Source organism: Tachypleus tridentatus, chromosome 4, assembly GCF_004210375.1.
Source record: "Tachypleus tridentatus isolate NWPU-2018 chromosome 4, ASM421037v1, whole genome shotgun sequence".
Lineage (NCBI taxonomy): Eukaryota > Metazoa > Arthropoda > Merostomata > Xiphosura > Limulidae > Tachypleus > Tachypleus tridentatus.
The window spans coordinates 80,599,056-80,671,144 of record NC_134828.1 but is presented as its reverse complement, the minus strand read 5'-3'; the positions used below and the strand labels follow the sequence as shown (position 1 = coordinate 80,671,144).

The following is a 72,089-nucleotide window of genomic DNA, read 5'->3' as shown; positions in this document are numbered from 1 at the left end:
ACACAGTACGGTCTCAAACCTGTGTTCAAATTATTCAAATTCCTATATTAATTTATAAATGCATGCACAAAAATATTTTTTTCCATTCTTTACTAAGTATAAATTTGTTGATTTGTTTTTAACCAAATTTTTTTAGATTTGCCCTAAAGATTTAAAAAATATATTTGTTTAGAAATGAAGAGAGAGAGAAAAAATACCAATCATTTTCCTAAACGATGATGGAGTTGAGTACAATAATCTTATTGTTTGATGAAAACAACCATAAAATATATAACTGAGTGAATCTTTCATACTCGGGTGTAAACTGTATGTTGGAGTTTAGGGTGCCAAAATGTTTAACTGTATTCTACACTGTATTAACAATACTTCATCGACGTCTCGTTTAAGTTCTTTTAGACTCTGTATAAAATGAAAAGTACTTGCATTTCAGTTTCCACCAAAAAGTAATCTATTTCTAGTCTCACAGCTGTTGTCGGCCCGGTATGGCCAGGTGGTTAAGGTGTCCGACTCCTGATCTGAGAGTCGCGGGTTCGAATCCCACGACGCACCAGACATGTTCGCCCTTTCAGCCGTAGGGGTATTATAATGTTTCGGTCAATCTCACTATTTGCTGGTAAAAGAGTAACCCAAGAGTTGGCGGTGGGTGATGAATGACTAGCTGCCTTCCCTCTAATCTTACACTACTAAATTAGGGATGTCTAGCGCAGATAGCCCTCATATAGCGTTGCGCGCAATTCAAAAACAAACAACTGTTGTTTTTGTGGCCATTCTACGTGTTTATTTATAATGTGATTTTTGGAAACAGAATAAGTAGCCTCTAATCCAACTTGAAGCAGCTCAAACATTTCGTCAGTTAACAATAACGTACGTTATTTTAGAATAACTTTATTTTGTGTTTAGATTATTCTTACCTTTCTTTTGCGTGTTTGCGTTTAATTTTTTCATCTTTAATGAAAGTTCTTTCAATCATCAGAATTCTGAAATTCTATATGATTTGTTTTGATATCAAACAGTGTAATAACATGAACTCTACCTTAAATACTATATTAATCAATGCATTGATCATTATCTGTGCTTTTTGTTTTCAACTCTATGTTCATTTAAAACAAATTTCTTTACTTTGTTTTGAATATAAGAATATAAATTATATTCATCTTGGGAATTCTTGAAAACCAAATATTCTGACAGATAATTAAATCCGAAAAATATATAATATAGCATTCTTCTCTACATCTTAAGCTACACTGTCAGATATTCCTCTCTGTATTACATCGTATAATATAGCATTCTTCTCTACATCTTAAGCTACACTGTCAGATATTCCTCTCTGTATTACATCGTATAATATAGCATTCTTCTCTACATCTTAAGCTACACTGTCAGATATTCCTCTCTGTATTACATCGAGGCAATAACCTGGAACAGTTTTGTCGTGTTTCAGCCCAAAGATACACCATGGCCTATCTGCGCTCTGCCCATGAATGTTACTGAGCACTGGATGTTAGTGTTAGAAGACCATATAATTAGTGATGATCCACAAGGGAACATACCGTTCAGTGTCATAAATACAATTGTTCATCTTCTAATTCATGTGTTTCTCCTCATTTTATTTCTACCTTCCTTAAGTTTATAATTCTAGTGTCAGTATCATACTAAGTTTTCGTACGTCTACCAGTGGGTTATGTTGCTTTCAAACAACATTATTGTTAATTTTAAGGACAACTCTAACACCGCAATATTATTTCTTCTCAAAACACGTCTGTAGTTAAAATAGTCCTAAACTGACACTTTGGGAAAACCTTGAACATCAAGTTGACTGCAACTGTCTAATAGTCCTCATGGATTTCAAATCAGAAGATTGCAGAAATAACATTTCGAGATCTATTTTTGATATGTCATAAGTCATTCTCCAGAATGTTCTTTGTTTAATTCTCTAAACATTAGATCAGATTAGTATTACATCATTAGCTATAGTAGCAAAACTTCACATGAAACCATATTTCCAGTAAAATTATGTTTGTCAAAGTTGTGTTTGGGTTTGTTAGACATGAAAAAACCCTATTTTAATTAGTGTGATGAGATGTTTTGCATCATAACATAGAACTATTTTAATGCTAGGAAATGTGTGTATATGCAAATTTTGACGTTTAAAAAATAGAATTTCAGATGAATATTTTGCCTGGTGTTAGTCACCGTATGCCAACAAAGTTTTAGGTGTCGAGTTATAGTACTGAACAGAAAATTCTATGAAGGACTATGGAAGAGAGTTGTTAAACACACATTTACAACTTAACATCTGTTTAGCCATGTTTAATAGTTTGAAGGACTATGGAAGAGAGTTGTTAAACACACATTTACAGCTTAACATCTGTTTAGCCATGTTTAATAGTTTATAAAAACACAGGCTTAACCAAAAGTACTGTTTCTAAATTACATTTCAGATTAACATTATAGTAAACTTCAGTGACTCGTATGAAAATAATTTTAGTTTGTTTGTTTTGAATTTCGCGCACAGCTACACAAGGGCTATCTGCACTAGCCGTCTCCAATTTAACAATGTAAAACTGGAGGAAAGGCAGTTAGTCATCACCACCCATCGCCAACCCTTGAACTATTCTTTTACCAACGAATGGTGGTATTGACCATCACAGTATAATGCCTCTACGGCTGAAAGGACTAACATGTTTGGTGTGACAGGAATTCGAACTCGCGACCCTCAGATTACAAGTCGAGCGCCCTAACCACCTAGCCATGCCGAGCCGTCATTTTAGTAATTTGATAAATACGTAATTTGTTTCTGAGGTACATTACAGTATTTTTTAATTTTTAATTATATATTAATTTGCGTTGTACTGTTGTGAATATGTTTGTCTGCACACTCCTTCCATATTTTTGGATCTAACTGGACCAAACTTGGTAAGAAAACTAGAATGGCCCGAGGGAGAAGCATAACCGCTCTTTGTTATTTGTGGTAAAAACGGTGTCTGAAAGGCGTCATTATAAGACACTAGGCGTAAGTTTATAGAGCAGACGAACTCAAATCTGACATCGGATTTTGTGATCCAAACCCCCTCAGGATCTCAGAGCGCCATTCTTAAGGTTTACAAGCTAGCAGGGATAAAAAAAACAAACAAATTAATACACTCGATCTGTTTCCACTGGCGGGTGTCAGAACGTCTTTTGTTTCTATGGTAAGAAACTCGTTGAAGCAGTTTTGAAAGTAACAGGGAATAGCGAAGGAGATTTATCACTACATTGAATTACGAGGAGGCCTTTGAACTCTGCATGAGAACACAGAGTATTTTATGAGGAACACAATAATGCAGTATGTAGAACATTTAACAACGAAGTGTTTGTAGTCCATTTGCAGCTTAATCGGTTGTGTTAGATTGTAATTGATCCCATGATAAAAATGATACAGTGAAATGTCGAGAGTAATCATATTTCGTCAAATGTTTTAACGACACAAATCTTAATAAATTCCTCGTCTCCCTTGCTGAGGATAATAGGTATGTATTTTAGCAAATTACTGCGGTAAATTGAATATGCTCGGCTCAAAATTGTTTGCAGCAATATTTATGGTTATAAAAATCATTACTTCGAGATGTATAATTTCCTATGACAATATATTAAGAACGTACTAAAATATATGTAGTAAAAACTAACAAAGTCTTTGAAAACAATCGTGCTTGCACTGACAATAGATCTTTAAAAGTATTCCCCAATGAGACTGGAATACAAACAATGCGCCATCTTCAGGAGTGTAATATTTATATTCAGGAGTGTTATATTTTGCACAATATAACCATTATTTATACAATTAATAGAAGACCAATTGGCATATCAAAGAATTTCATGCCATCTGGTGATGACATTTCTATCAGATCCATCGTCCTTCTTTAATAATTTTTACATCATCTAGTACAGCTGAGTTTTTGGTTATCATGTATATTTATTATTATTTAATAATAAATGTATTGCATTAGTAATATATATTTCTGAAATATAATACAAGTAGGCATGTAAGTTAATATTTTTGTATGTTTTCTAAATCATTAGTGGTCACATATATGTATGTGTGTATGAATGTATACTAGCTGAATGCCCTTCATGTGAGGGTAAATGCTCATTAATTTTTCTTCTGAAATTAAATCTAAATAAATGTTTTATGAAAATGTTTTCTAAAAATTAAATATTTTGCAGCTACAATATATCTATGAGAATATTTATTATTTTTCCAATAATTCAATGAAAACAACATTTTTGTATTTATCTTATAATCTCTTGTAAGTTGTCCTTGATTATAATTTGACTTAAGTATATTTTTCTGTTATTTTAAAATGTTTTTTATTGGTAAAGCCTTCCAGGTTGAATCATACTAAGAAATATTCCTACATTGACAAATGTCTGAACTTGTGATTCATTAATTGTAGTGACAAAGGCAATAACTTTTATGGTAGAGTTGTAGCTATTCATTATAAACGCTAATACATTTTTGACTAAATTTTATATAATATTTTACTGAAGATGAGGCTGCCGTTAGTACAGCGGTAAGTCTACGGATTTACAACGCTAAAATCAGGGGTTCGATTGCCCTCGGTGGACTTAGCAGGTAGCTCGATGTGGTTTTGCTGTAAGAAAATACATACACACTGAAGGTGAAAAACATCAATAATAATGTATTGTAGCGCCATCTCTTGCTTTAAAAACATATTTTAGTTGGTTTTGACGCAGTTACTCGTGTTTATTATGTTATGTGATATTATCCTTTATTTAATGTATAACTCTATTCATATTTTTTTCCAAATATTTATAGAGCTTGTTGTAAATATGATAATAAATATATATACAAACATGTATAATAAAATAGTTATTTTTTGTGTATTTTTCTTAATATTGTAATATATATTTCTAAATATGAAGAGTTAATAAATAAAAAAGTTATAAAACATTTCACTCAAGTAGGACTGAAACACATGATTTCCACTTTGGATAAACCACTAAGCAAATATAAGCGTTACCAACAGCGCGTAGAGCGTTACCGACAAAGGTGGAGTTTTAGACAGAGAAAGACTTTTATTATATGAACGTGTGTATGCTACTGTGAGAGAAAAGTGTATTTTTATTGCAAATTATGTCTTAATCTAATGATAGACATGTTTTTATTGTTAGATACATTATAACCAATAATAGAGGTGAATGCAGTTATGTTAGTTGAATACCTGCCAGTTTGGTTCTTACATAATTATATATACATTATATACATGTTTATTGTAACTAAACGAATATGTTATTGTTCTATATATATCTCAGTCTATTAACTACTAGACAAGCTTTGTTATCATTTTCTCTTTTCACGCTATTTATTGTGGATTGAAGTATTTTAAGTAGTTTGGAATAACTTAAGTAGTTTGGAATAACGTTAATTCAAAAGAATTATATTATCTCACCAACAGCAATATGAAACAGGAATAAATGCTATCACATACAGAAACGTATAGTGGTCAACTCGTCAGACAAAACGCTTAAGCAACGTTTCATAATAGTGGTTTGTTTGTTTTAGCACAAAGTTACATAATAAATTATATTGGTTCTGTCCTCGAAGAGAAATCCAACCCCGGAATTTTTACAACATAAACTTACTACTGGCTCACAGGGATATGACTCTTGATAAATCGAAACATTAGATAATACATAAAATAAAGTAAAGTATACAAAGGCAGCTTAATGTTACTGTTGTTTTACATGTGTATTCGTACAAAAAATTAGACTTATGTATTGCCACTGATTTACACATTCAAATCTAGCAACAGCATGGTTGTTGCTCTTGTTATACGTAATGGGTATTAGGTAGGCATAAGTATTTGAAATAGCTTATTGAGAGAAACGTGAAACATACGGTTTAAATATTTTGCATGCACTTATAATGGATGATGTATGAAGTTTACGTTCCATTGGTTTCTTTCTGGAAATTGCACAAGCTGACGCCACACACACACACACACACGTATATATATACAAAATAGGCTCGAGCTTTCCAGTAATAGAAGGCACAACGCTATGTTAACTTTAGAACAATGAACTATCTTAGTAGATTTAGTTGCAGTACTGAAACAAAGTTATGGGCATACCACTACAGAATAAGTACACCATATAGACCATGAACAGCTGTTAAAGTCAACAAATTCGTTAAGTCATCCCAAGAGGGACAAAAAGTGTTGCTGTTACACACTTGTATAACACCAAACTCCAACACGTGGATGTGTCCTAGATGTCACATTTTTCAGGGATAATTTCCCCATCTCATAAGCATCATCTTGGTAACAACAAGGCTTTTAGATACCCCATTTCCATCATGTCTGTCTACCACTTTTCTGTGATTAAAAAAACAAACAAAAACCACAAAAAACGCGGCAGGTATTCAGTTAGAGGAGGTGACGCTACAGGTGTTCTATTCCAACTGGGGTGTTCAAGAATGTTTACATTCTCCTTCACCTCATGAATGAGGCTCAGTATAAGCTTGTCGTGATAGATTAGAGTTGTTTTATTATTATGAGTTTATAATTTTCTTTCCTTTTACAGTTCCGGTTTCAGAAATGTGTGGTCGACGCAAAGAGCTGACAAAATGGGACGATGCAGAGATGACGAAAAGAGACAGGGCAGTTGGTGGTCGGTGTCCAGAAAACGTATCAAACATCCAGGCGTGTGCCCGTATATATATATATAAAAATTCATACACAAATGCATACACAAAGATACTCATCTATACACAGAAACAAAATTAATAATATCAAAAATTTTGATTTTTATGGCAGGAAAAAGGAAAATAAACATTAGTACAAACATAGGTTTAAATGGCCCTGTTTCAGGGTGTCGGGGTTCTACAAATCTTATGCCAAGAATATGCTATGGGATGAAACAGAAATACCCAGAGAAAAGCCACTTTCACTAAGCAGGTACCGAATAATCTGCCTGTCCTCTGCCCTACCTATAAAACAAAAGCATAACATTATTAACTTGTCCTTGGCCTATAAAGTTAGTGTTATGTTGTTTGTGTTTGGGTACACTACATGTTATATGGTGTTATTGTTTTGTGTGGTGTGAATGACAGAAGTGGGACTATTTCTTGTTCCTGTTTATTTGTAGTATTTCTTAGCTAGTGCATTTGGCCTATCTTTTAGTAGAGGTAAGTTACTTGCTTTGTGCAAGTAAGTTACTGGAGTGAATTTTGGGAGCCTTATGGCTAGTCTTAAAACACGGTTTTGTTGGTATTGTAGTTCGTCAAGCGTTCTTGTTAGCATGCTAATGGTGACTTGACAAACACGCGCCAACCCTTGGCAATGAGACTCTCTAAGGATTATAATCAGCTGCGGCCATTCTTCTCGAGGATAAGGCAGTGCAACACAGCCTCAAGTAATATCTTCGAGAGATATTACTTGCTTAAATATTCATCACTACTGTCATATCGTTCCATTAGTGGAGAAAGACTATAGCAACACTGAACAGTGGTTATAGAGTCGTTCCATACCTCTCATGCTTGTGCACAAAATAATTCGCTCTTATGTTATTTTGCTCAAACTTTTTATATTGTTCGAAATAACCATATAAACTTTACAATTACCCTGTACATATTCTATTCTACTAGAAAGAATCAAGACTGCAGTATACATGTTTATTAATATTGCTTAATATACCTTATCAATATGAAGAGATGTGATATACTCTTGGTCTTTTTTATGTATAATTACAACTTATTAGACAAATATGCAATTTGTTTTAATTATGTTGAATCTGATTTGATCATCCAATGACAGGTCTGGCGTGGCCAGATGGTTAAGGCATTCGACTCGTAATCAGAGGGTCGTAGGTTCGAATCCCCGTCACATCAAACATGCTTGACCTTTCAGCTGTGGGGGCGTTCTAATGTGAAGAACAATTCCACTATTCGTTGGTAAAAGAGTAGCCCAACAGTTGACGGTGGGTAGTGATGACTAGCTGCTTTCTCTCTAGTCTTACACTGCTAAATTAGTTACGACTAGCGCAGATAACCCTCGTGTAGCTTTGCGCGAAATTAACAACAACAAACAATCATCCAGCGGCACAGCTCTACGTCCGCAGACTTCCAACACTAAAAACTGGCTTTCTATACCCACGGTGGGTAGAGCAGAGATAACCCATTGTCCAAACTTGTACTTAATTAAAAATTAACAAATGTTCTGATTTATTAGTTTTTGTTGTTACATAGTTAATAGTGCTTAAAAGATGTTACACATAGAAATAAGTACTATTGTTTATTTTAACATGTATCAAATTATCAATTAACGAAAATGTGTATTGTTATTGTTCTGTGCATCATGATCTACTATTTGAGGAATAAGTATTATTCTTGTTGATTAGAAGACATATTTGTTCATCTTGACCTACGACTATGTATATACGTTTTTGTTACATATCATCCCAATCTGTTATCATCTGTTATTATTGTTGATTTATTCATTCTCGCCTGTTACATAAGACGTATTATTCCTGGCCTATAAAATACGCCTTTTTCATTCATGACCTATGATTTTGCATGTGCATTTTGTGTTTATTTATTTAGTATCACACGCTACATTTTGTAATTTGCTCGTAGGTATGTGTAAATTTCTGAACTAAATTTAAATATGACATGTGAAGTGTTTCACCTGATAATCTATGTCTATTGTATCTCCACTAGTATGTTAAGCCATGACACTGAACGATGACATTGAATACAGCAGATGTAGTGCGGTTGACATATTGTTATTCATTCTTCTTTGTTTTTACTCATAAGTTCTTAGAATTTCTATGACAGCTGCTTTTCACACAGAGCAACATGTAACTTCTGTTTGGTTTCTTTACTTCCGTTAATGCTGAATAAATTGTGTGTTACAGATGTAGATGTTTAGGTTGAATTTATACAACATAGAAATAATTCCTTGTGTATTACACATTTCAATATAATGTGTTGTGGAAGACATCTAGATATCACTATTAGATAACAATTAGCATTTGCAATCCGAACGATATTTCACGCGCAAAAAGGCTAAATTGCTGGTCAGACACCCCGAAAATTTGGTTATAGCCGTCTCTATTTTTGAACGACAGACCAAAGTTACAAGCTAACAAAAGAGAATTGTCCGGCTCCTGGAATCGAATAACGAACGTGATTGCCATTTTAACAATTTGCCCACGACAGAAAATACAGAACGTGTTCAGCGTCTTCGGGAATCGAACATTAAAGCTGTCGATTTGCAGTCGAGAACACTAACCGTTTTAAAAAAAAGTATACCGACAACAGAATTCACTTAAACATAAAAACATTTATTGCAATCTTAGTTGTTTCAGTTTAAAACAATTCAAGCTCTCGCAATAAAAATTAATTTGTAGATCCATTATGTTTCCTCGCTTATCATGAGGCATCAGATTAATTCACAATGTTAAAGTATAAATATATTTATTTGTTTATTTTGTGTTAATGTTTCAAGTAAGAAAACGTAGATCCATTTTAGCATTCATGGACTTTTAAAATAATTTCAATATAAGCTACAAACTGACATTAAGAATCTGCGCTTGAACCTAGCCTCTGACCTGCGTGTTAGCTGAGGGAAAACAAGAAGTCAAACGTATATGTTTTATAGGTTTTTTTATTACTAAAACCGCGTCTCTTGGTAAAAGAAAGAACCACAAGGTTTTTTCTTTGTTTGAATTTCGCGCAAAGCTACACGGGGATTATCTGCACTAGCCGTCCCTAATTTGGCAATGTAAGACAAGAAGGAAGACAGCTAGTCATCATCACTCACCGCCAACTCTTGGGCTACTCTTTTACCAACGAACAGTGGGATTGATTGTCACATTATAACGTCCCTACAGCTGAAAGGGCGACCCTGGGAGTACGAGTCGAACGCGCCTTAACTCACTTGGCCATGCCGAGCCGAACCATAAGGTGCTATTTCTATTTTATTTCACCAGAAAGCACAATTTGGATGAAAGAAAAAACACATTAACTACAACAAAAAAACACGAGAAATATCAATATCGCTATTTCACATAAACATTGATACCATACACGTAAACGTCACTTCACTACAAGTTTGTATTCTGATTTCTTTTTTTTCATATAAACACATTAAAATTTGAACTCTTATAGTGAACAGATGAACGTACTTATCTCTCTTTTAGTTTTTTCTTTTAAACGCCCCCCGCTAGTGCAGCGGTATGTCTCCCGATTTACAACGTTAAAATCGGGGGTTTTATTCCCCTCGGTGGGCTCAGCAGATAATCTGATGTGCCTTTGCTCTAAGAAAACACACACACTCTATTTAAACGTCTTTTTCATTCACAATGTAAAGACCTTTTTTTATTGAGGTCACTTCTGTCTTTGTTTTTAGTTTGCTTTTACCTGAATTATTTTTCACTGTTTTTATTTATTTTTTGCCAGTTGTTACACACAATCAATGGTATTTTTCAAAAATCACATGTTAATTATGAATTCTGTTAGTCATATATCAATTCTTTACAAAATATCATTCTTACCATCCAGACCTGGTTAGCTACCTTTTTATTACTGATTAACTACTCTCCACGCTGTCCTCCATGTGAATAACGAACATCAGTTTGTAAACTATATGGAGTCATTATCGATCTCTACAAGGTGAGATCACAGAGATTAATCATATCATGTCGCTCAGTCATGCCCTTAGCCAAGTATGACTGCTTAATTCGTTCGTGACATAATATTTCAGAATTTTTTATTGACCTTTCACAGACTTATCAGTCTCACTTTTCTATGAAATGCCTTCCTTTGTTAATTCTAATATACGTATATAATGATGACGTAATGTCTGCTTTGCCTGAATCTTGCATCTATTGATATAATGTAAACCGAACTACATGCTGTGATATTATAAAGTTATTCATTTTATCAAGACAGTTTTACACTCCTCACTCAGTTTCGGCCTCTTTTTAATTTCACATCCTGTTCGATTCAGTTAATTCCACCTCAGTATTCCAGACAGAATATTAATTTACAAACTTTCCAAGCCGTATCAGACTTTCTATGTTCTTCTTACTGACAGAAACAGACTTTCTACACTCATCTTCCTGACCATATTACACTTTCTATACTCTTCTTACTGACAGTAACAGACTTTTTTTACTCATCATCCTGACCTTATCAGACTTTTTATGTTCTTCCTGCTGACAGTAAGACTTTCTACACTCATCTTCCTGACCATATCAGACTTTCTATACTCTTCTTACCGACAGTAACATATTTTCTGCACTCATCTTCCTGACCGTATCAGACTTTCTATATTCTTCCTACTGACAGTAACAGACTTTCTTTACTCAGCTTCCTGACCATATCAGACCTTCAATAAGATCCTCGTGACTGTAAATTTGGCATCATAGTCAATAAATTCATGCAAATTAACCAGCTTATCCAAAACAAATTCGGTCCAAACCGATGTTATTGTTCCTTTCACTCAGTTCTCTCGAATTTCACTTTCAAAATGTAACGAACTTACTCAGGTCTCTTTTTTTATTCTTCTGGTATATTTATGTCTCTAAAATATATCCACAAATAAAATTTCCGCTCTGCTTTAAACTGACTGATACCGGTCTCTCTCCCTCTCTTATAATTAAACTTTTATTCTCAAAATTCTCCTTCTGTAGACGAACTTGTATCAGACTAGTCTAACACTGCGCCTTAACTTCTCTTCACAGCAACTTAACCTTTTTTCTTCTCAGTCTATAGAATGAAGTAAATGTCATTCACTTCATCCTATAGACTGAGAAACCAGAAACCATTTACAGAAATTAGATTTCCACACTTCCCATCGATGTAAAACGTAGTCATGGTGATTGTGTATTTATCGATTAATACGTTAACAGAACACTTACATGTAACTCTTACTTTCACGGTTTTGTAGGTGGCTATTCCTTGTTAACTTTCTTTGTTTCTACGTTACGTGTATTTCTTGTTACATCCTCTGCATTTAACCATTCTTTGACTTCAAAATATTACCATGGTTAAGAACAAATTATATTTCTGCGATTTTCTTTCATTATCATATGCAGGTCGAAAGGTGCGACGCTATCTTCAAAGGTTTTCAACACGACTCTTTGATTTCGTTTTGTATAAGATTACTAATAAAACAACTTTGGTAAACTATTCTAACTAGGGTCTTGTGAAGGATGAATAAAATAGATTAGGTCTCTCAGTGATTTTTCTTCTCACAAGGATGCAGAATATTTCTAACAGTGTACTCCAAACAAATAAAATAATTCACTGGAAACATTTATGATACAGACAAACATGTATATACAAATGATTATAATACTACACCTTCTCCAGTAATAAAGAATATATATTTTTTAACAGGCACGACGTTTCACTCAATGGTGCGATCATTTTCAAATAGTAGATTTTAACTCACCAGTGATCGAAACGTCCTACCTTGTTTGGTAAAAAATGTATTATTCTATACTGAAAAAAAACACCACCAAAAATTTTACCTTGTAAAAGATGCTTATAATCAGTAAGTCAACTCATATGAAAATAGTAATGCCACATAATATTCCAATATTTTTATTAATACATTTGGTTTGTAACTGAAATATACACATAATCTCCTTGTTCAGCAAAATCCCACACAAGGTATTTTGGATACGTTTCATGAATGTATAAGTAAACTGAAAACTCGTCTTTTCTTATAAGTTAAAGAATGCTTCTCTTAAAAACTACAAACAAAACAAACTAATACAATATTTATTTTAACTATAATTTGAAAATTGTGTATTAATAACTATAAAATCAATTAATAATCAAATGTAAAGCTTAATTTTTTCGTATAAATGTGTGAAATGTTTATAAACTTTATTTATTTTTAAGGCATGTGAGAAGAACGTCAAAAAACCCATCAAATAATATGACTGTTTTTACGTTGATGTGTTTTTGTGCATGTTAACAATATCGTATATCTTCAGTTACAAGCATAATGGATCTCACGAAAGTGTGTTGTATCAGTGTGACTTACGTTATTCTCTATGCTAAAAACTTTATCAAAACAGCAAGATATATTTCAAAAATTGTAATACAATAAACGAAATAAACTTTAACAAATACTTCGTTGCGCTACATTTTAATAAATCATCAAATTAGTAGTCTCCAGGAACTTAAAGACAGTGGTTCTAGCCGTGTTTTCATGCTTCTTTTTATTGCTTACGTTAAAGTTCTGATGTTAAAACGTTACTCCTGGAAATACTTCTATACTTCTTTGTAGGGGTTCAGGTCTCAATATACAGTTACGACAGAAAGTGTTCGTACACCTGCGTCCCAAGTAGGTTTTTGCTCATAACTTAAAAAGTTTCACGATTAGGCTCATAGAAGTAAAATATATTATAAGTATTATAGCAACACACATCTACATAAAGTTTTATATAAATTAAACTGTTTATAAACAAATAACCAAAAATAGGAGTAGCAGAAAGTGTTCGTACAGTTCAGAACGTGTGAAAAAAACTGATATCCCCGTAAAAATTTTGTTTAGTTTGGCGAATAAACTACATTATACCATTCCAGAATTAGACATTGGATTCATAACTATTGGAATTTAGCCAGCAAAAAATGTACTACCGGCAATTCAGCGCCGTCTCCGTCATTATCTGCTTGGTCATCATGGCGAACAGGAAACAACTGTCCAGTGATTTAAAAAACCGAATTATTGTAAAATACAAGTCTTGTGTGGCTCTTTCCGATATTTCTACACAATTTAATGTGTCGAAATCTACTGTTCAAAGCATAATTGCCAAGTTTAAGCTTACAGGATCAACTGCTAACCTCCCTCGTTTCAGATGCCCCACCAAAATTCCAGAAAGAACCAAGAGGAAGGTTCTCAGAGAAGTTAGTATGAACCCTTGTTTAACACGTAATGACATACAGAAACTAGTAAGGGAAACTGAGGTTGAAGTAAGCACCTCTACAGTTACGACATGTTACGCTCTTCTGGGTTCAAAGCATGCCGTCCTCGTAGAACTCCATATTTAAAGCCTGTTCATTTAGAAGCACGATTGAGGTATGCAAGAAAGCATGTAGATAAACCCTTTATCTATTGGAAGAGTATTCTTTGGTCAGACGAGACTAAACTTGAGCTTTTTGGCCACAATGATGTTCCCTATATTTTCAGTAAGAAGAGGGAACAAAATCTTCCAAAGAACACCGTCCCTACAGTTAAACACAGAGGTGGCTCGATCATATTATGGGGTTTCTTCAGCTCTTCTGATGTAGGCAGACTTCATCGCATCAACTGAATCATGAAAAAAGAAAAGTACGTTGATATATTAGACACCTATATCAAGAATGATGCTCGGAACTTGCGGCTTGGGCGTTGTTAGATATTCCAGCACAACAATGACCCTAAGCACACATAGAAATATGTGCAATCCTGGTTGCAGAGGAACCCGATCTCAACCCAACTGAAAACGTTTGGCATGAGTTGAAGACCATGGTTCATCAGCGTCATCCGAAAAACTTGCAAGAGTTGGAGGCCTTCTGTAAAAAAGAATGGAAGAAAATACCAGTCGAGTACTGTCAAACGATCATGGAGAGCTATGAGAAGAGATTGTGCCAAGTAATTCACCTGAAAGGATACACAACTGACTATTAAAGTAGATGCACGAACACTTTCTGCCCCTCCTATGTTTGGTTATTTGTTTATAAACAATTTATTTTTCGTTCAATTTACATAAAACTTTAAGTAGATGTATGTTAGTATAATATTTATAATATACTTTATTTTCATTATCCTAATCGTGATACTTGTTAAGTTATGAAGAACAAACTACTCACGACGCAGGGGTACGAACACTTTTTGTCATAACTGTGCGATACTTCTATTCTTCTTTGTAGGTGTTTAGGTCTCAATATACGATACTTTTATCAGATCTCAATATACAATTTTTATCATGAATAATATTTTGAATTTTTATAGATAATTTTGCCACTTTACGTATTTTATTGTAATGGTTTAACTATCCACAGAGAACTGCCCCAGTATTCAATTTTAAACATTATTTTAATGAATGAGTATTTGCAACTGTTACGCTTCTTAATTTTAAACTTTGCTGTTAACTCATGATTTCCTGGAACTGTATGATGATCCCATTAATTTTAACATACAGCTCAGTCTTTTCCTCAAATTGTATTCTTATCCAAATTGTAATCCTCTTAATAATGTTTGTGCTGTTATATTAAAAGCATACAATAAAATTTAAACAACCTTTTAAACCTTCTTTTGTGTATTACAATGTATATGGTACATATCGAGCGATGGAGCGTCACGTATAACTAATTTATCTATATATATATAGATTTATATATATCAATGCAACTGGTAGTGTTTCAGAAAAGCTCATCAGTCTAAACGTTACAAATATTTTAGTTTTATTAGATAAGTATGATATACCAGACAACAAAATTTATTGTATCATAGCTCCTTAACTTACATTTTCGCTTTACAGTTTCAAATTAAAGTACCGTTTCTGTTTCTCGAAGAACAAACGGCCCGGCATGGCCAGGTGGGTTAAGGCGTTCGACTCGTCATCTGAGGGTCGTAGGTTCGAGTCCCCGTCGCACCAAACATGCTCGCCCTTTCAGCCGTGGGGACATTATGATAACACGGTCAATCCTGCTATTCGTTTGTAAAATAGTCCAAAAGTCGGCGGTGGGTAGTGATGACTAGCTGCCTTCCCTCTAGTCTTACACTGCTAAATTAGGGAAGACTAGCGCAGATAGCCCTTGTGTAGCTTTGTGCGAAATTAAAAAAAAAAACAAGTACATACCATTTCAAAAACTTGTACACCAGAAGCTTGTATCACCGCGCCATCTATGCTCAGTCAAGTACACTAACAAATGGGAAAATTAATCGCTATTCAATGCAACAGTTTTGTATTGTGTATGCTATGTTAAAAGGTTAAACTAAATAACTAAAACAAAATAGCTCTAACTTAAGCTTCTTCTTATAACTAGAAGGGCATTCGTAAAATTTATTGTGTTTGATAGATGGATTTAATTCCTTACCAAAAAAAAGACATAGGCTTCTGAGTCGGTAGTAATAATAACGCTAAAAAGAGTAAGTTTAATTTTCAAACGCGTACTACTTAGGTTATCCTCTTTGTGAAAACCTGTACGTGGTTGTGTACATCAATAATCAAAGTTTGTTGTGCATAACTTTCTTCTTAACCAAACTGACAGTAACGGCAGTCATCAGTGAAAAGATTTCTATTATACATTATTCCTGAGAACGTTGTGCCATTTACTCGAGATAACAAGCTTCAGGAATATACATGACAGAACAACACATACAAACACAAATAACAATTGATCAATTTGAAAGACTTTTGACATAGATGACAGTTACATTCACACACTTTTTTTTTTCAATACTGAAATTACGAATTCCGGAAACAAGAAATCGAATTCGGTGCGTGATCTTTGATACATTTTAGATTTACAAAAGAGATACCAAGTGCTATCTCATTATTCAAGTTGATATTTAACTGTACTAAGATCAAGCTGTCGAATACCACCTGAAACTTTTCTTGTAACAGTTATAATGTTCTTACATTTAGGCAGTAAAATTCGAAATTGCTCAGCATTAATAATTACAAATGAAATTTTTAACATTAGGTTTTTATTTCCTTTTCCTTATTCAGAAGAGAATTTGATCGGTAAATGAAAAACAAGCTTTTATTCTTAATTCACAGAAATGCAACTTTAAAACTTCACTAGTAGTTTAATCAGTTTCATCTAACCCTAACACCAACAAATAATTGATATGAACTAAATCTTACCAATAACTTTAACGTATAACGAATAAACACCTGTTCTTTTACGGCCTTATTAAACAAATATAAAACAAATAATACAATATGTGATAATTCTGGAATAAATATAATCGTGGAAAATCCTCTTCTATTGTCGTTTATTCTAATGATAATCCGTCAGTTTGTTCTTCTCGACGGCGGCGAGTTGTTTGTCATCACTATTCCTCTATATAAAAAGACATATTTATACCAAATGAACCATGTTTCCTTCATTTATAAAATTGTTTATTATGTAAACTAGCAGTGCATTTTCTGATTCCTAATCAATTAACAAAAGTTCTTTCGTTATATATTCTGAACTAAAAACTCAACCATAAATATTTGTCTTTGAAAAACATTGCAATACGCGTAACTTTTTGTTTGTTTCAATTTCTCTTATCAACATAGAGTTCCAACATCGCTGAATTTGGAACGAATCTTCAACGACGAGTGTATTGCTAATACCAACTTCGGATAGCGTTTAAGCTTTAACTGTCAACTGTGCAATCGTACTCAAGTTTATTTGTTTGTTGTTTTTTTCTTTTAAATATTAGCCGAACATGAATATTACAAGACGTAAGGAATTTTGACTTTCCAACGTTATCACTGTTGTAAGACGTGAGTAAAATATTGTAATTTAGACGTTTGGTTTCATAAAGAGAGTTAGTGGTGTGAGGTAAAGACAATACGTCATGTCTAGGACTTTCCAGAATTGTGTATCTAAATTTGAACGTTGTTGTTGAGGGTTTATATTTTGATATATCAAACAAAAGAGTTACTAGCTCGCTACGTAACTCTGTAATTCATTTTATAAATATACTAAAACGTTATTTGAGTTAGAGAATGTGTTCGTCTGCTAATTTTGAGTTGTAGATAACAGGGGAATTTAACAAGGGAGTAGCTTTAATTTTATATGTGAGTTAGGACTATCAACGAACGTGGTCTTTCAAATCGTGGCATGGCCTAATGGCAAGGACACTCGATTCTCAATCCGTCCACTGTTTCAATCATGGTGGTATTAAAATGTGACAATGAAGCCCACCATTCATTAGTAAAGTACAGTTCAAGAGTTGGTGATGTTGGCCAGCTGCTTTCCCTCTAGTATATAATTTTAAAATCAGGGATGGCTAGTGCAAATAGCTAAGTTCAACAACAAATAGGCCTGGCATGGCCAGGTGGATTAAGGCGTTCGACTCGTAATCTGAGAATCGCGGGTTCGAATCCCCGTCGCACCAAAGATGCTCGCCCTTTCAGTTGTGGGGGCGTTATAATGTTACGGTCAATCCCACTATTCGTTGGTAAAAGAGTAGTCCAAGATTCGGTGGTGGGTGGTGATAACTAGCTGCCTTCCCTCTGGTCTTACACTGCTAAATTAGAGACGGTTAACGCGGATAGCCATCGTGTAGCTTTGCGCAAAATCAGTGGCGGCGCCGAGGGAGGCTTGGGGACTTGAGCCCCCCCCCCAAATGAGCCAAACTACCCCTCAGCCCCCAATGTTGTTACCTATATATATTCATAAAATATGGAAAACATAATCGTCGTTGTTGCTTAACAATTAACATTAAAGAGACATAGATCTGTAGAACTCAATGTCTTCATTAAGACGGAAGTATGTGTCATACGTCCCATAGCAAACCATGGTGTGGCAGAGGATGACTTTGCAATGGAGCTCCACCAGTTGAACCAGCTAATTGCCAGGAAGAAAGACAAGGGGCAGGAAGTATCCACACCATTGGAGCTTGCAACCATGCTGGAGCCATACAAGGATGCCTTCATGGATCTCCACAAACTTGTATGCATCGCTGTGACCCTGCCTGTCACTTCAGCTGCCTGTGAGAGAAGTTTCTCATTTCTGAAGCTTCTCAAGACATACTTGCACAACAGCAGTGGTAACAACCACACCAGCAACCTTGCTGTCATATCAGTAAACTACAGGAGGGCAAAACAACTCGATATTGATACTGTTATAGACACATTTGCTGCCAATCACCAGAACAGACACATTGTTTTGAAGTAATATTGACTATAAATACAACATAATGAAAGATAGTTAGCCTGATAGTGACCTTACTTTTCCTCATAGTGTATTAACTTTACATGGGATAATTTGTTTCTGCTATGTAAACTATGTCTTCATGTTATATTTCTTTTGATTTATAGCTTTACTCTTAATGGTATATTAAATGTTCAATCTAAGCCAATCTTGATTTTCTTTATTATTATGTATTACCTTGGGTGGAATTTAGGTGAGCTTCCTCTTTTATATATACGCATATTTTCATAAAAAGATTATTTCTAATTTATAATAATGAATAAATAATCTTGAACGCAGTTCAAAATAGCACACCTTTCTGAAATTTACCTTGGTATTTACATTATTATAATTTATCATCTATACTTCATATTGATGGCATTTTGGGAATCCCCATCCATAGTTTACCCCCCCCCCCTCAGTCCTCCCAACAAAAATATCCTGGTGTCGCCACTGCGCGAATTTCAAAAACAAACAAACAATCAAGAACAAATAAAACTTTGCATATTTTTAAACCAAATAAGCAAAAAGGAACCCGTCAGCTTTTGAAACCGTTATGACATACTCGTGGCTTTAGGATTTTGTTGTACGTGTACTTCAAGTTAAATAACGCTTGTTATAAGAAAAATAAAGAATATGTCAGTACAATAAATGTTTGTAAATTTAGTAAAATAAGTAATTTTTGAAAATTATTACATTGTTATAAATCTTTACGATCTTATAAAAACTGTTACTAAAATACTACTTCAAATCTAAAAGGCTTTATACTACAGTCTAGTCCCAATTGTGTTTCGATTAGGCTTACCTGGACGGAATGTTGTATACTAGATTACTACCCAAACGACGTCGTTCGCGGGCTTTTCCAGCTTCAGAGAACAAGCAGGCCGATGCAAAAATGTGGAAGAAGATAGAAATGACACCAAGAGCATAGGCCCACGAAATATAGTTGAAACTTGAACCAGGTAACCACGAGCGGTCGTAGCACAAGCCTCCGAACACTGCCACAGCCAGGAATAAAGGTAGCGCTGCAGTATAAAGTGAAGATTGCACACACATAACAATCGAAACAAAGTTTGGAGCAAATCCATATATATATATAACAACTTAAAAATCCCCTAACTCTTCCACATCCAGGTTTAATATAACAAAATTCCCCCGATATCTGCTACATCTAGATTTAGTATGATAGAAATTCCCAGAAATCTGCCACATCTAGATCTAGTGTGACACTTACCTGGAAAATATACCACATTTAAATCGTGTATAATAGCATTCCCCTTAAGTCTACCACATCTAGTTCTGGTAGGATAACTATTCCTCAAACTCTGCCGTATCCAGATCTAGCAAGACAGTAATCCCCAAAATTTGCCACATTTAGATCTATCGTACATAGAAATCAATACAACCAACAGCAACCAGTGACTAAGCGTATATTTTATCTTATTGTCTATCTGCCCATTTGAAAGGTAAAACAGCCACGATCGTGTTCAACAACAATACAAGATGATTGCAAATCAAAGTTTCAAATTCTTTGTACATTAGAAACGTTTATTTACCTGTAAGCACACAAAGCACAGCAGAAGACGCCAAAAGAAACACTTCAAGTTTCATCAGAACTCTCATGACCACAGCAAAAACTGTAATAAGAGCCATCGTCGAAAACCACAGAGCAAACGACATCATCGTCTGGACGAAAACAAACCATCCTGTAACAACAATGAAGATGTAAAAGTGTAGGTGCATAGATGCAAACATTTAAATGCTTTAAGAAATATTTGATCATTTGAACTCTTAAAAACAAAAGAAACTGTTGAGCTACACTTTTACTACATGCCTATTTAAAGAATACATATCTCAGTTGTTTTGATGCGTACAATTTTTATAAGCCGATATGATTGTAATAAGTACTGAAAATTGATTAAAATGTTTGTTTCTATTATTATTGCACAACAAAAAATATTAACTTCACATAAAAATTCAAAACATTCATTACATTTCTCTAAAGGTTTACAAAATATGAACGATTTATTTGTTTAATTATTACAACATAGAAACCCATAAAAATAAGAAAATAGCATTGATATTTCAAAACAACAAGTAATTAAATAAATCCACAGTTTCTAATTCAGCCTAACCAAGCTAAGAGTAATTTAATAGGTATTTGTAAAACTTAATAAATCCACTTTCCTTATAGTAATTTATACATTTTAAATCTGAATGTAAAGAAAAAATAATTTTTTTCGTCTGATAGATTGTCTTTAAACCACTGAAATAGTAAATTTTTTGGTAAATGGTCATTATTATTTACCGATATTGTTAATAGAGTAAATCATATGACTCGCCATTTATGTGGTATCCTCAGATAAAATGTTGAAACTGAAGGCTGAGATTAAATGTAAATAAATCTAAGTATATCAGAATCGACGACAGATAAAATGCTGACAGAGCGGATTCACTAGACAGGAAATAGAAGACAATACTTGCAAGTTAATATCTTTAAGTAAATGGACTGTGAAGTGTGTGCGATGCAAAAATGTATGAACTTTTTTTGTCTCCTTAGTTAATATGTAAACTTTTCAATAATTTCAGTGTCATTTGAGTTGATTTTGCATTACAACGTCAGTCAAGGAAAAACCACAAAGTTTCCTTCGCTTTGGTTTTTCACGTGATGAAATGAGTCTGATACTAAAGACGCCATTTTATGAAGATTATTTTAGCATGAAACATTATAGACTTCTCTTGATAAATTAGAGTTTGATACACTATCATTAACTTGCGAGTGCCCGATCCTCAGTCAAGTGTATAGTGAGTGTGCTTAGAGAGTGTGTGTATGTATACGTACTGTGTGTATATATATATATATATAACAATATTTTTCTTTGTTTTAGTCAGATTCTACAGTTCTTAAAGATTTACAGATTTTTGCTCTATTCTGAGATTGTAGCTTTATTTCAGTCAATTCTTAGTTAAAATAATATTTTATTTATTAAGTTCTTCGTCTTACTTTCCATTTTCTTTGGAATTCCTTTGTTTGCGAGTTTACTTTGTGTTTACTTGTTTCCACGTTTTTGGTTCGAAGAAAACTTGAACTGTTGAGAAAAATACAGGGTGTTCAGAAAGTCACTGTGCACTTATATATTTATTAACAGATATGTTTCAATATAGAATACAGGAGGTAAATATTAATGACAATTATAAATAATGTTGAAAGTGACCCCCGTTGGCATTAATAGAGGCCTGGATCCTTCTTATTTTGTTTCCAAACACCGCTATCAGTTGCTGGCTTGAAATAGACTGAATAAAATATGATTACAAAACTGCACAGTGACTTTCCAAACACCCTGTATATTAAACATTTCTCTCCTCTCTGTGTTCATCACACCACAGAGAAACACTTGCCTGTGTTTAACTTTATATATTTAATAAATAAACATTGTTAAGTTGTACACTTTTGTTTACTTTCTTTTGTCTTCTTAGTATCAGACCTTTACGATACAGTGTACATCGGTTCTCTCGAGTTCGTGGGTCCTATCTGTTTACTCTGAGGAAAATCAGTGAATATGAGAGTATTATGCGATTGAATTTTCTGTACAACAACTACTGAAGATTTTAACAACACAGAAAGAGGAACTTCTGGATCTAAAAAAGGAGCAAATGCTAGTTCTGCTTAGAATTACAATGAAATTCTAAGAATTTAGCAGTGAAAGTACAAAGCAATGCATAACAATACATCAACGACATTGTATATACTTTAGCCAGTGCTGAAAACTTAATTTTGTTACACTGTTCAGAATGCCTCAAACACACGTAACGGGACCACAATCTGAATATTAACAAAAGTAAAATATCCTTTTCCGATTGTCACTTTCTACATATGCCCAGAAAACCAGATACCGTAAAAAAAGTGTCGATGACTGAACTAGAGCGCTGGACATTTTAGAAACACACGATTGCACTGTTCTAATCATCTGTATGCTTTGTTTGTTTGGTTTGAATTAAGCACAAAGCTACACAATAGGTTATCTGCGCTCTGCCCACTACGAGTATCAAAACCCGGTTTCCAGCGGTGTGAGTTCCCAGACATACCGCTATACCATGGTGGAAGCACGTATATGAACCTAAACACATGATTAGCTTCTCTCACAGCCAGATACACCCTCATACTACCCAATCTAATTACAAGCAAACCCTATTTAAGTTGAAACAAATAAAAACATGAACATATCAGAATAAAAATGTATTAGTTTTTTAAAGTTATAAAAGGGCTGCAGTTATAATATCTGCAAACGATCTTTACTCGTGATTTGTTAATGTACTTACGAAAATTAGGAACACTAAATCTTGCTTATAACAACACAAGTACAGATTTTAGGTTGATATATTAAGACGTAAGATCTGTGAAACGTAAGGTAATTTTTGTTGTAAAATTAATTAATATTGCATGCATATACCAAATGATATAAAACGTGTGTGAGTGTGTTTTTCTTAAAGCAAAGCTACATCGTGCTATCTGCTAAGTCCACCGAGGGCAATCGAACTCCTGATTTTAGTGTTGTAAATCTGTAAACTTACAGCTGAACCAGCGAGGGACAATACAAAATGAAGAAGTGAAAACGGTTTTAGGATTCAAGGGTTCTAGATTCTTTATTCTGAAAATTATTTTTGTGCTTAATTCTTTAAAATGATTCAACAGAGTCTAATTCAGTGGTTCTTAACCTTTTTCAGTGTTTGCACCCCTTTCAAATCAGTAATCATTTCTCGCACCCTGGAAACTTAGGAAACTTCTTAAGAGAAATATAAAGCATACTCTTATGTAAAATATAGATTTGCTTTAATTATTCATGGGCATCCTCAATCATCTCTAGCTTCTGGATTAGTCCAAGTAGATGTGGTCTAAAAGTCACCCTCAATTTCTAGCTTTTGGATCAAGTTTTTTTTCAACTTTTACGTAATAAAAGTAGAGGTTAATTATGTTATTTTCTCTTTCCAGATAACATGGTATGGAGGGATTTTATTACACTTTACAATAAAAAAAGTAAAAGCAGCACTTCGGGTAGTGGACAGTGAAAAAAGAAATTTTTTTATCAATACTTACAAATTTCATATTTTTTCAGTTATCTATATCGTGTACTAATTTAATTATTGGCTTTGCAAAAAAAATATATCAGGGTCTGCAATTGTTTCATTGTCATAACAATTTGAAATTAAACAGGGATGATACAGTTATTTACGTCTGTGTTAAACCTATTTGTTTTATCACGATTCATCCCAGCAAGCTCCCCATGACAACAGGTTTGTAGCTATAGACAAAGTTTCTGTTCAACAATAAAACTCATTTGGAACGCAGTGTGTCAAAATCTTGCTTCCACGCGAGCGTTTTTACGGCACACAAACTGTGTGTTGTAAACCTAATGAATCTCACAATTCCTTAATGTTTGAAAGCATAGTTGAAAATTATTAAATATTAAACGTGAAACAGAGATAACGCTTCTCATTTTAAGCTCTTTTTATCAATATGTATTTTAAAAATAGAAAAAGGCGTGACTTGCATGGACTAAGAATTTTCCTGAGGAGGAAACGAAAGTCAATCCAAAACAGATGTGTACAACTTTTTATGTAACTATAATACACAACTTAAAGATACCTATGGGTAAGGAGAACCATTCGCTGATTAGTACATAGCTGATATGGTTTAAAACATCTAGTGTGTCCTAAATAACGATAATGCTTGGTAAAAAATATGTAGTTAGATAACATTAATAACTATTAATCGCAAAGTGCCACCATTATCTTTAAATAACTATTTAGGAAATGTTTTTTTTTGTGGTGACATTAATATATGATCTCAAACAATCGACTCGCTGTTTTGGTTTTTACAAATCTGATTGTTTACAGAAGAAATACAGTGAAACTACATACCTGGTTGTAACCAATCACGTATATCTTCATACTCATAACCGTAAATCCAGTGGCAACCATCAAACTTTCTGTAGTATGAGTAGGGTAGATGTCTGTAGTTATTAAAACAAGCATTCCACAAACCCATACGCACAAACCTTCTATCGGTATCGGAATCTGACTCTATCCAGTAAGGGCAGGCAAAGGAAATTGTTAATAACACTACTGCAATGAAAGTGAAAATGCAGCCAAGAACCAGAGTCCGGGAAGGACTTTGGTGCCATAGAGAGTCCACCATGTTAGTTTGTTGTTAACTCACGTAAAAGTGAGCCTTTGGAAATTTTAAAACCTTTATATTTCTTCTTTTGTACACTTTAAAACTTATTAGAAGATTGAAGACTTTATATTTACTCGTTATTTCAAAAATCAAAACAAACCATTAAGATATTTTTGTGTTACACTACAGAACTTTTAAATATATCATGAGCCTCAAGATGTCTCTTGATTTTCCAAAATTCTTTTATTCTCTTCTTAAAGATACCAGTAACTTTTTAAAACGTTGTTGTTGCTCTTACGTACTTTGGTAGCCTTGCTCTCACGCTCAAACAAAGCCTCGTCATAACAGACAAGAACCTAGAACAAGAAAATTAAAGCCTATTACAAGATGTAACTTCTCTTTACTGAATAAATAAACAATGTATGTTCATACTCAAAGACTTTAATGGCGTAAACAAAGATAAAGGGAAGAAATATGCCTGTTTATTTTTTTTTGTTGTTGACTATTTTAACACTAAATTATAAAATAAATTAGTTATGATAACACTGCACAACAATTTTTTTGAAACGTTTTGCTTCCTGAAAAGTTTTTGCTGATTGTGACAGATACCTGATGGGTATGCACAAATATAGTTTTGGTTTTGCTTCATCACGTAGGAACTCTGAGAAATAGACAGTTAACTGTTTACCGGCAATAACGTATTTAATTGCGTTTATGTTTCTAATACGCTATTAAGTTCAACATAATTAAAAGTGTTTTGCTCCTGATTTTCGTTTGTATTTAATGTCCGGCGCATCACGTTGCAGTGTCCAACAGTAGTCAGCAAACATTGACGGATTCCAGTTGCCCTGATATCGTTTTTCCATTGTAGCAATGTCCTGGTGAAACTGAAGATTTCGATGCAACGGTATGTGATGGGCAAATTTGGATGTGATTTTCGTGATCAGCAGTCAAAAATCTATAAGGAACACCCAACAATGTTCAAGAAGCAAAAACTTTGTTGTGCAGTGTAATTATTCTTAATTAATACGTCTGTTACACGTACAGTAGCTCTGACCTATTTTAGTCGGCTTATTGGAAAAAGATTAAGAAATTTATATTACATGAAAAAACACTTTAAAAATCCTGTTATTATAAACACAATTCATAAACTTATGAAGCCGTCAACGACAGTACTGAATAGTAAATAAACTTCTGGGAAAGTTCATATAAAAGAAGTATTGTATAGGCGAACCTTAATCGCCTGTTTACCAAGACAGCCAGCGACTTGTAGATAAATGAACGCTTATGACTGAGCAGTTTTAGATCCATTGTAATCTAAACTTCAGGTATTTATCTTATAATTAATAAAAACGTACAAGGGTGTGTTTGGCAGTGCCTGGTAAGTAATGAAATAAAAAGGAAGTGTGAAAAATATTATAGAATTTCTGTCTAATTAGTAATATCGTAGTTACGTAACTATCACCACGTTACATAGGTATTTGAAAATATACTCTCACATTTATACGATTTTTTTTTCGTTGGACTTTAAAACGTTAAGAACCGAATTAAGATCAGTTAAGATATGATTTATTTTATCACTAATCTACCGAAAAAAAATCACGCAACGAATATTTTTAATCACCGCTTTGAAAAGCTTGATGATGCGTTTTGCTAGCCCTAATCTTAAGTAACTGTTGAGCATCGATATTCTCCGAAACTGATCTAACGTGCGTTTGCTTGAGAAGGGTAATAATCTCCAATAGACTTACCCGAGACTACTGGTGTGGACTGGTATTACAGGAGATTAATTTAACAAAAGGTTATTGATGTAATTACCCATAATGCCAGTGAATTTAGTGTTACCATATATTGTTTTAATGGTAAACCCAGACACTAACTTAACCACAGTTTGCTGATTTAGTTACCGTTATTCCAATGTATTCGAAGCAACTGATGACCAAATGGCAACCAGTATGCAAGTTTAATCTGAATTTTCTGATGCAATTGCCCATAATTCTAAAGTATCCGTAGCGGTTGATAACTGAATGGTATTAGTTTATGCTGGTTGCTTTCAGAAGATTGCTACTTCTGAAAATCAGTCTATAAGTATACATATATATCCAGCATTATGGAATGTGTATAATTTAAAATGAAGCTCTACATACAAGACGTTCGACTCCTAATAAAATTACTATTATTTCTATTTTTATTATATGGCCCACTCTACACCTTAAAATAATTTCATTAGAACTGTACATATGTTAATATTAAATTCCAGCAGCAACTTATCGTTTGATCATGAGCTATTAACAGTTTAAATATACAAATATGGAAGTTTATATTTTTTTCCAATTAAATGGGTCGAGTGTGTCCCAGTGATTAGGACTAAAATGCAACAGGTTCATCATTAGCGTCCTATTGGGGTCGTAGGTATTCGGCCATAAAGTCAAAACGTTGGCGGTGGGTGTTGTTGACTAGCTTCCTTTCTTCTAATTTATTAGTTCAAAATTAGACAAAACTAACACACATAATCTCTTTGCACAAACATACTGGAAAAAGTAACAAAGATGTCACAGCATTAACGTATACAACTTTTTATACTGTAAATTTTAAATTAATGGCCCTGCATTTAATCGAAAATCGTTGATATTTTGTATTTAAGTGTTGTTCTTTTCTTCTTCGTACAAGGATACACAACCGGATTTTATCCTACCTTTAGAACTTCGTATGGTTGTTGTAGTACGGATCCTCTCAAACATAAAACAATCATGTGATGTGATATGCACCAAGACACCATAACTAATGATGTTCTTATTTGAATATCATATGGATATATCTTTACGAGAATACTGTCTATGCTTCCTCTTACTTGTATGAGATCATTTACAAGAGATACGCAACGTGGCGTACTGCCTACTGAAATCACGTTTCAATATTTACACTGAAAGAAAAGTACTTGTACTTTTTACTTCCTTGAAGACATCACGTGACATTACTAGTACTAAGCTACGTACCTTGACTTATTCTAAAATGTGGTACTATCTCTGCTACGGTAAAGTTTACATCCCTTGGGATAAAAGTAAAACATTCAGGATTGCAGTAACTGGTTCTCGACTAGTTCATACTGGCCTTATTTGACTGTTTCCAAATGCTGTAAAAGCAAACGTACGTGAAAGTCATGTTGTCTTACTCGTCCGTGGCTGGCTAACGCGAGATATACAGTGCGCCATTTTACGCCGACAAACGCAATTCACAGAACAGTAAACATGTAAAAACTATATCACACCTATACAGCGCATCATAGGCCTGTTAGCAAAGCAAAGCTTGTCATAAACCACGCACACTATTTCAGCTAACCATCCGGTATATAACTTGTTATAAAACGATATATTTTAGTTCAGTTAGCCTACCTTTACAGCTTGTTGTAAAACAATATATCCTATTTCAACTAGCTAACACCCACAGCTTGTAATAAAACTGCGTATTCTGTGTCAGTTGACCTCTAAAGAGTGTAAAAAACGTTGTACTCTTTTTCCAGGTAAAGAACACCTTTGGGTTTTCAAAACCTAGTAAATCGTGACTCATTCATTGTTATAAAACGATGCTTCAGCTCGGTAACGCTTACATAACTTGTTATAAAACTGTTTCAACTAGCTAACCCTTATTTTAATAGCTTGTTATAAAACAAGTTTTAAAGTAGCTAACCGTTGCAGTTGTTATAAAACCATTCATCATAATTCTTATACTGTGTTTTAGCCTAAATTAATCTTACAAAGAAATTAATTTCAATGAACGTTACAAAAACATCGAGGAACGAAGATATCAAATTTAAAAGAGGGATTGGTAAAGAAATGTCTAAACGTTCTGGTGTGTGAAAAATGTATTTAACATTCATGTTAACTATTCAAATTGCTGAATGTCTTTCTTCATTCTGTCAGGCTTTAAAATTTAGTAATAACAAAGTAATCAAAGAAAGAAAATATTAAATGAATCAGCGTTTTGGTGATTGGGATATGTGGAAACCAGAGTCGTTAAGAGTTAGGCTAGATATTGAGTAATAACTATTAGACCTTGATTTAAAGAAATCACTGCTCGTAAAGTATGCGTTGTTAGACATTTTGTATTTATGTAATATTAAGAGCCAAAGCTTCTTATGAAACTTAATAAAAATGCTTTATCACAATGTAACGTTGTCACGGTTTGCAAAGTCCAACTACATAATATGAAATTCTATAATTTGCGAGATCAAGCCATTTTCCGCAGTTTTAATTAATATACCTTTTTCGTGCCATGTCCAAATCGTAGGGTAACGTTAACTCGTATATTTTCACTAACTTCGCTTATGCATGGTCGCACTGTTAATCCGGGTTTATAATACTGTTCCGCTTAGCAGTCATATACACACATAATCCTATTTTTACATATAAATCCCGTTTAAAATAGAGCTACATTTGTTTCTAGGAGTCAGTTATCCAAGAAATGATTTGCTTGTTAGTTACTTATGTGATGTTTAAAGGAGAGAGAGGTACTTTGGGCTTGGCTCATCACGTATTACGTAGCTCTCGAGTTTGCTCATTAGTTTATTTTTGTTAATACTTTCTTATAAAATTGAGGCGAGTTATCTAGCTGGACCCCTCTCGTAACATATAGAATAACGTATCAAACTTTTAAGTATTCTAAATATACATTTATAAAAGTAAAAACTCACTTGTAGATATCTTAACTTTGCAGGTATACACGATGAGCAATTCTAAAATTGAGAAACAACTGCAAATACAGTAAATGCATAAGATCAATATTTTAAAAAGTAAAAAAAACAACAACCTATAAATATAAAGATTCGTTGTAACGTATTCTGTCGTTAGAAGGGTTCTTTTGGATTGCATGAATGGTACAAATAATGCCAAGTCCTATCTATGTACTGATAAAAATTTTAATTTGTTTCTTCCATACCGTTTGTTAAAAACAACGTTCAATTTGACGCAAGTTGTAGTCCTGTAATTTTTAAACAAATTTTTCAACATAAACTTTGCAACTAAATGCAGGCCTAATTTCAAATACAATTCAATATAAACTGCAAATCTTGTGTGAGTTTAATTTAATTATGTTTGATATATTACCAAACGCGTAACTCGCCGAGTAATTGAACAACAGGATGTTTTTGCTAGCCGTCTGATTAACTTAATATATTACAAACAGTAAACACTGAAAAACTCAATCAATCGCTGGATTCTCTGAATTTCCATTCACTATTCAAATGGATACTTAACTTTGACATCAATATTAATGCATTGTTTACCAGCACTTGTAACTAAAGCACCTTTGGCTATTGTTAAACACAAACCTGCACAATGCTGTGTCTACCACAAGTATCAAAACCCGATTTTTAGCATCATAATCTTTCATACTTATCGTGAACCACTGAAGTATTTACGTTTACATACTGATTGAAGTTTCTCTAGCTTAATGTCATTTCCCTTCGAGCTAACACCTAACTTAAAACATTAAATAGCTTAGAACTGTCTGAATGCGAAACGTAAACAACAACATAAACAGTTTGGTAAAACAGTACAGGATAAGCTTTTAAATGTTTACATGCAGTTTTTCTATATATATTATTAATTATATCTTTTAACTTTCACCATACAGTAAAATATATAATTTTTAATGGCATCTACGCTCACTTATATGATTCAAATAACTGAGCATCATTTTCTTATCAATAAATTTACCATAAGTGAAAACAAATTCAAATTAGAAATTTGGCCACAGAAAGGTCAAACTTATTAGCGTTGTGTGGTAAAATGTAACTTCGCAAGTATCAAAAAGACACTCGTATTCACGTAAAGTACACATGTTTAAACATGTGTTTCTGCGAGACAGAAACGAATTGTCATCCAAGCATTTACAACTACAAATACCAGAGTAATTGGCTGTAGATTTCCAAAATAAACTAATCATTGTATGTAATCAACTAAGATACACAAACCAAAAGCAAATATGTAATGATTATTGAAAATATTTACAAATGCAAGAAAAAAGCATATATGTCCATGAAACTCATGATTCATAGCTGTTGTTTATAGGTGTTTTGTTTTTTTTACAATATAAATGTTGATCTCTCGAGTTGAATGCCATTATATTTATTGCCAAGCAAAACTTATTTTACATTATTAAAGTCTCCAACAAATGAGCTTGACCTGAAATTCCATCTAAAGATGCAAAACTGTTGGATTCACGGAAGGACACGAAAAAATTATGTGAATCTATATAACTTTGAAGAGCAATAATACTATAATAACACCCTTGAAGATTTATCTGTTTTCTTGTCTTTTGGTTTTTAGTAATTTCTTATTTCTTAAAAACATCTTTTTCTATTAATCTCATATTTTCTAAGCATGGACTTTCTCAGGTATTCGTTTTTATTTACAACAAACTTGTGCACATCAAGAATTTGTCATACGGTTTTTTTTTATAAATCAACAAACGTGACTGTTAAATATATTAAGAGAAAATAAATTCATATTGTCTCTGTAAATAAAGCGAATAAATCAGCATTTTTGGAAAATAGTTCTTGCTAAAATGAAACGTGTCACCTTAGTCACTATTTTAGATAAAATTATCAGTCCACTTTATACCTTGCTTCTTACACACAATAGCTTGTTAAACTTGTTGTTTGAGCTGTTTTTCGTTGACTTTGCAGTCGAACAGAAACAATACTTGGCTCTTAAGAATTTCCAAAGAATTCGCATCACTTCTTGAAGAAATATCAAAGACAAGAAATCGCATCCAATCAGCTCATTCAGGAAAGAAATATTTGTACATAATTCACCTGCACAATTGAAGAATAGCAGTACAATATGCACATGAAGAATAGGAAACAATAATTGTAGTAAATAAACCTGAAATGTTGGAGAACAACAATTGTACAATATGCAGCTGGAGAATTAGAGAATAGCCATTACACTGTAGGTACCCGAAATTAGCATTTTTGGTAGTTATAAGGGTTCCTATTATAACTCTATTGATTAGTCACAGTTATAAATGTTGAAGATATCCCATACACTTTGCAAAGATATAGAAAGGTTGTACAAACTTCCAGATGTAGGATATTATTTTATTAACCAGGGAAAAAAACGAGTCTTTAAAAATAGAATTAAACCAAATACTATTGAGAAAGTAGTTTATAGTATAGGGGAGATCAGTAGAAATTTAAGAACGAATATAGTATTGTAGTAAAATTTAAAATGTCATACTTATTTGTCGAGAATCTAATATTAATAAACGTAAAATAAAAGAAGCTATTTCAATAAAGGAATATAAATCTTTAATAAATAAAACTCGGGGAGTAGGTCCATTCTTATGCTATCTGAAGGTAATGTGGTTTGCGCCACCAACTGAGTGTCGTGTACAGTTGTGCTGAACACCTAATGATACCGCATTAACAGTGGGCGTGTGTGTTTGTTTTTCTTATAGGAAAGCTACATTAGGCTATCTGCTGAGTCCACCGAGAGGAATCGAACCCCTGATTTTAGCGTTGTAAATCCGTAGACTTACCGCTGTACATTGTTTTACATTATGCATTTTTTCTATCCATTTTATCTGTTTTGCATTTTAAATTAGAGTACTGATTAGTTTTTACGTCACTATATATTTTAATCTGCTAATAAAAAAAGACATGCTAACCATTGGTATATATTTTAGTAACTATGGAAATTTAATGTTGATTTATCCCTATAGATTCTTTGGCATTTGATAGACAACAGGTCAGAGCTTGTATGTTGTTTTTATATTTTTGTTCTCTTCTCAACCATCGTCATAAAATCAATAGAGAAATCTCAGAGTTAACAAGAAATATATAATTCACTTTTGAACAGTGATAAAAACATATTTTCAAAAGTTTAAAATACTAAGATCAATCAGTCTATGATATACACATGTTTACATGTGCAAGTTAAAACTAAACTAAATGCAGGTTAAGACCAACATTGTGATAAACATGTTCATATAAACCTGAAACTAAATTTAGGAAGGGCTTAGTATTGGAAAAATGAGGAACATACTTGCGCTTCGCAAGTTAATAACTCACCACGGGATAAGCTTAACACTGAAACAAACTTATTACGGAATAAGCCTAATACTGAAACAAACTTATTACGGAATAAGCCTAACACTGAAACAAACTTATTACGGGATAAGCCTAACACTGAAACAAAATTATTTTCACGTATTGAAACAAGTTTTGTTTTGACATTACTGATATTCTACACGACTCGAAGCTAAGTACAGGATAAATCTTATAACAGAACCAAACAGGAATGAATTTATGCTAGTATTTAATCAACTAATTTTAAAAGCAGTATAAACTACCAGAATAACCTCTGTACTAAACTTATAGAACCATATAACAATCAGTACATATTACATTGTAAAACAGGTTTATAGAATCACGTATAGGAGTGGAGGGGGTGTACGTATGCATATTTGCGTATTTCCCTACAAATGATCTAAATACTTTCAGTAATTTTAAAAACGTCACTCCTACACACAAGTTTAACTAAATACAGTACCATCCAAATGTACATAAACCTTCCCTTTAGAGTAAAAGCTGTATATAAGTTTGAAATTAACATCACGTGTTAACAAAAACAGCTTTAGAAGTTAAAACTTAAGTATATGAACGGTCCACAGTATTGTGGAAAGAAATAGGTCACCAAAAGTTTGCCTTCTTTTTGGAATAAGCCAAAATTAAGAATAACATGTTGGCACAAGCTTAAACTAAAGCAAAATACAGTGGTTAATTGTTACATGTGAGGGCTGTAGAGTCACATTTAACACGTGTAATATTTACATATTTATAATTCATAATTGACAACTATAACATTGTAATACAGCCGCGAACGGTACTGGAGGAAGAGTATTCGTAAAGCCAAGTTTTAAAATGGTATAAAGCCAAAGGATACGGAGTTTCGAAGAAAAATGTTCTCGATGTTCTCCGTGGAGGTTCCAAAACTACTGCCTCCCAGTGGTTCAGTGGTATGTCTGCGGGTTTTAATTCCCGTGGTGGGCAGAGCACAGGTAGCCCATGGTGTAGCTTTGTGCTTAATTCAAAACAACAACAAAATTACTACAGTTGATCGTTGAAGACAGTAATGAGCTTATAGAGTACACCCGGGGATACCTAATCTACAAAGTGAATATATATATATTATTAAAAAAAAAACAAAAAAACTTCCTGATCTAAAAAAAAATCTGCTGTGTTTAAGCTGAACGTATCTTTTGGTATCTTTAAAATGTTTATAAATATATATGAATCTGATGAAAATTCCCAACCCACACATTGACTAGTATAAAAGCTGACGTCCACTTATATTTGAGAGTGTGTAAAAAAGTTTGTTAGGTTGGCTGGTCTGAGATTGATACGGCCACCCTTCACAATAACTTGTTACTATGGAAACTGTGGTGTTGGGCAGTGCTGTATAATCAAGGCCATCAAAGACAACACAGTCAACAGTGGAGGAAGTAATTGTAAAACAGTATGAGACCAAGGATTTCGTTCTTAAGATGCACGCTTAACCTCGGTATTGCGAAAACTAAATACAGGGCACGGAAACGAACAAGTAAACATCGTCAGTAGTAAGGGAAAACGTCGATTTCAGTCGAACTTACATAATACAAACCAGACAACATTGTCACTTTAAGATTGGATTTGAGATATAGATTATAGCTCTTTTTACACCAAGCAGATAAAACAATGTTAAGTGTCAGTAAGATATTTTTATATCTGTTGGGTCATTGGACAGAAAGAATGACGAATACTCACCCTAGCGGCAGTACCGCAAATCTCATAGTGAAGCGGAGCAACTGTATAATGTTTGTTTTTGATGTTGAACTCAAATCTACACAACGGACTATCTGTGCACTGTTCACCACGGGTATCGAAACTAGAGTTTTAGCGCTGTAAATCCGAAGACATACCGCTATGGCGCTTGAGGGACTATGATGAAAGACACTAGAAACAAAGTTACTTGTGATGAATAAATTTGAAAATTTAAAATGTTAAAAACGACCAGCATTAATAAACATTAGCCTACTAGACAGAAATTACTTCATGTTATTTTCAACTACATATTTACCACCACAATACGATATCATTTCTTCAGTTAATTTTCTGTAGTACTGGTTATTACATAATCTTATCATGCGTAAAGTCACAAAAACTAATTACGCTAATTTCCTAATTTTAACGTTATAAGTTACAGAAATGAAAACTAGTTACCAGCACTTACCACCACCCATTGGACTACTCTAATCGAATAGTAGGATTTGACCATCACTATTATAAAACACTCACAACCCCAAGGTGCGGAGCACAGTGTTTTGAGTGTGTGTGTGGCTACGAGACACGAATCTTGGACTCTTGAATCTACAGTCCAGAATGTTAACTACTAAACATCACCCAGCCCTGCATTAAGTCGACTTTATAAATTCTTTAAAAACTTTTAACAAGCAGAGTCGATTACTATAATACAAATATGTAAAGGTGTGGCTGAGTTCTTTATCAGAACAATAACTATAATGAAATTACTGTACTAAATAAACATTAAATTATTAAGGTGTTAATACTCTGTTAAGGAACATTATAGTAATGTTTTTTATGATACATTACGTGAATGTTGTTAAAGAGAAATATGATAAGAATTCAAAACATTTCATAAACAAAAGTTTATATTATAAGCAGAAGGAACTTCTTTCACAACTGATATCTTTCTAGTGTAATGAATGTAAAAATCTTTGTAGTTGAAAATGAAACTGGTATAAATCGTGGGACATTCTCTGAAAGTAATAATTGTTATATGTTCTACAGAAATCTCTACGAAACGTACACGTGTTTATCTTCATCGGTTCTTCAATGTTTACTTTAAAACCAATACTTATTTAACGTTATGTAAAGATCTTTACAAAACGGACATATATTGCTTTCAACTTCTCATAAGATTTCTATAAAAAACACACAAAAAAAAAAACAGTTGTCATAAGCTATGCTGAGATATGTAAAAGGAAAAGCACTTGTTATATACATTTTGCTGAAATCTGTACATTCTACTGTGATCTCCACAGAACAGACATTTGTTACAGATTCTGATGAAATCTCCACAAAAAGAAAATTTGCGATATATGTAAGTCTTCCAGTTCACATTGTTAAAACACTGTATCGAGAGTTGAGGATGATTTTGAACTCTAGGATATCTTATTAGGAAATAATTAGCACAAATCTTTAAGCTAAGCAAAGTTGTCTTGAAGTTTATATAATAAAGATAATGTAATGAAACTCTTGAAACTATTGAACGTTTCGTGTTTAAGTATACATTTAGTTTCACAGCCTACCTGCCACAGCTTTATACGAAACATCGCATTTAGTAAACAACAGTTTTGAATAGATCAAGAAGTTTTATTTAATAAATACAATAAAATAAAATTAGTTTAGTGTACTCATTCATCGCGTAAACTGTGTAGAGACATTCATCTTTTTAAAAGACCACGTCTTTCCTGCCATAGCAATAACAAATGAACTGATCTTTCAGTTCTACCTAGTTTATATTAGACACCATAAAACTTATGCAAGGTATATTTTGTCCGAAAAAACTGGAACCACAGGAACCTCAGCGTGCTCCACATTCTGTCCTTGTACTTCGAAACAATTTTGGAGATGCTGTTTTCATTCTTTTCTAGCGCTGAGAAACGTATTCGTGTCAGTAGTCCACGCTGCCAATATCCTTAAATGCAACTATCAACTTCCAAAGAGCATCGTGAGTGATATTTCTCTCTGTCTCTAGATGGCGCGCTTTAAATTTGGCAGGAACTTTCTCTGTCACACAGCAGGATTAACTCGACTTTCTCATATTTTAAGAGCGCCATAGTTTGTTTGTTGTTTTTTTTTTAATTTCGCGCAAAGCTACTCGAGGGCTAACTGCACTAGCCGCCCCTAATTTAGTAGTGTAAGGCTAGCGGGAAGGCAGCTAGTCATCACCACCCACCACCAACTCTTAGGCTACTCTTTTGTCAAAGAATAGTGGGATTGATTCTTACATTATAACGCCCACACGGCTGAGAGTGCGACCATGTTTGGTGCGACGGGAATTCAAACCAACGACTTTCAGATTACGAGTCAAATACCTTAACCATCAAGCCAAGCCGGGCCCGTGCCAGGGTCAATGACATATCTGAAATTAAGAAAAGCTACAACTCACCTATGATTCCACACTTTTCGGACGCCCTGTATATAGGCTGATATCAAGAAGTGGGGTGGAGGTGACAGAATAATTACTGAAACTCTTAGCGGTTTAAGAAGTGTTATCAAAGTTTGTATTTGTTTGTATTGTTTTTTAAATTTCGCGCAAAGCTACTCAGGGGCTATCTGCGCTAGCCGTTCCTAATTTAGCAGTGTAAGACTAGAGGGAAGACAGCTAGTCATCATCACCCAACGCCAACTCTTGGGCTACTCTTTTTACCAACGAATAGTGGGATTGACCGTCACATTATAACGCTCCCACGACTGGAAGAGCAAGCATATTTGGTGCGACAGGGATTCGAACCCGCGACCCTCGAATTACGAGTCGAATTCCTTGACCCACCTGACTTTGTGAAATATGCAGCATATATATGAAAATCAAAATGTAATATTTTGGTTTTATGCAAAATACAATACTTTTTTTTGTCATAATTTCCACTTGCCGCTTTTTGAGAAAATAAATTACACCTATATATGTTTCCTCCCTGGCCATGTTAATACTGCATACTTTTTTAACAATATAGCATAGAAAGGGCTGTCCCCACACAGACGTTTATAATTTTTAGTTATTAGACTAACAGAAGGCAGTTACTGAATAGCTTGTTTGTTTGTTTGTTTTGGAATTTCGCACAAAGCTACTCGAGGGCTATCTGTGCTAGCCGTCCCTAATTTAGCAGTGTAAGACTAGAGGGAAGGCAGCTAGTCATCACCATCCACCGCCGACTCTTGAGTTATTTTTTACCAACGAATAGTGGGATTGACCGTCACATTATAACGTCCCCACGGCTGGGAGGGCGAGCATGTTTGGCGCGACGCGGGCGCGAACCCGCGACCCTCGGATTACGAGTCATACGCGCTTGGCCATGCCAGGCCCTACTGAATAGCACTCACTGCCAATTTCTAGACTACTTTTTTTGTGGTAGAAGATATGACGCTTAATCTTATAGTGCACCCATGATTCCAAGCGCATTATTTGCAACAACATGGCAGGAACAATGAACCCTTGGATTCAACCTAACTACTGGGCCACGCCTGGCCTATTTTCATATAATAAATGCAAACTGAAAACAAAATAACTAATTAAACTCGAGACCTTCTTTAGGCAGATTATTTAGAAACTAAACTACATGTAACATCGAATACTCTTATTCTGAAGCTTCGAATCACTGAATTTGTGATAAAAGAAATCGTCATGTCAACATCCTGCATGTTAGGCGCCACTTTAGTTAACTGAGTCTTAAACTATTGAATTCAATAAATGACAACTCATGTAATGTATCGAAACTAGTATGTTTTAATAAAAATTGGAGAACTAGGCTACGCATGCTAAGTAATGCATCACGTTTCAAAATGTACAGTTGAAATTGAAGTAGTTAACAGACACGGCCTTCATCAAAGTGTGTGTGTGGGAGGTCAGTCAGGATATTCTTTAAGACAGAAATGTCATGTGATCCATAGTTTCACAAAGTAGCACGAGTTGGGCGGATACTTACAAATATTTGTCACCAAGGGATATAAATATAGTTTTAGTTTGCGTTACTAGAGGCTTATAGTTCTAAATTATTTGGGACGAATGATTACCAAATATACCACTAGTAGCGGAAATAACATCACCGTATGCTAGTTGAAAATTAATGAAAATACTAACCAAATTCTAAAAATAAAATAAAAACAAAGGTGTATAAGTCTGTTAATAACTAAATGTTATATTACTCGTCATTTGTTTCATTTGGGCACGTAAGTATCTAACGTTTGATTTACTTAGGTTGTTACGTATTAGGATTTGAAATGGTCTAAAATTTTAGTTTGAATTTAGAAGTTATTTGAATTTCGATATGAGCCAGATTTATGATATTTGCCAACAAGATTGATACAATTTCCTTTCTTTACACAAGGAGCAACACAATTTATAATAATAGTTATTAGAAATAGTTATTACAAATGCTGGTTTATATGCAAGAGTCTTACAAACTGACAAACTGTACTTGGTCTTCTATCTGGTCTAGAATTGATTATTTTATTAATGGTCCAGGTCCATGATGAGCAAATTAATTCTAACTTGATTTTGTTACGCCTAGCCTAAGCTAACGCTGTCTTTTCTCAGTTGGCCGTACACTAATTTCAATCTCACTTCTTATCTAAGAAGGTATTTATTGTCCTCGTAAAAATAATTAAGTTGGAATAAATGTGGGGGTGTCCCAACTTTTTCCTCAGTTAGAATATGCATTTTTGTAGAATTACATTTACAGAAGATCTTGAAAAGTCTTTTCTTCAGTTTTAATTGTTTAGTTATATTGCTATAATCTCTCAGTATTGTTGAAATTGAGATTAAATATCTATATATCCAAATATGTTACAAAAATACACAGGCTTTCATAGGGTGTCCTAACTTTTTCACATGACTGTATGTATTGTACAGAATAAGGTGTATTGCATGGCATACAGACAAAAAAAGAGATGAAAACATATTTACTCTCTGCATTTATCATATTTCAGATATTCTGACTTGTAGTACATCAAAGAAGTTATCTAAAACGATGTTGTTGTGCTTTAGAACAGTTAATCATTGGGCTATTTGTCCCTCACGGAGAACTGAACCCTGGATTTCAGTAATGTAAGTCTATAAACGTACATCTGATTGATTACAGAACCACTTGAAACAAACAATGCGTTCAAATAAACTAACAAAATATATTTTACTTGACATGGACGATTGTTTTTCACACGGTCCTCCACGTAAAACTTCACCAAAAAAAGTAAAAAAATCTTTCTTTCATATATTGTTAGACAATTTGCAATCAAAAGAAATAGAAGATTTATCTTTATTGAATGAGTGGAAGCTTAAAGCTTCTGAAATAAATAATTTTGAACATTTTACTGTGGTACTGATTGTCTTTGTTTGTCATTTTGGAACTTTGTTTGACCAGATATATGAATTATTTAACCAACTTTTAACTTTTTTTTTAATGAGCAATTTTTGTTATATGATTGACAATATTAGGGGATCGTCACATAATGTTAAAACTTCAAATCACACCGATGAAAGTTTAAAAGAATTAACAGGAGTCGGATAACTATGCACACATAATTATAAAAATAAACAACAAGATAATAGGTATTTGAGTAAGGAAGCACAATGTGCGAATATAATAATAGGTAGGCAAACAACAATTTATAAGCATTAGAAAGAGTTTTATTGACGGTAGAGCATACTATCTGTTTCGACAGAATATTGGTCTGTCTTCTTTAAGTAGTATCTGTATTAAGCAATATATGGTTTGTATATACTTACAATGTCCCCCCGCTGGTACAGCGGTTAGTCTATGGATTTACAATACTAAAATGAGGTTTTCGATTCCATTCGGTGGAATCAGCAGATAGACCAATGTGGTCATGCTATAAGAAAACACACACACAAACACATTTACAAAGACAAAAGACACAAGATTTAAATGTGATAGAAATTACTTCAGCAGGTGGCAGGCCTAGAGGTAAAGGTAAAGTCAATTAAGTGTATCAGTGGTAAATAGACTTTGCCAAGTGAGACTGATGTTTCTATGGGCCATTATTATGTTTTAGTAAGAGATCGTTTGCTTTGATGATTTCTTAATAGCCCCTTTTATTTAGTTTTGAGTTAGTGTAGGAGAAGAATTTGATCCCAAACTATTTCGTGACCCGTGTTTAAGAGATTAAACCTACTTGAAATTAACCCCACTCTTTTCAAAAACTCTCTAGGCTTTATAAATAAATAATACTTCTGTAAATGATGTTTAGGCTATATTTTGTGAGTTTGATAAAGTGGCCTGTTACAGGATTGTCTTTTAGTTTTCCCCTTAGATGATGTAAGAGTTATTCTAGAGAATTGAGGTAAATTGTGATTTTATATCGAAAGATGATAAGACACCTTCTTTGCATAGTTTGAACTTTTTGAATTTATTTACAAAGTCTAGAGAATTTTTAAGAGAATAGAGGTTAGTTTCAAGTAAAGGATTTAATTTCTTAATTAAAAATTTAGCAACGTCTTGTGTCATAGGTCTTTAAGGAATGCTATTCTTCTAAATTTTAGGAAGGGTGTAAAATGGAGGCGGGGTAAAATGTGCGTGAGTGAAGAAATTGTTTTCTTTATCGGCCAGAATACTGTAGTACCTTTTATATTATTTTAGAGGTTGTGTTTTGTCTGTTTGTTTTGAATTTCGCACAAAGCTACTCTTGGGCTATCTGCGCTAGCCGTCCCTAATTTAGCAGTGTAAGACTAGAAGGAAAGCAGCTAGTCATCACCACCCATTGCCAACTCTTGAGCTACTCTTTTACCAACGAATAGTGGGATTGACCGCAACATTAATGCCTTCACGGCTGAAAGGGCAAACATGTTTGGTACGAGGGGGGGTTTCGAAACCGAGACCCTCGGATTATGAGTCGAACGTCTTAACACGCTTGGCCATGCCGGGCCTAGAGGTTGTGCCTAACTCTCTCTTAGCTTGTAGAATAATTTCTTCTGACGTTACCCCTAGTGGAACAGCATTATGTCTGCAGACTTACAGTGTTAGAAATCGGGTTTAGATAGCCAAGGTGAGCAGAGCACAAAGTGCTCAGTGTGTAGCTTTGTGCTTAATTCCAAACAAACAACATTTCTGACGTTATCTACCCCCTAATGGTGTAGTCTGCGGACTCACAACTAGAAACCAGAAACGGGGTTTTTATACTCGTGGAAAGAAGAGTACATGCAACCCACTGTGAAGCTTGGCGCTTAACAACAAATAAAGTAAGGTTGCCGTTTCATTTTTCATAACATAGAAATAATTTTCTGTGCCAACTACATATTTCATTTTACCACAGCATAATATTATTTATGCATGTCCAATCGTGGCTCATTTTATTTTCAGAATTTTAAGAGTAATTTAAGGTGTTTGTTATTAAAGGCTTGAGGGATTTGTCTCCTAGTGTTACGTAGGTTTGGTTTCATTGCACTTGGCTTAACTATGAAGTGGAAATAAATCCGACTCGAATGCAAAAGTCGATATTCGTGTTTGGGGCGTGTTTTGTTGAATCTGTTTAAGTTTTCGTATTTCTTGAACTTCAGTTGAGGTATTAAAATTTAAAGGAACTTATTGCAATAGATCATCTCAAAAAGTAAAACTGCTTACACTTATAGATACGGTATGTGTGGGGTTGTTCTACTTGTAACTTGTACCTACCTCAACTTCAAAGTTTAATAATATTAATAATTCCATTGAAAATGAAACTACTTGCTGAACAGTTTTACACACTTAAATTCTTGAGAGAACGTTTGGCTTTTTCACACTGTGAACAACAGTGTCAACTGTCAAATTCCAAACAGTTTTTATTAACTTTCAGTAATATTGATAATACTAATTATTATTCAATCAGAATATAAAAATAAATATTGGTAATATTATAGAGTATGGTAATGCTATATGATTGAATTGCTTGAAAATTCTAATAATTGGAGTAGAAGAAAAGTATCATAATTTGTGTTATATATGTACATTATTATTAATATTAAGAAATTCGTAATTGGAAATTAAGTAATTTTCAAATCTTTTAATCTGTTATATATTACTATAACATTAAACATTATCAGGCCCTGACAAGGGGTATATTTTTAAATACATTTTATTGAACTAATGCTTAAATTAAAACAGCAAAGTCCAGATGATCTTTTGTTTCACTTTCACATCTTCAGTTATATCTTAGTTTCTATTGTTGTCCTTTTAGTTTTTAGTATTAGCATAACAGTATACATTATGCTCATGTTCTTATGTTTATTTCAGAAATGTGTTACTAAATTTTTAAAAGCTATTTATTTTGAAAAATGGCTTTGACTACAGCTTGCAACAAATGCATGTGATGGAAAGCAAATGTGAATGATGTGATAAAATATATACCAACACAGTAAATCTGTGTTGCATTCACAGAACAAAGTTTTTATAAATTTTCCAAAATAAGTAACTTGAGTGGAGATGCGACAAATGTTGAAATAAAGAGAGTCAACAGCAAAATAGCAATGACACTGGCAGTGTTTTTTTTTTTTAAATTTAGCACCACCACCCATTGCCAACTCTTGGGCTACTCTTTTACCAACGAATAGTAGGGTTGACCGTTACATTATAATACCACCATGGCTGAAAGGGTGAGCATGTTTGGTGTAACAGGGATTTGCACTGGCAGTGACTTAGACTTAAGGAAGTTTTAGTAAGCCTTCTTTAGATATACTGTTATTGTAAATTAAAGAAAAAAATGACACTATAATGATAGCATCTTTTTTTGGAGTGTGAAAGTTTTGTTCACAAAAGTATGATGAACTGTAATCCAAGTACGGTTAATACTTAGAGAATTAATACAATACAAAAGTCAAAAAATTAAATATGATAATTTTTTTGTTACTATCATTTACAGAGATTTGAAATTTCACATGATGTATTTTGAATGAAATTGAACAGTGTAGGTGCAACCAATTAAAATGTTGTGAGTAACTGAAATAGTTCAGGAAAACATAGAAATAGTATAATTAATAGAATAGTGCTCTAGGTATTTCAGTTGTAATTATGATACAGAATTATCATACAAAGTTGGGAGAAAAGACCAAATTAGGATATTACCCAAAAACCTATAAATTCTAAGAGTAAGCAGTGTAAACCACTTCAAAAATATTTCTCCAGTGTATGAAGAGAAAAGGAAATTAAAAACAAGAAGAATCATGAATTTTTAATGAAGAACATGACAATTGTGTAAATGAACAATTGTCATTATTTTTTAGAAACCTGTTTCTTAAAGCAAAGCAACTGAAAACGGTGAAATATGATAATAATAATCCTTATGGGTTAAGAATGATTAAATCCATTTAAGAAAGAAGGCTTCAATGAATGCTGTACTTGAAAGAATTGAAAATGATTATAAAAATTTAGGTTAACACACTATGATGACCAATAACATAAATACTGATAAAAAGGAAGTAGGGCTTAATTTAATGGATGGTTACTTTGACGTTAGTTAAATTGTATTCACAATAACCCACTTGCAGAATTATTAATATAATACAGTGTATTTTACAGAGGAATATTCTTATAAATTGTAATTTTACTTGCAGCAGTGATTAATTATATAAGTAGTTTAATTACATAGAAAATAATTGTGGAATAACAGGTGACTATATTCTTATTGATCAAATTGAACAAAAATTAACTTTTCTGGTTTATCTGTACATTAAATGAATAGTGGAAGTTTAAAAAAGAATATAAATGAAAATTTTGTGAGTTGTAGCATGTAAGTTATGATTTTATTTGTTTAATGTCTGTAGAAACTAGGCTTAAAGAGTTACATTGAGAAACAAAAATGATGCACTTCGTGTTTTTAGTAATTATAAGAGAGGGTCAAGATGCACTAAAAGCATAACTTTAGGATTTTGTAAACAATTACTCTTCTATGTTTTGTTTTGCCACTTTACATGGTGTTTGGTACAGAGATACTTTTTACCACTTATATATATATATATGTACACACACACAAACAAAATGTTGAATGTGTCAATTTCTCCTTATTTTAGGGGAACCCATAATCTTGGGAGTTTTGGTTAGTTATTAACAACATAAAGTTTAGAGACAACAAGGGACTTTTTGATCCATCTCAGCTTTCCCATCCTTTCAAACTTAGCTAAAACTATTAAATAAATCAATTAAGAAATAAATAAATAAAAATCCTAAAGTTAGCCCTTATTATTCATAAAGTTATCAAGCTTTTTTTCAACTAACCTGAATTTACTGCCTCCAAGATATCCAAAGGCAGCTCATTTTAGAGGCCAAACCACCCTGTGAGAAAAAAATTGTATTAGTTGAAGATGTCTTCTACCATACAAAAATTTATATTTGTGTCCCATAGTCCTACTATTCTCACCATTAAATATGGAAAAATGATGATGCATCAACACTAGCAATTCCTTTTAGAATTTTAAACACCTCAATCAGATCCTTTCTAACTCTTCTTTATGAAGAGGAAACAGTTTCAGAAATCTTAATCTGATATGATAACCTCTCCATCCCTTGCACTATTCTAGAAACCTTTCTCTGAATCATTTCCAGCAATGTCCTTCCTAAAGTAAGGGGCACAAGACTGAACCTAGTACTCAAAATGTGGTCACATAAGTGACCTGTATAACGAAATTATAATCTTTTTAGACTTGTATTAAATATTATTATAGGTGTAACCTAAATTTATATTTGCCCTATCATTAGCATTAACACATTGCTTGGAGGACTTCAGAGACTGATCAGCTAATACATCAAGATCCCTTTCGTGACATTGTTAAGGTTATTCTCATCCAAATTATATTTATGATTAAAATTATGAGAACCTACATGTATTATCTTACATTTATTATAAATAAAACACATCTGTCATTTATGTGTCCAACTCACTAAATGATCTAAATACTTTTGTAAATCAGCAGCATCTTCTTCATAGCTAGTAACACCCAAGGCCTTAATATTAACAGCATATTGAAGTAATTTATTGCCATTTTTTCGTATATGTCATAACTGAAAGTAAAAAAGACCAAAAGTCCTAAGACTGAGCCATGAGGTACCCCACTTGTGACATTAATCCAGTTTGACTGACCTCCATTTATAACTCTCTGCTTTCTTTTATCCAGTTACCTAACTTATCCCCTACACCATGTTGATATATATATTTTTACAAGCTTTTATGTGGTACCATATGAAATGCTTTCTGAAAATCCAGGTACACCAAAACTACACCCATACCCTCATTTATATAAATAGTAATCTTGTCAGAGAATGTCAAAACATTTGCAAGACTAGACTTTGCCTTAGTAAAAGTGAAACCATGTTGGCTATCCAATTAAATTTAAAATTTTGTTGAACTAATTTTCAAAGTATCTTTTATCAGACTTTCCAAAATGTTTCCCACAAATTTGTTACACTCCTTGAAAGAGGGAGTAACATTATCTAATTTCCACTCCTTTAGCACCTGTCCACTATTAAAGAACTGACAAAATGTAGTAGCAAGTGGCTTGCATATCCAATCCTAAACCTCTTTTGAACTTCTAAAGTTTTTACTAACAAGCTCATAATTAATGCAATTTTCTTGTTTAACCTTGTTTTCATTTATGAACTGTTCAACATAGCCTGGTTTAAGCCAGTTTTCATAGAATTTGGTACAAAAATACTTTTTCACAGGAACATGATAACAAAGAAAAATGTTGGACTTGTGCAATTCTTTTGTGTTTTTCATAAGTTTTTGGTGTCAAAATTGGCCACGTTGGGATTGTGTGGTGGAAACATGTTTCATTTTCCTGCAAATGATGGCCTCTTTAATTATGAGTATATTCAAGGACATTTTAATTATGTTACATGAGAATCATTCTTTTTTTATTATTGATAAGAATTTCAATTTAACACCTTAAGTGATTAAAGTTTGTATGTAAATGAGTTGTTTGATTAAATTTATTGGAATAAATATAAAATAGTAACTAATTTTAACTTATCAGCAGGAGTAACAGAAAGAAGTAGTACATTAATAGATTGTGCTACATCTAATATTGAAAATGTTAATATGGATATTTTGTATTTTGTAACTTATTATTATCCAATTTTTGCTTAATTTATAACTGTAATATATCAAAAATTAAAAGAAATAACTTACAGAAAAAATTAATGATGTCAGTATAAAAACTAAGAAACCTGGATGTAAATAAAGCACATGAATATTTTTAAAACCATTTTAGAATTATTATAAAATATGTTTACCTGAAAGTACAAGAAATGTAGTACATAAAACAAAAGTTAAAATTAATAAGAATAAACAATGGTTGAATAATTATATAAGAAATAAAATTTAAAAAAGAAATAAATTGGCTCTTAAAACCAAACTTTCTGGTAGTGGTAGTGATAAAACTATACTATATATTGAAATAACTATAACCAGAAACATAAAGAAAAATTATTACAATATCCTGCTATATCAGCATGGTATTAGACACAAATGGAATTGTATTAATAAAATATTAAATTAATCAATACAAATCATCCTGTTAGTTACATTGTTGTAAATAATACTGTTATTAGCCAAATACATTTAATTCTTACTTTGTCAATGACAGTGACTATTTGTTGAAGAACATTGACCACACTGATAAGTAATGAACAAGTACATTTGTTATACCAATATTTAGAAATTCATTTACTTTGAACAAAATTAGAATACCAGTACAGTTGAATTTGTTAATATTTCAATAGAATGTATCAAAATTAATCAGTATATTTTTGTTTCCTTAAAATGCATATTTAGGTATTGAAAGTGAAAACAGTTCTTCATTAATTAAAGAAGGTCAAAATTATACTGATGTACAAAAACAGTAATAAAAATAAAATTAATAGTTACACATCAATAGCTTTATTGAATGTCTCTTTTAAAAAAAATTAGAGAGAAACTTGTTTAAAGTAGAATATTGACACTATTGGAAATTCACTTTGGCTTTTGTTAAGGTAGATCTACCCATTATGCTATTCAAGAATTATGTGAACACATACAAAATACGGATGAAGACAGTCTCATTATATTAGTATTTTTAGACTTACCACCTAAACTCTGATTTTGTTAATCATAATTTATTACTTAAAAAATTATTCTATGGGGAATTAGGGATAAAATGTATAGTTGGTTAAAATGTTCAGAAAACAGGACCTCAATAATCAACATAGATTATAAAGTATTCAGTGAAATTATTGATAAGAAGAGGAGTTCTTCAAATCTCTGTTTTATTATATGTTAATGGTATATCAAACCTTTCACTACATTCAACACAGATTTTATTGATGATGACACAGTAATAACACATCATAATAATAACTTAAATTTATTAAAATAAACAGTTACTTTTAACAAATTAAATTTTTAGCTTACTAATGATGTATATGTAAGTATTGTGAAGCCTAAGTTTATTTTTTATATTAAAAATAAAATTTTAAATTAAAATGAAATAAATACATACATAACTTGAGAGATGTTTCAAAGTAAAATACCATAATATATTTAGTGATGGTCAGTTAATGTGAATATATACACTAGAAAAACTGTGGCCAAACATACAGGAGTAACAAATAAAGTAAAATATTTGGTAAATAGAGAATGTTTAATTATATTATCATTTCACAGAGAAATATTTCTTGGGGAAATTATTTAAAAGAGATTTAAATTCTTTGCTGCTTTTACAAAGAATAATTGAGAATAACTTTAGGTCTAAACTATAGATACCATTTATGAAACAAGTAAATATTTGAGTATTTTTATGTATTAGATAAAAATGAAATATATTTAGATTTGTAAAACTACTGTTAACTAAAGAAATTTACAGATATGAAACAAAGATTAAGGTTAGGACAGATTTACAAGTACTAATGTTTAAACACTGAGACACACAGTGTGTTACAGTTAGGCAACATTTTTCATTATTTTAAAGTTTTGTATCTTTAATGTTGAGTGCTATTTAATTTTGGTATTTCTTGAATACATCACATTTTTTTAAATTGGTCTTTCAGGTAGTAAGTATATTACTGAGTATACTAACCCTAGCTTTAATTCATAATCATTATGATACTGTTATCAACATTGAAACTGTATGCTAGTTATTTATGGAAAAGTGCCTAGAAGAATGGAGCATGGTAACATGTTACTTCAGTAGTTAGTGATTGAAATAGTTAATAAACTGTTGTTGTACAGAGTTGTTTATAATCTATAATATAACTTAACAATTAATAGCTATTTTGCATGTAGATAGTACAGTGATTTACTGTGATAAAACATACATATTTATAATGATTTAAGTCTAGTTTTCCATGTAATGTTACAATAGAATGATGATATGTTGACTTTACATTGGAAGTTTTTGGATTTTATCTGAATATCCATACAATTGTTTAAGCTATATTTCATGAAAAATTTGCTTTGAGTTTAATACCATAGTATCTATTTTATACAAATTTTCTGATTAGCATACTTGATTGTACTTGGCACATTATATGTTGGCTGTTGATTTCACATATTAGAACTATTTTTTTCAAACATTCTGTGTATATGCCCAGATTTGTATATTTTTCAACAAAAATATTTTGACCTGGTTTGTTTTTAGCTTACTTCTGTGCATGTGCTTTTGTAACAAAACTATATTGGGCTGTCTGATGTGTTCATTGTGATGAGAATTGAATCCCTGATGTTTGCATTGTAAATTCTAAGACTTACCACTGTCCTTCCAGAGGACACCTATTTGGCAATGTATAACTAATTCCCATTAAAACTTAGTAAGTGAATAACACCATGCTGTCATCTTTGGTATTATTTGAAAAGTGAAATATTTAGCATACTGATTACATCAGGTATTATCTTTATTTTTGAGTGCCATTTAATTTTGATATTTCTTGAATGCATTAAAATTTTCTAATTCAATCTTTCATATGGTAAGTATATTACACATTTTTTTTGAAAAATAAAATGTTTGATGATTGAATTTCTTGAAAATTTTGATAATTGTAGTAGAAGAAAAATGCTTAATTTTATATCAGTATGTTATTAAGAGAGACCTAAACAGAAATTATTGATTTAATTTTTTAAATCTGTTAATCTGCAGTTAAATAAATATTAAATAATAAACATAATTTCAGGCTCTGATTTGTACCAATGGCCTGGGTACCTTTTTTTTTTTTTCAAATTAAGGGCCTGTTTTCCATCTTAAATTGTAACTTAAATTTACAGGATTAATACATCTTCTGTATTAATGCTTATTTTTGTCTGAGAAAATATTGTTATTTATACCTTATACTGAAAGAAAAGATTTTATATTTAAAAAATATTTTTTATTAAGTTACATTGGAAATAATCACACTAATAATAGAACTATTATTATTAGAAGCCCATATTAGTATCACTAGTGGTTGCAGTTATAGTGGGTGAAACACTCAGGGTCTCTAAACTGTGTTTGGTTGTAGGCCCCTTGGTGCCTAAGTTAGCCCTTGATTAACATCTTATACTGTATTTATATGTACTTATCTGGTACCCACAAAGTGCTGTGCATTGTGCATCTAACACTGAGTCAAGAACATTTATTATTATACAGGATTTGTTAAACATTGCAGTGAAGAATGTTACAAAATGTAAAAGGTAAGACTATGGAGTTTGATTACAGTACTTGGCTAAATTTTTAAAAAATCTTTAGAACAGTGTGTGCTATTGTTCTAGTAAACATTTCATAAAGTGTATTTGTAAAAACACTGATAAAAAATTGTGGTGAATTGGATTTCTAGTGTTTTATGGAGAAGCTTTATGTAAAATTAGATTCAAACTATTTTATTTCTAACTTGACCTATGGGCAACAAGGTATTGTTTAGTCCCACAGAGTTGTCCTAACTTTCACACATGTTCTTGAAAAGAGTAAACATTTTAGACACACTGTTTGGTAAAATTGTTGATTCCCTTATGAAACTACTGTAAAACAAAAAAAAGTTTAAACATGAACATAACTCTTTTTTTTTTCCAAGTTGTAACTTTTAGATTCTTCTGACATTATTTTTATAATGCCTTCAAAATAAATCAATGACTATTCTGTGTTATGCAGTCTTCTAAATGTATGTAATATCACCTTATTTTCTCAAGAAAAAAATAAGTTGTTAGATTTTAATCTGTCTGTATAAAACACACTATCCATACCTGGGGTCAGTTAGCGCCAAGACTCACAAAAATATTTGTCTAATTTGAATTAGTATTTCAGATTATTACTATTTTTAGTTAATGAATGGTAAATGTAATAGGTCAATTAGCCCAACATTATCACTTAGTGAATTCCAACAATTGCTCATGTTTAATTATAGGTATCTATGTGATATTTGCAGGCTGTATATAAAAGTTTTTTATTTTGCATATTTATGAAACAGAAGTAAACATCTGTGGCCCCTTTTTAAGTGGTTATATGGACATGGAGAATAAAAATAAAGTGAAGATGAGGGAGTTGGGAATTACTTTGCGATCTGTGGTTCAGAGTTTTAAAGGGGGTCTTTTTGCTGCTCAATTAGAAAGTAAGTACTTTATTTGCTTCATAAAATGTAAAATTTAAAAATTTTCATTAGTTCAAATTTTTGTGGTTTATAAACTAATATTTACTAATTCTATTGGTATTCAGTTTTCTTTTACAGGTTACAATGTTTAAAGGAATAATGTAGAATATTTTCCAGACAATCAATCATAAAGTTTCTTTTTCAAGTATTTTTTATTTCCACTTTTAGGAATGAACTTACGAACATTTCTGTGCTCATATCTTTAATTTTATGTATTTCTTCCTTAATTTCTACTGTTCTAAGAAAATACATGAAAAAAATTATTTTATAAATATTTACAAGTACAGTAGTAAGCATAATATATTTTAAACTTAATTTGGAATATTGTATAAATCTTCAACCACATTTCAATAAACATTAGTTCTTTCTCTTTTGTTTTATTTTACAAATAGTTAAAGGTATGGATCTAGGTGTACATGGGCATGACTGAAGGGGGAGGACACTGAAAAGTTAAATTCTTATAGATTTCTGAAAGTTATTTAATGTTATAATTTGTAGTAATTTGGGTTAAATAACAGTAATGAACATATATAGAATGGTAAATAAAGGTAGAATGGTCAATATTTTAACATAGAGTTTAGTGATGTAGATTTTTCTATATTGAAAATAGGTTTAGTACAACTGTACTTTAAGCTTAGGTTTATTTCAGTTTATTGGTAAGTAGTAGAACAAGATAAATACACCATTTTATTAAAAAGTACAATCTGAAAACCAGTTATTGTGTCTCGGTGTTTTAAGAATTAACTTGTTACTTGAACTTAGATCCTTTAGTTTAAATTCAGCCTATATGTATTGGTGGGTCATAATATAAATCAGGCTAAATATATTTTATTATTACCATTACATATATTGTTTAATAAATTACTAACTTCTATATAACTGAAGTTAATATTTATTACTTTTATGTAAGGACAAATTAATGATAAAATAATTGGTTCTTAAACATTGGGCTTAATAGTAACAATGTTAACAATAGGCTACTGGTACTTAATAGAGTATTTATTTTCAGGCTTTAACATGTAATCTGTATATAAATGTAGCATAAGTATAAATAAATAGAATGGTTAAGACTAGTATAAGGGGTAAGCATTCACAGTTTGTTAGGTGTAATGTTTGTAGTGAATGTGCTTTATTTGGGAACTGAAGACTGGCATGCACTTTTAAGAAAGTTAGTAATGAAGATGTGCAATTTTTTATGTACAGTTTGTAGGTTGTAAGCTATCATAATTACAGTAAAGGCAACAGATAAAGAGAAGTGTAGACTATGGGAAATGGCAGCAGGATTTCAGGAAGAGCTTAAGCTTTACATGCAAGGTATACATCAGCTAACAATGACTTCAGAAGTTAGAAAGAGCTATGAGAGTAAAAAGCAGTGAATTTAATTATAAAGAACCTATTGTGTGGGCAACAAATTTCAGCCCTTGGCTTCTGCATATGAGGAATTAGTGGAGGGAAGGAAAACAAAAGGGTCAGAGGAGGATGTGGATGATAAGGAGGTTGTAGTAACTTGACAAATCATATGGATAGAATAGTTTGTGGGGTAAATGAGAAAATAATCAGATTATGTTACTCAGGGCCACAGGTGGAAAATACAATTGACAGAACAGGAGATACAATAAAGGAGGCAAGCAGAGATGCAGTTTTTGTGGTTCATGTAGAGGCTAATGACGTAGGAAAGGTAGGTCAGAGAAGCTAATTAATAAGTAAAAGGGGTTAATAAAGGCATTTAAAGAAAGAGGTCATAATTTACGTTTGTTAGGGATATTGCCCTGACACTTAATTGTGGGGATAAAGTTATAAGTAAGTCACTAGGGTTACATGTAAGGCTCTGATTAGTATGTAAAGATGACAAGATTGGCTGGTTGGACTTTTGGGGTTAGTGCAGTGGAAGAAGGGAGTTGTCTGTAAAAGAAGTTCTAAACTAGGTCTAGACAGTGATGAGGGCCAGGAAATACTAAATGCAAAAAGAATAAGAGGCAGAAAAAAGTTTAGCAAAGAAGATGGGTATAAAACTAGTTATAAAAGTAGGCTTAATTTTTTCTATTTTAATGCTAGAAATATAAGAAATAAAATGGATTACTTTAGAGCACTGGTAGGAATGGAGAATTTTGATATAATGGGAATAACTGAAATATAGTAAGCATAGATGATTTTGATGAGAGAATTTTTTTTGAAATAGAGGATTACAGACTAATAGGGATAGAATATTAAAGATTATGGCTGGGGGAGTGGATTTATATGTGAAATATAAGTTACATCCTGTTGAAGTTGAGAATATTAAAGATAAGAGCAAAGATTGGGTTTCTGCTAGTGAATGTAGAGGGAAAAAAAACTCTTAATAGGAATTTGTAACAGACCACCAGATAAAACTGATGAAATTTTGTGAGAAACTTTACAGTGAGATTAAGAATTTATTTGTTAATGAAGTCATACTTATGGGTGATTTTAATTTCAGGCATATAGACTGGAAAATACTAGTCCAACAGTGAGAGAGAATGGTTTTTGTAAACAATTCAAGATGACTTTGTTTACCAATTAGTCAAGGAACCTAGAAACAATGCTATTTTAGATTTTATTGTTAACTTCAAATATAAAAATAAAATTAAAAGAATGAAAATTGGAGAACATCTGTGCACAAGTGATCATTGATGTATTAGCTTCTGTGTTTCACAGCATATGGAAATAAGGAATAATGACATTTTGGTTACATATTTAAAAAAAAAAAAGCAAAGTTTTTGGGATGCAACAAGAGTTATCTGTTGTGAATTGGGCATTTGACTTATGTTTAGAGATAAATTTTTAAATAATCAAGTAAACATATTCCTTATAGAAAGAAAAGGGTGTTTACAAGTGAAAAAATAGGTTGGTTCATAGAGAGTTTTAAAAGATAAAATTAAAGAAAAACATCATAAATTTTAATTAAGAAATTTAAATTAATTGATATAACAGGATATTTACAATATTATAAAAGATCAAGAAAGCTGTTGGAGCAGGAAATTAGTACATCAGAAATGATGTATGAGAAAAGGTTGGCTGGGCATGTAAAAGTTATTAGTGAGGATTTCTTTAAATAAATTAAGGGGAAATAAAATGTGAGAATTGGGGTAGGATCCTTAAGGGATGATAAAGGAAGGCTAGTTACTGGTTACTGGTTGGCTGGGTTATTAAATATTGTTTTTTCTTTTGTTTTTTTACTAACAAAGATTTAAGCAGTATCCCACATCTTAACTAGTTAATAAATTGAAATGAGATCAAACAAAACGACAGGGTTCACTCTAAGTAGGTTAAGAAAAATTGAAAACTTTAAAAAATGATAAGGCTCCTGAGCCAGATAATGTTTTTCCAAATGGTTTGAAAGAGGTTAAAGATGGCATATATGAGTTACTTACCACTACTATTATTATTATTATTATTTTTAACAAGTATTGGATGGGAATAACTTTAACAGTGCCATGAAAGAAAGGGAGCTTGGTGTGATAGTTGGCCAGTCTTTGAAACCATTCGAGCATAGTCTAAAGAATTTGCAGTTTCATTATCCAGGTCACTGATTAGGCCAAACTTGGAGTATTGTTTTCAATCTTGAGCTCCTTAGTTTAGGAAAATATTGAATTATTGCAAAGGATTACTAGAATAGTGCCTAGGATAGAAAGTGTTATTATATGAGGAGAGGCTGAAATCTCTCACATTGTTTTCCCTTTAAAAAAAGAAGATTAAGGCAGGGGATCTGATTGAGGTGTTTAAGCTTGTAAAGGGAATTGTTTGTTTTGATGCTTTAATTTTTTTCATATATAATGTTTTTGCAAGGGGCTCAGTTTAATATACACGAGTTTGTCTACACATTTGCTTACATTAGATATTTGCACTAGAACTTTTGATATAACCTGTGTATCTGTGTGCTCGCTAAAATCTGTTTATGTGTGTTCTTTTAATATTTTCATTTGAATTAAGAAATTAAGTCGCATAATATTAAAGTTTTAATTATTAATCTACAATTTGATTCAAAATCCATTGACATAAGTTCATAAAATAGTAGTGCAATACAATTTTGAATGCAAGTCAACAAATGTGATGACATGCCCTTTGACCCGTGACCTATCACAGAAGGGTTAGCAGTGAGAATAGAAGGACTAGGGGATACAAGTATATATATTGGCAAGGTAGGAGTCATTTTCAGCTCATAAAGCTTTACTTTTCTAAGAGGGTTGATGGCTTATGGGTTTGTACAGGCAGTAAATTTAAGTGAGATTAATAAACATTTTTAAGCATATGAATAATAATAGTTTGCTCTAAGATTTAAAAAAAAATTATATTAATTTATTTTATAGGGTGGAACAGGCAGTATGGACCAGTAGGTCCCATATTATCCTAAAGCATTATATTATAACTATAATTTCCTCTTTTTTCTGTTTTTCTTACATTTGTTTAGCCTACTTTTTTATTACATTTACTAGACTATTATGCTGATCTTGTGGGTGAGAAAATTCCTTTTAAACAGTTGGGTTATCCTTCACTAGAAGACCTACTGCATGATTTACGTGAATTCATCAATGTTTCAAGGTAAAACAAGGCACTTTTTTATGTGTTTCTTTTAATATGATTACTTTCAAAATTGTAGGTCTCTAACCTTTAGAATTTTTGTATGACTTTTGGAATATACTGTTACTAGTGACAGAGGAATTGATCCATTTAACTATTCATTTTTCAGTAGTTAGCTTGTAGAAACATGAACATAAACAATTAGCAACTGAAGGGTACAATATGTGTATAGAGATAAACAGTACCAAAAAGCAAGATTTTTCAATGAAATGTAAAGTGTGATAAGACATGAAGCTATCTGAAAAGCAACAACTTGAGGATCATAATGATTTAAAACAGCTTTTTTATTAATAGCCAAAGTAAGTTTTACTGGGAAATACACTACTTGATTGAAATGGTAATCTGTATATGATGTGTTACTATGGGTTATAACATATTTTTGTGTTAGTAAAACAAGTTTTGTCCTGCAAAAAATATGCAGTTTATATGGAAAAAAAACCCTTAAAACGTTTCAGTAAGCATTCAGGAAATGTTGTCACTGGCCTATCTTGGAGAAAAGTAACAAATAAGGTGAAACTTGATGAAACTTTGTAGAATGAATGGAAACTGCCTGTTGTGGAGACAAGTGTAAACAAAAGGCAGAAGGCTTTTGTTGTCTCCACAACAGGCAGTTGCTGTACATTCTACAAAGTTTCATCATGAATACTCTGCCTAAACAATTTGTCAAAGAATAAGGTGAGAATTAAATGGATAGCAAACTAGAAGTATCACTTATCCCTAAACATATGAGCCTGGTCAATTGACTAACTTTAATATGTTTATTAAATGTCTGTCGTATATAGAAAGTTCAATTTTTTAAATAAAATACTTGCACAAATAATATTTCTGTGAATTTATGAAACTTTTACTGAGCCAGTTTGGGTCAAAGGCAATTTTCATGCTGAGAAAAAATACTTTTAATCATAATTTTCATAATTCACATATTTGACTTCTAGTATTTCCTAAACAAATACCAAAACGTTTTTGAGAGTAAAACTATATTTATTGCTTATTTTCTCTACCCAGACATTAACTGTAGCAAAATAATGATTGCATAATAAAACAAAAGTAATAAAACTTTTCTAGAATTATTGTATACTGTAACATACAGTTATAATTATTTATCTTAACAGTTTCCTCTTCTAACCTTTCACATATGCTTTCTTTTAATTTTGTGATTTTATTATTTATGTATTGTAATTTTAGGCTTTCTGCATGAAAAGCAATAAATCACCATGAGTTATTTCAATGATGGCTTTGGATAAGCAAATGCTAGAAGTAATTACTTTACTCAGCAATCATGAAGCTTTTCTTGCAATCTGCCATCTGGTACATTACAATATGCACTCTTTAATGGTTATAAACATGTTCCCATTAGATAAGTAGATGTAAATGAATTATTTGTTTGAAATATTAAAAAAGGGTGAGAGGAGTTTTTCTGGTAGTTTGACAAAAATCATGTGTATATATACATATACATATATGCATGTATTATTTATAAATATATTGAAAGGTACGAGGTTCATATTTGATATTCTTTCTTTCCAGTATGTGTACCTTGTGTTTTTAACTGGTTAAGCACTATGAAAGTAATACTACTTAACCCTTTTGTGATGAGCTAATTATAATATATGAGTTAAGTATTTCTGCTGTAACTTGTGATAAATAAATTTACAAAATTTGGTAAACTTTAAGCAAAGATTGCAAGTTTTTTTGTATGTACACAGAAAATCAAATTTTTAATGAAGCATTTTTACTAAAGATTTATTTGTGAAAATATAGTCTGTTTCATTACTAGTTCAAGTGTGAAATGATTTTCATGTTATGATTAAAAACTATTCTTCATCCTCCAAATCTTAAATATCATTTATGTAATCCATAAAACCTCCAAAATGCATTTTGAATGTTTGTTTTTCACAAAGACTATATTTTGTCTGTTGTTTTCTCTATCTTAACCATATATGGTTTGTAAATTTGACTGATCTTGTAACCACCTTAACCTGTTCAGTGCCGTAGATGAGATAAGGTGGTTACAAAAGTTACAAAATGAAGAAGCATTAGAGTTGTATTGTAGCAGCTGAAATACTTGGCAGTCAACAGGTTACAAAATTAGGAAATAAATATAAATTAAGCTGTTTTCATTCTAGAATTACTACATATTATAACACTTAAATACAAAGGCTTAGTCTAGATAGCTTAAACCTCATAACATTATACATTTATATATATTTATTATTTTTTATTATATTGACATTCCAGTCGTGCCTGGCTAGTGTTACAGAACTTGCATTGACGTGGGGCATGTGCATTCATTACCATATCCAGTAATATAAAACTATATAAAACTGACCTTTAGATTTTATAAAGTAACGTGTCATGGCTGTGCTTTAGTGAACTAGTATTTATAAAATACAGTTGTATTTCAGTTATTATACATTATATACAAGTAAGTTCTTAAACTTCTTTCCTTAAACCACATAAGAGTAAATAAATAAGCACAGCAAACAGTTATATCTTATAGTTATGATGACCTTTGTGCTTCTTGCTGCTTGCAATAGGTTGCTAAGCCTTTTCAAATTTTGCACATGGAGGGTGTGAAATGAAATAATTTTTTAAGTTTTTAAATATGTACATTTGAAATAGTCAAAAATATCATGAATAACTATTGGTATCATAGAATTCCATTTTGATTTATCAGTCTTAATAACTAAGTTATATTTAGTCTAAAAAATTATGTAATTGTTGAGCAGACTAAAGACACAACCTACCTGTATGAAATTTTGATTTGAAAGAATGAGATGGCTTCTGAGCTCTTTATAATGGCTGCAAAAGTGTACAGGGATATTCTAAGCTTTTGATTAGTTATTCACATGTCATATGTTGAAGTAAGTATATACAAGGGACCATTTCCAAAACTAGAAAGAGGTGAGCAGGGCCACTGTGTTTGATTCAGTACATAACAAATATTTCAGCATGTAGGAAAGGTATGACATTCTTATTTTATATTTTAGCTGTCAGTATGAATAATCTGTTTTCATAATTTTTAAGAAACTATAGACTTAGTATTTTGACATCATAAACATCTTATTTAAGCCACTGCTGCATTCAACGTACTACGTGACTCACAGAAATCAATATTTAGGTGTATTCTCTTAATATTTACTTTTAAGAAATTAACTAATATATAATATTAACGTATGAATTATAACATACAATTTGATACCAAATATATTGGCATAGCTTCATAAAATACTATTTTAATAAAATTTTGAATGCAAGTCAACAAACATAATGACATGGCCTTTGACCCATGACTTGTCACAATGGGGTTAAGATATTGAGAGACATGATAGGGTGCTGTACAGCCAAAAAAAGTCTGCTGCAGGACACAGTGTTGTTGACAGGGGTGGTAGTTTAGCAATTTTTCCACAGTTCTTAGTCAGAGTGAAAATGGACCCTTTTTAGTTTTTGTCATTTGTATTAAAGATGTCTGATTTAGAGCAGCAAATCTACAAGATGAAAGGACATATAGATAATAAGTATTGGTTGGCCCAAGCAAACTAGATTTTTAGCTTAGTTTTCTATTAAAGATGTCTGATTTAGAGCAGCAAATCTACAAGATGAAAGGACATATAGATAATAAGTATTGGTTGGCCCAAGCAAACTAGATTTTTAGCTTAGTTTTCTATTAAAGATGTCTGATTTAGAGCAGCAAATCTACAAGATGAAAGGACATATAGATAATAAGTATTGGTTGGCCCAAGCAAACTAGATTTTTAGCTTAGTTTTCTATTAAAGATGTCTGATTTAGAGCAGCAAATCTACAAGATGAAAGGACATATAGATAATAAGTATTGGTTGGCCCAAGCAAACTAGATTTTAGCTTAGTTTTCTATTAAAGATGTCTGATTTAGAGCAGCAAATCTACAAGATAAAAGGACATATAGATAATAAGTATTGGTTGGCCCAAGCAAACTAGATTTTAGCTTAGTTTTCTATTAAAGATGTCTGATTTAGAGCAGCAAATCTACAAGATGAAAGGACATATAGATAATAAGTATTGGTTGGCCCAAGCAAACTAGATTTTAGCTTAGTTTTCTATTAAAGATGTCTGATTTAGAGCAGCAAATCTACAAGATGAAAGGACATATAGATAATAAGTATTGGTTGGCCCAAGCAAACTAGATTTTTAGCTTAGTTTTCTATTAAAGATGTCTGATTTAGAGCAGCAAATCTACAAGATAAAAGGACATATAGATAATAAGTATTGGTTGGCCCAAGCAAACTAGATTTTTAGCTTAGTTTTCTATTAAAGATGTCTGATTTAGAGCAGCAAATCTACAAGATGAAAGGACATATAGATAATAAGTATTGGTTGGCCCAAGCAAACTAGATTTTTAGCTTAGTTTTCTACTAAAGATGTCTGATTTAGAGCAGCAAATCTACAAGATAAAAGGACATATAGATAATAAGTATTGGTTGGCCCAAGCAAACTAGATTTTTAGCTTAGTTTTCTACTAAAGATGTCTGATTTAGAGCAGCAAATCTACAAGATAAAAGGACATATAGATAATAAGTATTGGTTGGCCCAAGCAAACTAGATTTTTAGCTTAGTTTTCTATTAAAGATGTCTGATTTAGAGCAGCAAATCTACAAGATGAAAGGACATATAGATAATAAGTATTGGTTGGCCCAAGCAAACTAGATTTTTAGCTTAGTTTTCTATTAAAGATGTCTGATTTAGAGCAGCAAATCTACAAGATGAAAGGACATATAGATAATAAGTATTGGTTGGCCCAAGCAAACTAGATTTTTAGCTTAGTTTTCTATTAAAGATGTCTGATTTAGAGCAGCAAATCTACAAGATGAAAGGACATATAGATAATAAGTATTGGTTGGCCCAAGCAAACTAGATTTTTAGCTTAGTTTTCTATTAAAGATGTCTGATTTAGAGCAGCAAATCTACAAGATGAAAGGACATATAGATAATAAGTATTGGTTGGCCCAAGCAAACTAGATTTTAGCTTAGTTTTCTATTAAAGATGTCTGATTTAGAGCAGCAAATCTACAAGATAAAAGGACATATAGATAATAAGTATTGGTTGGCCCAAGCAAACTAGATTTTAGCTTAGTTTTCTATTAAAGATGTCTGATTTAGAGCAGCAAATCTACAAGATGAAAGGACATATAGATAATAAGTATTGGTTGGCCCAAGCAAACTAGATTTTAGCTTAGTTTTCTACTAAAGATGTCTGATTTAGAGCAGCAAATCTACAAGATAAAAGGACATATAGATAATAAGTATTGGTTGGCCCAAGCAAACTAGATTTTAGCTTAGTTTTCTACTAAAGATGTCTGATTTAGAGCAGCAAATCTACAAGATAAAAGGACATATAGATAATAAGTATTGGTTGGCCCAAGCAAACTAGATTTTAGCTTAGTTTTCTATTAAAGATGTCTGATTTAGAGCAGCAAATCTACAAGATGAAAGGACATATAGATAATAAGTATTGGTTGGCCCAAGCAAACTAGATTTTAGCTTAGTTTTCTATTAAAGATGTCTGATTTAGAGCAGCAAATCTACAAGATGAAAGGACATATAGATAATAAGTATTGGTTGGCCCAAGCAAACTAGATTTTAGCTTAGTTTTCTATTAAAGATGTCTGATTTAGAGCAGCAAATCTACAAGATGAAAGGACATATAGATAATAAGTATTGGTTGGCCCAAGCAAACTAGATTTTTAGCTTAGTTTTCTATTAAAGATGTCTGATTTAGAGCAGCAAATCTACAAGATGAAAGGACATATAGATAATAAGTATTGGTTGGCCCAAGCAAACTAGATTTTTAGCTTAGTTTTCTATTAAAGATGTCTGATTTAGAGCAGCAAATCTACAAGATAAAAGGACATATAGATAATAAGTATTGGTTGGCCCAAGCAAACTAGATTTTTAGCTTAGTTTTCAAAAGAATCATATGGTAAATGGTTATTATTCATTACCAACTTTTAAACACAAATTTGTTAAATTTTATAAAATTCTCCTATTTAAACAACATTTAAGATCAGGTGATATTAGCTTAAGCAGTTAGCATAAACAATAATGCTTGATACAACTGTAGAAATTGCATGGGGTTTATGACAGAAAACTGTTTATCTCCCATGGTGTTACTATAAAATACATGATTAACACTGTTTTAGTGAGGAAAACTACCAATATATATATTTTAAAGAAATCTGTTTGTTTCTGTAAAATATAGGTGTTCTAAATAGTTCGGCTGCAGTCCTAAAGCTAATGTGGGTGACTCTTGGGTGTCACTTTATTTTCTTACTTGCTTGGTTTGTTGCTGTGTATTGATAAAAAGTCATGATATCTAATTAAAAACACCTTAGGTGTGAAAAATTGTGTGATCAATATTGGATTGATTGTGTGATTTAAGGAAATCAGAATACTCATTTGTCAGTTAGCCATACTGCATTTTTTGTCATGATGGTGGGTATAACAAAATATGTGGCAAATCTAACTAAAGAATGAATAGTTGCTTCAAAATTCTTATCATTACTATAAAATGGCTACCAGTTTATCTGCTAATTTTGATTTCATTCCTTTAAGTTTCACACTTAGTCATTTTTTGACTACACATTATTATTTCACCTAAGGTGTTTTTGATTAAATATAAAGTGAGAGAATTCAGGAAAATGATGTTAAACCTTGAATTATAAATTATTTTCATACTTAGTTTAATGTTGTACATTGGAAATAAAGTTTAATAAAATTTTGAATGTAACTTTGTAAAAGGTTATGATGTGCTCACTCTGATGTAGTTGTAGGTTTAAATATTTTTAGCAAGGCTTAAATAACAAACTGGATTTGTTAGTTGGTAGAAATCTCAAAACTAAAAAAACTAATTGTTTTTTAATATTTTTGTCTGGGGACTCTGGTGTTTGTGCTACAAATCCAATTTTGAAATAGTTTTACTTTAATCTTGTTTTGTTGATCAAAGAATAAAGTCTACTCCACTTTCAGTTAATACCATAAGTATACTATTATTTTTTTAATTTGTGTATGAATTTTTGAAATACTTTAAAGCCACAAATTTTCTTTGAATACTTAAGTTTGCATTACATAAAAATCTGATCTTTGGTATTTATGCTGGAATTTTGGGGCACAAAGTTAAATTTTGATATTTGTAAAATCACAATTTTTGCATGATCTTGTTATATGCATTTGTAAGATATTGAAACTATGTAGCATTTACAAATGCTTGGTGTTAATCCTACATCTGAGTTATTTTTAAAAGTAGTTGGATCTGTTCATAACCAGGAATGCTCATTATAGTTCTGTAAAAAATTTTATATTTATGTATGACTTATAGGTTTCTCACTGTTAAGGCTGTATAGTAATATAATTTTACATTTTAAAATGATAAGTGTAAACATTTAGAGAGTGGCTTATGTAGTTGCATTTGTTGCCCATTATTGCTCTTGCAAGACAAGTTAATAAGTTGATAATGACAAGGCAATTTTTTTGGTAAGATTAAATTTCTGCAATGGAGAAAAAGTAACTGACTTTTTTGTATGAATAGAAGGTGCATACATGTATAGTGAAAAGTAATTTTTGTAAGTAAAATAAAGTTTAAGATAGTTTTAACTCTTAGAACATTCTTTACTATTGTTTGTTAAGTTTTTACAGAAATTATTTAAAAATTCAGAGCACATTGTGTAAAAATTTAACAAAACTAGATGTGACATTTTATGTAAAAATTTCACTGTGAACAGTTTAGTGACAGTATTCATTTTAATCATGAAGTAGATATGTACATTTAAAACATTTAAGAGTATGCCTCAATTCAGTTTGATACATTAGGTAAGCTAAATATCTCTTTGAAAATTAGTTATTACAATGACTTTAATTTCTTTATTTTTAGAACACCATCAGGTGAAGTTAAACTACAAGCTGTTAATGATTTATCTACTAGACATATTGAGAGTCTTGTCACTCGACAGAAAGGTTCTAAACCAAAAACTTCATTTAATAAAAAGGTGTGTCCGACCCTCCTTATTGTTTATATGGTCAGTTGACAAATTTCAGTTTTGGTGATGTAGTTTTTACAAGTTATTATCATCATTAAGAACATGTTGGCATTGAATTTAAATTTCTGGGAAGAGAAACCTAGATTCATCTACCAAATGTTTTCATCATTGATATATTCTTTATCATTATATTATTAATCTTGTAAGTGTATCTTTTGTAACTTATGAATATGAGGCATTCTTATAGAGTTTGAAATAAAGCTTGGCAATGTAATAAAATACTGTTAAAACCTAAAATATGCAGATACAATGTGAAGAATTTCTGTACATTTTCTAATCATAACAGTAGTTGAAAATAATTTTAACTAAATATCAAAAAGTTAAATGACTAAGTACTATTAAAGCTGTGATGCATAACAAGTTGGAGCCCAAAAAACCACAAACCTTGTAAATCTATTCTTTTTTAAAACCTGGATATATCATCATTATGTTGTTACCTGTTGAATTTCCACTTAAGTGGCAAATATAAGCAGATTAAATTGAAAATTTTTATTTTGTACCTGTACAGTAAACACTTATTGTGTTGTAATTATGATATCAATGAAACATAGATGTTCAAATTTTATTGTCTTCAAATTTTGACACAAAGAATTACCAAATCCTAGGTTTTGTTGCCAAAAATATAATTAAGAAAAACCTTAGTATGAGTCTGACAAAGCCTAGAGTGGCTTCAATATGAATATTGAAACAACTTATTTTTATTTATGTTTGAGTCAACCAAATAGATCAATAATTCTATAGTGTGTAAAATGTGCAGCGTAAATAGTAGACATAATACTGTACTTTGAATTGTTGTTTTGAAACAGTCTTGAATGCCATAAGACACTGTGAAGAAATAAGCCATGTTGTAGGTCATTTGTGCCAGTTATGTAATTTATATTCTTCCTTCATCAAAAACGTTTTTATTTTAAAAAATAACTCTTTCTAAGATGATATTTATAAACATTTGTTGTGAAAGTTAAAGTCACCACTTCTTTCTATATTTTATACCCAATCATACTGAATAACTTTATACACACTGTTGAAGTAAATGTCTTTGCATTGTTATCAGTATAAACAGTATTTTAGTGTAATTTCTAATATTGAAAATTTTTAAACTATATCATATATATTTGTTTGACTTTGACTTATCTTAAAGTATAATAACCAGAAATTCTTGAACTGTAGTAACTATTTCATAATTGAAGTTTTGTTCATATGTATGAAAGCCAATTTTTCTTGAAAGTATTATATATTTAAAACTCCAAGATATGAAATACTTTTGTCTAATATAGGTATATTTTATTTCTATTTGATCTCAATTTATTATCCATGATACAAAATGTAAGTGTAATCGATCAGGATATTGTAGAAAATTTTCACATATTTGCACTGATTTGTTCTATTGACTTTGTTTCTGTAGGTAATACAATATTCCACATCTTTGTCAAGTAAAAGGCAATCAGCTCCTCCAGTTGCAGCAGAAAAGGATGAACCTAAAACTCAGAATTTTGAATCTGTGTGTTTACCCCAAGAAAGAGGTAACGATGTGTTAACATGTTCTCAAGACAAAACTGAAGGAGAGTCTTAGGAAAAATACCCAATTGATAAAACTTTACTTCAAAAGAAAAATAAAGAGAAATTTAAATCTAGTACCTGAGAATATTAAATATAGTAAACATAATTATACAAGAAAAACATTCTGTAATAATTATTTCACTAGGATACATGTACTTTCAGGATAAATAATACTGTATGTAGCCTATTCATCAAAGTTTAAAATAGTTTCACATCTTATAACGTTTTTCAACACTGGGTAATTTTTCAGTATCTACATTTTAATGTTGTTTGAAATATTCTAAACATTTTATACATATATAATCTCACAAACAACTGACAAAATTAGTAAGTAGAAAAATTATAAAATAAAAAGAGTTTAATACATACTCTTATCTGCTAGGCTTTTCTTCATTAGGGCCTAGTGGTGATGGAGTTTTAATTGCAATCTGTAGGTCATAGATTCAAGTCTCATTACTGCAGATGTGTCTTTTCAGTCATGAGGACTTTATAATATGATAGTCAATTCCACTTTTTGTCTGTAAAGGGTAGCCCAAAAATTGACAGTGGATGGTGCTAATTACTTGCCTATCTTCTAGTCTGTAACTTCTAAGTTAGGAAATGTTAATGCAGATAGCTTTTGAGTAGTCTTGTGCAAAATTAAAAAAACAAATTTATTAGAGGAAAAATAAAATAATAAGTAGGAAGTGGCAGTATATTTATTCCTAAGGTTCACAATAATACCAAATTAGCTCCAAGTTTCAACAAAGTTGTAGATAGAAAAAAATAAGATTAGAACATTGCAATATCGTACAGTGCCTAAGGCTGCAAAGCATTTGGAAATTTTAAGTACAAGAAGAGTGAACTAATTTACACAGCAGATGTTTAATTCTATTATGGATTTGAAGTCAGAAGCATTTAAAAGTAGAATTATTGATCCTTTTTTAATCCTGTTCTCTTATGCTTTGAAGAAAAAAATTATTGTCATATGAAAGTTTAATAATGTTTTTGTAGATCTAAATTCTAGGACATTATGAACCTTATTAAAAATGAGGAACAATAATTTTTATCTCGGTGAATAAACTTGCTCCTTTGTTGCTTTCTGCTTAGGTCTTAAAGTTTATGTTCAAGTGCACAATTCCTAAGCTGGCTTAAAATGTTTTATTCTAGAGAAAGTGACAAACATTTTTAATTAGCTGTTTTTCAATGTAATTTTTTTTCTTTTCCAAACAAACCAGAATTATTTTTCATCTCATCTAATACAACCAGGTTTTTGGTTACATGTGCAAACTTTATGTTCTGTCAACTACTGTTATGTCCTCAGATTTTGTGGTTTATGCTAACCTCTCTATGCCCTCATCTTCAGTCTAGAGCTACAGGTTCTGTAGTTTTAGCAGCATCTGGCATCATTGGCTCACAGTTAACAGATTTTTGTTGTAATCCATCTGTCCTAGCAAGCTGTGGCTGTGACATATAACAGAAAAATTGTAGTTCAAATGTTGTTATACATATTTCTTGCTGGAAATTACTACTGACCCAGTGAAGACAGATATAATTAAAATTATCAGTCTTCTTGTGATACAGTGTTATACTTCTGTTATCTCAAATTAGTACTGTAGAGACCATTTTGTATATTTCTTTGTCACGTATTTTATAAATTATAAGTGTATTATTGTGAAATCTCTCTCTTTCCCTACCCATATTAGTTTCTCTTGAGATTATAGTTGTCTTTACTTCCTTGATTAAGGCGTAAGTCAAAGTTTTCATTGAAAAATAAATTATACATATATATATATATGTATGTATACATGTTTAAATAATTATATGACAATTATATGCAATCAGAGATTAAAATTTCTTTATTATTCTGAACTACCATGGTGTACATGATTTTCCATGACAATATATTCTGTAGCATTGGTAGATAACTTGTGTAACTTTCAGGTGATAATGAAATAACATTCACACCAAAATGGTAGATTTTAGGCAGAGTAATTGTTGTGTTTTTGTAGTTGTGCAACCCAGCATTTACCAAACTTTTGTCTTTCACCTCCTTTTAATAAATATAGTTCCTTAAAAAAAAAAAAAAAAAAGAGAGGAAGAGTAAGTCAAGTGACAAGATACAATACACAAATACACATTTAAATTCTGTATGTGTTCCAATAATTACTTGTTATTTGCATTAATAAAACTATATTAAAACACTTAATTTTGCATTATATCACTATTGACTCCACCTTAATCACTTGTGTTACTTCAAGAGAGCATTTGAGTCCTTCCAGAGGAGCTCTCTACATTTTGGGAAATGCTGGTGTAGTATAATAATGTTCATTTTTGTTTTGTTTGTTTAAGAGTAAGACTGGGTTTGAAGTTACTTACTTTGTAATTTTCATTTTCAGAACATTATAAGAAGTTAATTGAAGATTATGCGAGAAGAAAAAATATTTCTTTTCCTGTGTATCATACGATTCCTATTAATATACCAGGAAGGAAAGATGGCAAATTTTGGGCTTGTACCATCCAGTTCAATAAACAGAACTTTACGACTTATCCTACTGCTGAGCCAACCAAAGAGCAAGCTGAAGAAGCAACTGCTAAAGTAGTTTTAGATAACTTAGTTATCAGTTCAGAGAATTATATGATTAACTCTTCTACTGCTCATCCTACTCAATGTAAAATAGGTTGTTGATGACAACCTCTAATAATGGAACCAAACAAGTAGTTTAGAGTATGAATGTTTAAATCAAGTATAATATGGTGTCGTAAGGTTCTATAAATTTTTCACAAGGAAAATAATGAAAATCTAAAAAATCTGGTAACCAAGTTTACTTTTTGAGAATAATTTATGTGGTGTGTATCTATTTCCCATAATCAGTTTTTAAAAGAACTAAACTTTGCTACAAAAAATGCCTCTTGAAAAGAATGTTTACCTAAACATACTGCTAGAATGATTATAAAAATTAATAATTATATAATTAATAATGATTATAATTAAAAAAAATTCTATTTGTGGAAAAATAATTCCATATTTGAAAATAAATTTTAAGATAAGTGTAGATTTTAACAGCTTAAGTTTATAAAAAGTCAATTCTGTAAATAAAAGAGAATGAAGTTCTTGTTTAATGAAAGCTTAAATGCATACATGTGACAATTTGTCACCTTGTGTTTGATTTTTAGAATGCTTATGTCTGAAGCAGCATCCTTCCAAAACACTAGTTGTTTTTTTTTTTTTTAAATGCACTTAATTTTTTGTTTAACATCTGATTTGAAGTTGATTTTTGTAAAGAACATTTACAAGGTGTCATTCTATTAAAATGCTGCTGTTCTAGCATGTTATTAGTATTTCATTTTCCACAATTTCAACACAAGTTTGTTTATGAATTTCTAATGAAAAATGTGCAATGGACACATAAAATAAACAAGTGAACTCAAAAACTTTGAAAAGGTCTACAAAATGTGGCCTGAGCATGGCTCATTGTTTAGCTACCCTACTATCTATTGCCTGTGTTGCCACAAAAGTAAATAAGTAAAACCATGTTTCATACTTTGGGGCCATAAGTGTATTATTAAAATAATGATCAAAACTCCCCTCAGTCAGACAGAAGGTAGTTATCTAATTCTTCCTTGGAAAGTCAATGTTCAAACATGGAAATATTACTAATTCTACTATTGTTAGCAACTCTCCAGCTGATTTATTATGTTGAACTGATAGTTATGATGTTGATTCAAGGTTTGGAATGCACATGTTTAATTGTTCTGACTGTTACACATGGTTCAATTAATTATATTGCATATTCTTCATATTAAATTAAGGAGAGTTGCTTGTTTCAGTTTCTTCAATGTAGGTACTAAAGTTAATGATATTAAACTTTGTTTTTGACATATTGACAAGAATAAAATGCATTTACTAGGTGTGGGCTCGGCATGGCCAGGTGGGTTAAGGTGTTCAAATTGTAATCTGAGAGTCATGGGTTTGAATCCCCGTTGCACCAAACATGCTTGCCCTTTCAGCCATATGGGCGTTATAATGTGATAGTCAATTTCACTATTCATTAGTAAAAGAGTAGCCCAAGAGTTGGCAGTGGGTGGTGATGACTAGCTGTCTTCCCTCTAGTCTTACACTGCTAAGTTAGGGATGGCTAGTGCAGATAGCTCTTGAGTAATTTTGCATGAAGTTAAAAAACAAAAACATACTAGGTGTGATGTTATTCAGCTAATCCAATTACAGAGTATTAGACACTAATAAAATGAATAAGGGTTAACGTACACTTTATATCATTTGTGGTTTCTCATATAAAGTTGTGTTGTTGCAAGTATTAGATAAGTCTGGTTAATAAGGGGAGGATCAAACAGGAAAAATTAGTTTTAATTTGATAACCAGACTGATTTTTAAGCTGCAGGAGAAATTAACAGAGTGGACATAGTTGATGGAAAATGAACTATCTTTATGGAAGATAACAAAAAACAAACAAATGTGCTTACTTATCTAAACAAATGGATAACCTCTCCTGGATTGGACTGCAATGTTCTCTTTTAGAACAGATGTTTGTTGAGATAGACACCTAGATAACCAGATAAAACTGAAAAAGGATTTATAATATGATATAACAAAAAATCCTGTCTGCTTTCTTTGAAATGGCCTCACTGCATGACTGGTCATTTTTCTACAGCATTTGTAATCTGTGATGTAGACATTATTCAGTCTGCTAGTGAAGGATATTGTAATCAATTAGTTCTGACACAGATGGGTAATGTTATTGTAACATCCTTTCAGTGTAGTTATCTGCTGTAGACATTAAAAGCAACAAGAACGAAACAGTTTCACTGGTTTTTTAAACCAGTTGTTCCCATTACATCTGCATAGAAACAGACAAAATGGCTCATCACAGCCAGGTGGTTCAGGCACTTGACTCATAATCCAAGAGTTGCATCGGCCCTTATTTTCTGACGTAACCTAAGAAAAACTCACCATAGTTTCAAAACTACTATGACGATAATAAATATTTCCCTGCAATCTCAGATGAAAAATCAATCTTCCTCTTCAAAGGTTTATTTATAAATCCAGAATACATGTTTGTGTTTTGTTGTAGTTGTCATAATGTGTTTTAAAAATGATTCCATTTGCTCCCTGTGCCAATAAAAGTGAATTTTCTAAACTCAGTGTGTTATAACCTAACCTGGTGACGAACCTGAGGCTGTGGTCAAGACAACTTTCAGTGTATCACCAAAAGATTTACAAAATCATGTAACTAAAAAGAATTCCTTCAGCAACAAAGTAGCAAGTGATGATAAAGGTAAACAGTAATTCGTCATAAACCATGGAAAATTAAAGCCACAAAAATGATTTCCTGACTAACAATTCAAAAACAGTAAATGAACAAAGGAGATACTTTCATTGAACAAATGTTTGATTGGAAATTTTATCACACGACTAATTAACCATTCAATGATTGTAGTGTCTACATTTATAAATATTGTTGTTGCTAAATCTCAAGAGTAACTTTATTATTTATGAAAGTTTATATATTTTGTGCAATAAGATGTTGAAGGAAAACACAATGTTTTAGGTTACTATTTTAAACATTCAAAGGTTTATATCGCTGCTTACCTAAAAATTATTTTGAACGTCTAGCTTAATGGCTGGAAAGCTATTCTCAAACATTTAAGAAACTATAGACAAGACTAGAGTATACAGCTGAGTCTGTTACAGTGATTGAACTGATTACTGACTCTGAATGAGATAATTTAGTTTTGTAAAGTTTGAATTCGTGTTTCAGATGTGTACCAATGAAACGCACCACATGTTTTAGAAAAGTTACTAGCGAGTGAGTATTTAGTGGTACGTGGGAGGTTATGCTTTCTGTTAGTTACGAAGTGAAGTTGTGGAACTTGTAGTCGAAAGAATAAAACACTTTCTTTATCATTATATGATCTGCGTTTTTCATTACGTTTTACCAAGTAATTCGAATGCTTCATTCAAAAATAGAAGTTGTTGCAACACTGTATCTAAAGCAACTCTAGTTTCAGCAACAGCCTAAAGAAATTGAAGTGTGATTAAGTGTTATTATACACTTCCCTCGCTCGTGATTTACAGTGAGTTACTTTACGAATAATGTATTTGAAAATGTCTACAGACGTACTGAGATATATCATTACACTTGTTATTTAAAAGTGAATTCTTCTTTGCCAGCTTTGGTATTTTAAACCGTTTTTTTACCCTGTGTATGAAATGAATTTAAACAAGTTAACAAATCTTACCTAAAATAACAGCAACTTTTCACATATCAGCTGAATTTTCCATATCAAGTAAAATTACATGTCTGTGTAGTGATTTCATTATTACGTTTCCTGGGTTTACAATTTAATCCCAAGTCAACTGTACTT

At 31.9% G+C, this 72,089-nt stretch overlaps 2 protein-coding genes across 14 annotated transcripts; one reads left to right on the top strand and one right to left on the bottom strand.

Moving 5' to 3' along the window:
• Window positions 1–15,446: 15,446 nt before the first annotated feature.
• LOC143249531 (uncharacterized) lies at window positions 15,447–29,836 on the bottom strand. Of its 6 annotated transcripts, none has more exons than XM_076499549.1 (5): window positions 29,782–29,836; window positions 24,836–25,447; window positions 20,473–20,622; window positions 19,722–19,941; window positions 15,447–17,071 (listed from the first exon to the last, which is right to left on the bottom strand). In XM_076499549.1, exons 2-5 carry the CDS (start codon window positions 25,110–25,112, stop codon window positions 17,023–17,025), a joined length of 696 nt encoding a protein of 231 aa, XP_076355664.1. In that variant the 5' UTR covers window positions 25,113–25,447; window positions 29,782–29,836; the 3' UTR covers window positions 15,447–17,022. The 6 variants fall into 6 exon arrangements, with proteins under 6 accessions (XP_076355664.1, XP_076355662.1, XP_076355661.1 ...); XM_076499547.1 differs by lacking the exon at window positions 29,782–29,836 and adding an exon at window positions 29,352–29,576; XM_076499546.1 differs by lacking the exon at window positions 29,782–29,836 and adding an exon at window positions 28,484–28,633.
• Window positions 29,837–41,613: 11,777 nt separating this feature from the next.
• On the top strand, window positions 41,614–69,036 carry LOC143249530 (uncharacterized). Of its 8 annotated transcripts, none has more exons than XM_076499539.1 (7): window positions 41,614–42,127; window positions 43,426–43,578; window positions 51,324–51,464; window positions 55,955–56,060; window positions 64,004–64,118; window positions 65,572–65,689; window positions 68,105–69,036. In XM_076499539.1, exons 3-7 carry the CDS (start codon window positions 51,359–51,361, stop codon window positions 68,392–68,394), a joined length of 735 nt encoding a protein of 244 aa, XP_076355654.1. In that variant the 5' UTR covers window positions 41,614–42,127; window positions 43,426–43,578; window positions 51,324–51,358; the 3' UTR covers window positions 68,395–69,036. The 8 variants fall into 8 exon arrangements, with proteins under 8 accessions (XP_076355654.1, XP_076355658.1, XP_076355657.1 ...); XM_076499543.1 differs by having other exon boundaries at window positions 41,627–42,127; window positions 43,426–43,516; XM_076499536.1 differs by lacking the exons at window positions 41,614–42,127; window positions 43,426–43,578 and adding exons at window positions 42,295–42,522; window positions 50,510–50,553.
• Window positions 69,037–72,089: the final 3,053 nt, after the last annotated feature.

Coding starts and splice junctions, on each gene's coding strand:
- LOC143249530 (XM_076499536.1), top strand. Junction 56,061..64,003: donor GAATTCATCAATGTTTCAAG/GTAAAACAAGGC, acceptor CTTTATTTTTAG/AACACCATCAGGTGAAGTTA. Junction 65,690..68,104: donor GTGTTTACCCCAAGAAAGAG/GTAACGATGTGT, acceptor TTTCATTTTCAG/AACATTATAAGAAGTTAATT.
- LOC143249531 (XM_076499549.1), bottom strand. CDS start 25,112: ATGGTGGACTCTCTATGGCACCAAAGTCCTTCCCGGACTCTGGTTCTT. Junction 20,623..24,835: donor ACGTGATTGGTTACAACCAG/GTATGTAGTTTC, acceptor TTGTTGTTACAG/GATGGTTTGTTTTCGTCCAG. Junction 17,072..19,721: donor GTATACAACATTCCGTCCAG/GTAAGCCTAATC, acceptor CTTTTTATATAG/AGGAATAGTGATGACAAACA.